This window comes from Xyrauchen texanus, chromosome 49 (assembly GCF_025860055.1).
Source record: "Xyrauchen texanus isolate HMW12.3.18 chromosome 49, RBS_HiC_50CHRs, whole genome shotgun sequence".
In the NCBI taxonomy this organism is placed as follows: Eukaryota; Metazoa; Chordata; class Actinopteri; order Cypriniformes; family Catostomidae; genus Xyrauchen; species Xyrauchen texanus.
In genome coordinates this window covers 14,716,653-14,788,741 of record NC_068324.1, presented here as the reverse complement: position 1 = coordinate 14,788,741, position 72,089 = coordinate 14,716,653, and the positions used below count along the sequence as shown (strand labels likewise).

The window sequence follows — 72,089 nt, the reverse complement described above, 5'->3', positions numbered from 1 at the left end:
TGCTTTATTGCCATGTTAATTAAAATGCAAAAAAAATACATTTTGATATTAAAGTCGTAATATTTTGCAAATAAAGTAACAATTACGAGAATAAATTTGTGGCATAAAGAGATTAAAGTCGAAGTAGTTTGAGAATAAAGTCGTCGCATTATGATATTACATTATGTATGAGAATAAAGTCAAAATTATTTTAATAAAGTCGTAGCATTTTGAGATTATAGTCATAATATTTTGAGAATAAAGTAAAAATGATTTGAGAATAAAGTAGTAGTCTATATTGTGTAAATAAAATAGAAATAAATATAAAAACAAATTCTCAAGATTATTCTAAACAGAGCGTCATTACCACAACAATAGAACGGGGGTGGAGCCAGCAGCTTAATGTAAGAGATGAATTTGGAGGATGTAGAAATCATTGGTTTTTTGGCTCATCAGCACAGACTTATTAATATCTGGACTCTGCAGTGGTTATGTAGACAATTGAATTTATTCAGGAGAAAGAACCAGACAGATTCACGCAGTCACGATCAGCATTGGGTTTTCTTCTCTAAACAATTCTGTAACTGAGGGGATGTTATCACATCTTTAGATGGACTTTATAATTCACAGCAGTTCCAATTATTTTTCGCTTCACTTGAGTGTGAGTTTATATATCTCATGCCTCCTTTGATAGGCGCCCACATGTTGAAAACCCCTGTGCTAATGCACATCTCATTCATGAACAGAGAACTCGCCAATACTTCCCACAAATTCAGCTCGGTTGTATAGCCAAATTATCTCCCGGATTAGTGATGTTGTATGTAAAGACCCAGATGCTCCACTTTGCTTTTGTACACCACATCACTTTCCTTTCGATTTATTCTCAAAGTATTGCGACTTTAATCTCATACTGCTTAGAATATCTTCTCGTAATGTTTACTTTATTCTCAAAATATTATGATAAATGACAATTGCAAACTGAAATTGTTAAATTACTTTGATTTTATTGTTAGCATTAGTTTCTGCAGAATGAACAATGAGTCGAAAGTTGTAATTCTCGCTTTGATCTGCAATTTAAATTAAAACGTGTTTGATTTGTTTATTGTGCACCTGACGTTTGCTCATATCGAGTTCTGAACCTGTGTCAGTGTTGCGCTTTAAAAATTACCACCCTACCTGTCAAATAATAATTATACAGTATTATGTCATGTCTGCTTGTCATTAATTCGGCAGAATGGTTTCGATTTCAGGGGGTGATTTTTGTGGTGTAACAAGATATAAGGCGGAGTTCAATAGCCACTTGCTGCTGCTGGCAAGCTCCTGGATAACCCCATGATCACAGCCATTTACAGTGTCACAAAGAGCTGAATGAGTTGATCTATGGGAGCATTGACAGGCTATTTGTCCTTAGATGCCCCCTGTGGTTGACCTTTGCTAAAGATCAAAAGAATAACAATAAAAGTGTCACTAAGACAAATTAGATTTAGGTCTTCAGTAAAATTTGACTATAGTGTTCCGGTAAAGGAAACTCAAAGCATAAGCTGTGTCCCAAATTGCACACTTCTGCACTACCCTACACCTTAAATAGACAAAGAGAAAAAAGTGTTGGACTGAGGTGTGTGTGTTTGGAACATCACTTCACTAAATGTTTCTGTGTAATAAAAAACACTTGATTCGTTTAGATTCGATACTAGTCTAGTGGCAAGAGTTTGGTTGCCAGGGACAATGACCAAAACTACATTTAAGTGGTCATTATACTGTGCAAAAATATTTCATAGCAGAGTGCCGAAAGTTCACCAATGAGCATCAATCTTTCCATATAGGCTTTTATATAGTTTTGAAGTGCCAGTTTGATCTCAGCTTCCTCTGAGAGAGGACATTTTATATAGTGAAATGGTAAACAACAACAACAAAAATGGGAAAAGGATTTGAGAAGGAAAATCAAATGTAGACTTTCGGAGGGAACCGAGAACGTCAAGACATGAAAATCCCCAAAATAGGTCAACCTTAACAGAAGCCTTCAAATATTTGTTTACCATGCTTCATGAGTCACATGACTCAAGGGCACAACTCTGACTAGGTGTCTCTATTAATATGTGTATCAGAGCATAGAGTAAAATAAATGCTGCAGAAATTACTGTATTTTGGGCCATTACAGACCAGTGCACACACACACACACACACACACACTGTATCCAGTACATACATATATGACTACCCTCATCCACCATAATCCTATCCCACTCTTAACCTGGAAACAAATAAGAAGTCTGTATTTCTGTTGCATTTATTGGCATGTTTTTGATTTGCATTTTATTAATGCCAAAGACACCCTTGAGGCAGCCTTAGGGGAACGTCAGCTATAAACACTTTGGTCCAGATATAATTCACATGCACTATATTCCAGTGTTACGGACAGTTAAATGCAAAAGCCATTTCAGTAATACTATTTTATAATACTAAGTATTTTATCTATACATACCTAAGTATTAATGTGTTCTTAACGTGGTTCGCCTGACTAGTCACCATTCACTTTCACTGGAAAGAAAATATAATGAAAGTTAATGGTGACTGAGGCTAACAATCTGCCTAACATCTCCTTGTGTGTTCCACTGAAGAAACAGACAAATGTGACTGGAACAACACAGAAGTGATTAAATGATGACAGAATTTTCATTTTTATGTACACTACACCTTTAATGTGGTAACACACATGCAAATTCATATTATGTGAGTTTGCATGTGTTTGGGGGAGGTTTAAAGAGTGATACTGACAGATGTTTCAGAATCTATGTCAGTAGGTCAAGGTAAAGGGGAGCCACAACAATCCCCACGACAAATCCTCATTATAGCGATGACAGCTCATACTGAGAACTGAAGCATCCCCATTTACACTGCATCAAAGCAGATTTACACCCCACAGTTTTTGATATATGGTCTCATATAGTCCCACTGCAGTGTAAAGAATTGTTCCATTTAGCATCCAGCAATAATTTTTTTTTACATTTATGAGTGAACTATGCCTTTAATGACAACCTTATAATACATTAACAGAAACATCTTTTAATTGTGACTTCATATGACAACTTGGAGTTTTTCCTTTATTTTATAGAGTCACTGTTGCAGACGGTCTCTGTTTGGTTACTCAATAGTAAAAGCTGGCTTTTGTCTGTGCAGGGACATTTGCGTCATATCACCATGTAGTAGCCCGGACCAGCCCCCTCCTTCAGAGTCAGAACACTATGCCTGTCACAGGCGGTCACTGCAGGCTCTTTTGTTGGAGATAATGTTGATGTTGCAGTCTAACCCGAAAACATGCATCTGGTCTTATTGTACAGCAGAGTCATTAAGACAATATGCACATCATATTTATTCTTCCCCTGTGGGCATTTTTTTGGTTTTATGCTATAATCTTCCAAAATGATTGTTAACTTCAGTTTCATTGATTCCTCTTCTTAAAGGGATAGTTAACCCTAACCATTTTTCATGAAACACCAAGAGAGATGTTAGGCAGAATGTTAGCCTCAGTCACCATTCACTTTTATTGCATGCTTTTATCCATACAATAAAAGTGATAGGAGGCTGCACTAACAATGTTCAAGCAGACAGTGCCATTGTGAGGAATGTTCATTAATCTAAAGATTACTCTATGGAATTAATTGTTTACAGCTCCTGGTGTCCAGTAATAACACAATTCTGTTTTATAAGATCAGATACAGAATATGGAATTCCAAGATTGTATTAAAAACATATGCTGATTGGTTTCAATGTAAATTTTCTGAATGGGACAGCTGTAGTGCAGTCATGTGTTATGTAACTGATAGCACAAAGTGTTTTGTTGCCATCTATAGTCAAAGAGAAAAGTAACCAAAATACAGTAAAAAATAACAAAGCAAAATAATAATAAAAAAATATGAATGCAATCAAATCTTAAAACGATTATGAAAACTTACATTACAATTCATTTATTAAAGTACAGCTGCTGTATAGAAACAACAGTTTAAATATACCGTATATGTTTTGGGGTATACTTTTTTTATTCTTTCTTTTGCTTGCATAAAACTGCTGTAATTCCCTTTAAAAAATGAGTATATTCCCTTACAGAAATTACTTTTTCAATATAATCAGATACAGACCAGTGATTGAATGCCTTATTATGTGAAGATGTGAATGTGGAAACAGGCTTTAAAGCATGAAATGTCTGCCACCCGATCATAAAATCATTGATAACGTAAAACAATTCCAGAAGTCTATTTATAATTTAGTTGTTTGCTGACTCAAACTGTGTATTCCACCAAAGACATCTAACCTTGGTGGAGGTTCAATATTGGCACTGCTGGTCTTTAGGTTACACATGTTAGACAGAACAACAAATGTACAAACAACAAGGATAAATATACCTAGACTACTTAGAGTAAACAGTGAACAGATGGCAAAGATCAAGTCAGGACAGACATTAGAATCAATACAACTGAGAATACACCAGAATAAAACAAGGATTAGAGACAGCTCCCCCCAGTGGTTGCTAATGAAGTTGATGGGAACTCTTGAACAAAAAACTTTACTGAAGGTTGGAAATACTGTTGCCTCCCATAGGATAAATTCCGTTATGGCTCTCCATGCTGTCGCTGTCGAGAATATATTGCTTTTACACGTGTAGGAGCATGTTTATGTGAGGTCTACAGGCTAACATTCACAATAAACAAGATTCTCATGTCAGCCACAGGCAGAAATTTCCTGGTGTTTTGAAACTCAATGAAACCATAGACTGTAAAAAAAGATGGACGACGCACATTCGCTCTTTTCCATTGGTGAGAACTGAATCAATCGCAAGCACACGCCCCTGCACTTTTGACTTTTGACTTATGACGGTGTGAAATAATTAATTATAGAAATTTAGATATTACATTTAAAGCTCCAATCTCCTCAGTCCACCGAAGATCCCGAAAAAAAGTCAGTTGGTGCTTCAGTGACTACTTTGCTCAGAGAACCTGTCAATCACAGCTGTCAATCATGATGTCACAGCACTGTTTATATAGTATCAAATAACTAGCTAAAAACAAACTTATTTTGAAAACAAACACTTGAAATTACATCAACGTGATAGAAACTACAGTAAATGACAGAAACTATCTTTGGAAAAAAGATATGTGAAGTGTAATTTAATTGTTTAGTTGGTCTCACATCCCGTTGAATAACATGGGGAGGCGGGGTTAATGACCTATACTAGGACCAGTCACCGGAGGCGATCGAGACGTTTCGGCTTCACTTTTGAGGGCTTGTGCGGCACACTTGATTGAAACTAATTTGGAACATTTCCAGCATGTGTGTGTATATATATATATATATACACACATGCTGGAAATGTTCAAACATATATATATACATATATATATATATATATATATATATATATATATATATATATATATATATATATATATATATACCTAGATACCTAGATGTCATATACCTAGATGTCACACTTTTTAACCTCAGTTTCTGTGTATCAACATCATGGCTGCAAAAATGTTTTTTTTTCAAAAAGATAAAAACTATGAACATATACTCCTTTATTGCTCAAGGAAAACAGAAGCAGTTCGTCAAACACATGTTGACCTTTTGTGACAACATGGCCTGGTATTGTCACACTACATGGGGTAAGCTGTCACAATGGAACCAAACATTAATCAGCCTATTATACGCTGTTCAGCACAATTTTCAGTATAACAGTATACTCTTAAAAATTAAGGTTCTTTATCAATCTTTAACATCCAAGGAACCTTCCATTGCACAATAGGTTAGTGGATAAGGGGACTATTTTAAAAGGTTTTCAAAAAAAAATATATATTTGTTTTTCAAGAAAGGTTCTTTTGGGGAACCAAAAATAGAACATTTACATTTAAGAATGACAACACTGAACAATTCATGAAACAGCTAAAAATGTAAACAGTATTGTTAAAAAGAAGAAGAAAAAAAAACATTACTGAGATTATAGCCCTTGTGACAATTTACCGTGTGACAACTTGCCCTAGTGTTACACTAACAATTATAGAAATGCTAATGTTTTGTGTCTTTTTATTGAGACATTCATTTCAGTTATCTTTGTTGTGCATTTGGAATGCCAAAAACAATTATAACATCAGTAATCATAGATGAAAGTGTAATGATGCCTGATGTGTAAAACTGATCACATGAAAAGGACTTCTGTTATTAACACAACAAATGAAGGATTTGACAGAACTTTCAAAACAAATATTCTTCAGCATATTTAATAGATATGTGTTGAACAGTACATGTACAGACTTAAGTCACTCGAATAACTATTGGAATTTTGGGGAGGGAATCTGGCATTTTGGCAGAACACGTTTGCCCTGCATAGCATTGACAGGAGAAGTTTTCCACAAAGTTGCTGATGTCACTAAGTGATGGTGTGCCAATTGCAAGGTATTTTCCACGACTCCCCTGGATATGAAAATGTTTTGGATTCAAGTGTAGGTAGGTGTTTGACTGAGGGTTTTTGCGCAGGCAGCGGCCTTTGCCCTGACAGAGCATGCTGCTGCAAAGTTTAGCGGCTGCTGTCACATTAGTTATATAAGGGTTAAGGATGGAGGGCAAATAGGCCGCCAGCGCTTCACATGAGTCCTGCAATGAGGAAGATGTCTGTTAGTAACAAAGCAAGTCCATTTGCAATTGTTAACTTGCTCAGATGAAGAGCAAGTACACCCAACATTTGTATTTTACATTTTGTTAGATCCAGATGAAAATAAATAATAAAAAAAAGTGGCAAAAACGTATTAATGAGTGATAAAGTAAATAGACCCTTAAACAGAATGGCACTTGGCTACATTTTGTTAGCTTGAAATGTCAAGTTTTGGGCTCTTAACTCAAATATTTATGTTCATTGAAGTTATTTATCTTAAAAATAAATTGTAATCCATAGATTAAAATTGTTATAGGTAATACCCACAATCCCTTGCACTTGACTTATTTAATTGTGTTTTCTTGGCCAAAGGGAACATACAGGTGAAACACGAAAAATTAGAATATCGTGCAAAAGTTCATTAATTTCAGTAATTCAACATAAAAGGTGAAACTAATATATTATATAGACTCATTACAAGCAAAGTAAGATATTTCAAGCCTTTATTTGATATAATTTTGATGATTATGGCTTACAGCTTATGAAAACCCCAAATTCAGAATCTCAGAAAATTAGAATATTACATGAAATCAATAAAAAAAGGATTTTAAATACAGAAATGTCAGCCCTCTGAAAAGTATAATCATGCATATGTACTCAGTACTTGGTTTGGGCCCCTTTTGCATTAATTACTGCCTCAATGCGGCGTGGCATGGATGCTATCAGCCTGTGGCACTGCTGAGGTGTTATGGAAGACCAAGATGCTTCAATAGCGGCCTTCAGCTCTTCTGCATTGTTTGGTCTCATGTCTCATCTTTCTCTTGGCAATGCCCCATAGATTCTCTATGGGGTTCAGGTCAGGCGAGTTTGCTGGCCAATCAAGCACAGTAATACCATGATCATTGAACCAGGTTTTGGTACTTTTGGCAGTGTGGGCAGGTGCCAAGTCCTGCTGGAAAATGAAGTCAGCATCTCCATAAAGCTTGCCTGCTGAAGGAAGCATGAAGTGCTCTAAAATGTCCCGGTAGACGGCTGCGTTGACTCTGGACTTAATAAAGCACAGTGGACCAACACCAGCCGATGACATGGCTCCCCAAACCAACACAGACTGTGGAAACTTCACACTGGACTTCAAGCATCTTGGATTGTGTGCCTCTCCATTCTTCCTCCAGACTCTGGGACCTTGGTTTCCAAATGAGATGCAAAATTTGCTCTCATCAGAAAAGAGGACTTTGGACCACTGAGCAACAGACCAGTTCTTTTTTTCTTTAGCCCAGGTAAGACGTTTGACATTTGAAGCCCATGTCCAGGACCCGTCTGTGTGTGGTGGCTCTTGATGCAGTAACTCCAGCCTCAGTCCACTCCTTGTGAAGCTCCCCACACATTTGAATGGCCTTTTCCTGACAATCCTCTCCAGGCTACGGTCATCCCTGCTGCTTGTGCACCTTTTTCTTCCACACTTTTCCCTTCCACTTAACTTTCTATTAATGTGCTTTGATACAGCACTTTGAGAACATCCAACTTCTTTTGCAATTACCTTTTGAGGCTTTCCCTCCTTCTGGAGGGTGTCAGTGATGGTTTTCTGCACAACTGTCAGGTCAGCAGTCTTCCCCATGATTGTGAATTCAACTGAACCAGACTGAGAGACCATTTAAAGGCTCAGGAACCCTTTGCAGGTGTTTGGATTAATTAGCTGATTAGAGTGTGACACTTTGAGCCTACAATACTGAACCTTTTCACAATATTCTAATTTTCTGAGATTCTGAATTTGGGGTTTTCATAAGCTGTAAGCCATAATCATCAAAATTATATCAAATAAAGGCTTGAAATATCTTACTTTGCTTGTAATGAGTCTATATAATATATTAGTTTCACCTTTTAAGTTGAATTACTGAAATTAATGAACTTTTGCACGATATTCTAATTTTTTGAGTTTCACCTGTATAGGAGCATTATAGTTGTTATTTAGAATTCATAGAAGTTTTAGCTTTTTTATAGTAATATTTATGTTGTTTTATTGAAAAGAGTTGTTTTGTGTGATGTCACCATTAGGTTGATCTGTGTCCCATTTTGGACCCTCTTAACACTATCTGAGAAAACTTTAGCATGGATCATTCAAAATGGCAAACCTCTGGGGAATCACCGGTTGTGAAAACAAAGAATCCAAAACCGAGCAGAGCCTAAAAGCAAAAAGGCAAAGCCGTAGAGTCTGTAATAAAACCTGAATCAACATCGGCTTGGCTTTTCAGAGATGGCTTTTATCTTACTCAACAGGTAAGACATTTTATTGATATGTCTGTGTTTGTGTAGTGAAATACAATTATTATACTGTAATCGGTGCAGAACTTTTCATTTGCTAGCACACGTGTGTATATTTCTTTATAACGGGAATAATTTATATAAATAAATCCTTTAGTCCTAGGCTTGCCAAGGACATGTGAGTCTTGAAATGATGTTGACAACTGGTTGATAACAATGACACAACGTTTCAAAGTTTGACCTTTTCAGACAAGCAATCCTTGTATAATGTTAACAAACATTTTGATGTTTTGAAATAAAGACGTTACAAAAGTTATGCAACATTCGTTAACATTAAACATAATGATTGCTTGTCTGATAAGGTCAAACTTTGTAAAGTTTTTAAAACTGCAGGATATTCTGGCCAAACAGACCACAATAGTAACTAATTGTCATTGTTACCAACAAAGTCAAAACTACAGCATAAGGTATGGCACCTTAAGCAATATCTGCTCAGATAACGTTTTTGGATATCCATCTTTTCCTTTCTTTCGTTATTTATTGTCCATTCCCTCTGATAAGATGTCTTGTATCCATGTGTACACCGTTGCCTCAAATCACATTCATCCACGCAAAGGAGCCGAAGCACAACTTGCGTCATTCCCAAAACAATATTCTCCCACAGGATGCATGCAGTTTATTTTTTAACCACTAGAGGGCCAAAAGTTACATAGTGTAGATTTAACTCAACTTATTAGTTAAATTCATTCTATATGAAAACCAAGTTAATTGAACACAAATACTCATGTTTTGTGATACCCCATTTCATGGGATTGAGGGAACAAGTTTACGCAATCAAATGAGTGCAATTAACTTATTATTTTTCAGTGTACATGTACAGCACCTTGTAGCCATGTAGCCTATAGAACTGTCTGCAGAAGTAGAATGATTGTACTCTTGAATTTCACATTACCTTGGTGCTATAATCTGCACTGGCCCCCCACAGTATGGCTCCTGAAGCCCCTAATGCGGCACTCTCTCCAATAGTACTGATCAGATCTGCCTGAGGAACACAAAAGAAAGGAACGACTTTTTCCTCAAGTGATTCTATACAATTCTATCTTAGATATTTTGCATATGTACTTTTTACAGTTTTTCTCAGTCACTTTGGCTCAATTCTCGAATGAAGAATTAAGAACATTAAGTTAAAATCTCTGAACAGTTATTTTCTTTTTCACACCAGATTTGAATTTCTTATTTATTTAAGCAAATTGCACATGTGCAAACGAGTAAGTACAATTGTCTACAATTTGCACAATAACTGATGAGTTGATTCTCTGTGAAATTGTCATACTCTTCACAACTTCTACATCACATGCAAAATGATCCATTCAATTATCAAAATCTGTCAGACATACATGTATATTCCATAAATATCTATGACATGGAATAAGACTGTTTCAAAAAATGAGCCAAAGCAATTGAAAAAAACTGTAATCGGGGAAGCTTATTGTAGTATCTGCAGCACTAGCAAAAACAAGTAGAGGGGTAAAGTTTGTCAAGAGATTTTAGAATACTTTTAAAGTTTAGAGTTTGAATGTTTTACAGGCCCAACAGTCAGTTCGACTGACAGAAAGATTGAAAAGATGGATAGATAGTTCGACTGACAGAAAGATTGAAAAGATGGATAGATAGTTGGACGGACGGACGGACGGGTTGGACCGACCGACCGACCGACCAACAGATAGATAGATAGCAGCTGAAAGGTCTTGTGTGTGTTTACATTTGAACATTTTGATAACTGGAATTTGACTGCTGGAGTTTGATATCATCGTTACAGGAGACCATAAGTCCGATCAGTTAGAAAAGTCATAGAACCCGAGTCGGAACAGTCTGAAGGTCTGTTCCAAGTTTGGTGATTGTAGCTGGAAAGCTCTAAGAGGATTTATAGTCAGAATTTTTGGTCTTGGTTTAGGGGTTCTGGAAAAACCCAACCCAAGTTTGAAGAATAACACTATGTTACCAACATAATGACTTTCTAGTATTTTAAAATGGATAAACTTACACACTTCACCTTTGCCAGGAAATGCTAATTTGTATTTAGTTTTCATTAGGTGTGAAGGCTTAGCAAGCCATAAACATAGGACCTCACCTCACTCAGGTATATTACTGATTGATCCCGAAACAGAGGGCGCAAGTATACATAAATGGGAGCTGTGTAGGGATGCTTTGGCAGAGTAGATACCCTGATGGCTTCCTGGACTCGTCCCCTAACGAAGTAAGTTGCACTTTGGTTGTTGCGAAGGTCCAGCGGTAGGTATGCCGAAGGAAACAGTGCCGTACTGGCGTTCCACAGCCAATGGAGCTCACCATTCAAGATTATTTCTTTTTCTGGACACTCCCCAGTGTAACCAGGCTGATCCCACCCATAGTTATAGCAATCAGGGAACAAGTAGTAGCCCCAGAGATACTTAGGTCGCATTTTGATTGTCAACTTCACTGTTTGCTCCATGTAAGCCCTGGCAGCATTTTGAAACTGCTCTTTTGCCAAAGCTTCGTCCTGACTGGAGTTGAAAGATGGCCAGTTCTCTTGAACAAACTGAATGGAAAGCTTTCGATAAATCTCTTTTGAACCCCAGTTCCTGGCCCACAGTGGGCGCCATGATTCCCAGTCAATCACGGCCAAACCAGGGGATAATTCAGGGATGTAGTATGTGACATCATGAACTTCTTTTAAAAGGCTTGCCGTTATGTTGCCCTTCTGGGGAATGCCGCCGTTGAACTCCTCTTTGGTTTCATCATTTATGTAGGGGTACAGGCCCAGACGATTAGAGTAGAAGAGAAAAAGAAATTGGTCAGGATCGCTGGCTGGCGTGGTAACTGCCTGGAAAGCCGAGGTGTCCAAACTGATCTCTAGTCTCTTACACACATCAGTGGGGGCATTCCAAATAACAGCAAAGGGTGTGTTCTTAAAAATTGGGGGGCTGGTGGGGGGAAGTAGAGCTAAAGCAATGTTGAGGAAGCCCCATAGCGAGAAGATCAAGGCAGCCCGATGGAGAGGAGATGTTCTCCTCAGCTGAATAGAAAGGAACATTGTTGCAGCCCCTGACAATTGTGAACACTTTAGAATCATCTGTAGAAGTGCATTAGGGTAATTGTATAAGTAATTAAAGAAGATGTGATTTTAAAAGAAATTCTGGTAACACTCAAATAAAAAGTGTTCTGCCTATTTTTAAGATTCGTGCATTTCAATTTCATTGCAGATTGAATTGCGTAACTTTTAACAAACAAAATTAAATAAAACTTAAACTATTTATAAATATTATTTTGCTACAGATTGCTCAGTTCAATTGGATGGAATTTAGTTATTAAATTGAAATGCATAAATCTTAAAATTATGGTTAATAATGTTCTATTTGTTAACATTTGGACTGCATTAGGTATCATGAACTAACAATGAAGAATACGTTTTTACAGTGTTTAATAATCTTGGTTGTTGTTAATTCATGAAAATACAATTGTTCATGTAAGTTCATAATGCATTAACTAATGTTAATGTGCACTGAACTTTAAATAATACAAAACAAAATTAGTAAATGCAATCAACATTAACCAAGATTAATAAGTGTTGTAAAACATTGTTCATTGTTAGTTTATGTTAAATTATATTTATTTATGTTTATGTTTATGAATACAACCTTATTGTAAAGTGTTACTAAAATACTTTTAAATTCATTGAACATGACAATTATGTAATCTATTATTCTGCTACTGTTGAAAACATTGGACAACACTTGTAACAAATAATTTCAATCAGATAGATTAAAAAAAGGACATACTGTATATTCACTTATTATTTGAATAGTTTACCACAATGTATGATGATGAACTGAAATTGGAAGAACTACTCTAGAATTTGAATAATACTGAAGGCAAATATTTAAGATGAACTATTTCCTTACCTTCCCAGCTCCAGTGAATATCGTTATGGCACCCAAAAACATGGGTATATATAGCAAAATCTTATCAAAGCCTTTTTCTAAAGATAAAATGGACATTTGAAATCTTGCCATATTTGTCTGCTGAAGTAACTGTTCTGATACTCTATTTTTTCACTTATCTGACTTAAGCCGTTTTTAGTCACTGACAAATAGTCGATTAAAGAGGACACATTTTTTACTGTATGCATACAAAATAGATTGTAGCAAGCCAAATTCATGTATTCCATAAATACCACCGGTATCAAATATGCTGTGTCTATCCAAACTGTTGTGTTCCTGCTGTTCTTGGCCTCTATGACACTGTGAAATCTGCAGCTGTTTTCTTTTTTTCACCACATTACATTCATTGTACATTGGCACCCATACATTATTTGGACACTTGAGCAACAGTTCCAAATTTATGAATGCCATTGCATTACATAACAAAAATAAAACACCAAGTGGCATTATTTTAAAGAAAAACAATAGGTGTATTGTTCAAAATGTAAGTTTTTCTGGTTGTCAAATGTTTGTGGAACATGTCCAGAGTTAATGGAATGAACTACACCTGTTATTCTGCTGTGTTGACTTCATACTGAAAGAAGACCTTGATCCAGTTAAATCTAACTGGATAAATGGCTCAGAATTGTGAAGATAATTCTGAGAAAAGCTGTAGCAACTTGTTTGCAACTTTCACTTGGCTTGATAATTTGTTGTCTAATTCTGATACAGTTGTTTTCAATTCCAGTATTTGGAACCCACAGCACTGCACATTTTAGAAGTCTCCCTTATTTAACACACCTTATTCAATTCATTAGCTTATTAGTAGAGGCTCCGTGACCTGAACTGTGTGTGTTTAATAAGGGAGACATCCAAAATGTGCAGTGTTTGGGTCCCCAGGACACAATGAAAGACTGTAAAGGAATATAAGGGAAAGGAGGAGGCGAGAACCGGCTTGACAATATAAATAATATATTTAATGATAAACTTAAACAAAAGACACAAACACACATGACCATAAACGATCTCTCTCTCGTCGCACCACCTTCCGCAGTCGGCCTTTATCCCTCTCGGAGGCTTGATTAGCCTGATAAGGGACCGGGTGTGTATAATCACGACCGGCCCCGCCCTCCGCCCTGTCACATAGACAAATATGATTTATTTGTCCAAACAACTCCAAATAAACATTTAACATTAGCGGACATGTTGAGTTCAGGTTGAGTTTCTGCCATATAAATGTATGGAGAAACCTACTTGTCATCAGATTTTGAGTAAAGATTAAAAAGCGTTATGCAACTTTCAGCTGATACTACTCGACAATACAATACGTACACTTGTAAGGGCAAATATATTAATATTTTTTTATTTCAGTCATGTTTAAGTGCTATTCATGATATCAAGCTGTGCATGCAGTACCGCCGCTCCCTATAAGCAGACTACGCAGTCTGCGTAAGGCACCAACTCCCTAGGGGGGCACCAGAAAGTCCACCGGCTGCCCTTACTCGCACGTTATACGTTATACTTTATTCAAGGACCCGAAAGCAGTTGCGAATCACAGATGATCACGTTGCACTGCATAGGGCATCAATTTGGCCAGCGTTGGCCCTGTGTACATGGGTTGTTTGCAACTGTCAACACATGTTCATGTCATATCTGCCAAGCAGTGTTGGGTAAATTATAAAAAATAAGTAATTCACTACAAATTACAAGCTACCTCTCTTAAATTTGTATCTGATACTTTACTGATTACTTCATCAAGAGTAACCACATTACTAATTAGTTACTTTCTGAATCGCTTGTTAAACTTTTTTTTCCCGCTCAAATTAAAAATGCCTATTTCCTCCTTACAGTTGTACAAACTTCAGCTGTCACAGACACACAAACAGATGTACATATGAACATATGTATTCACATTTTAACTGACTTACACATAAATAAAATTTGTAACCCAAGTAATGTACTTAAATGTAATTACTTTCATTGAAAGTCAGTAACTGTAATGTGTAAATATCTGTAATGTGCCTACAAGTAATTAGATTACAGTAACAAACTACTTTGTAATCCAATTACACCCAACAGTGCTGCTAAGTAATGTAGATATTATTAGTTGTATCAGGTGATGCCATTGTGCGTGTGTGTGCGTTTAAAACAGCAATGTTTCCACGTTGAAATTTATCAAAGATGATTACTAGAATATCCTTTAAACAAATGTACCACCATTTTCTATTTGCTTTTTAAATATCATGACGTTAGATGATCACCAAAGTCTTTTTAGCAAGTCAGTTCACTCAGTGGCCATCTTTGGAATGCACTTGGGTAGCTATTTTTCTAAGTAAATTAGACCAAATTGGAGACCAAAATCTCCAAAACGGTTGGTAAAGATTACAATCATGGAACAGATTTCAAATCAGCACAACACTGGTTTTCAGACAACACTGGTATCATAAATTATGATTCTAAACCTCAGATTACACAAAAAAAAACTCAATTTACATTGCTTGTATATCTAGTGTGCATGTGTGTTCTCGAGTTGATTGACAGGTGAGGTCTGTATAAGGTGAGTGGCTCTTTTACCTGTAAGGTGGGACTTCCTTTTCTGTATGTTGACAGTTGGAAGTTCCAATTTCTCCCTTTCATTTTAATATAATGACTAAATAAACTCTGTTTTCTCTCACTCCAAAAATCAACTTTCCTCAGACCATAGCCTAATATTAATATACAGTAGATTAAAATATATTATAAAACCTAAGAAAAATGTAAATGTAAACTCATATCTTTAAAAGAAACATTACTACTACAGCATGCCAATGCAGATGGAAGAGGTTAATCTTAAAAACATACCAATTTTATGCCAAGGTGACACAGGTTCACAACTTTTTGTCAGCACTGTCAGATGTTTTTTGGAAAACATTCTAAAAATCAGGCAAAATCAAAGTCAGCCCAAAAGGGCCTCTTTCCATATTGCACCTGCAATGAGGTCAAATAGGCAGTGGTGAGTTTATTTATTTATTTTTACATAAATTGTAGTGCTATGTATGTATGTATATTTTAATTGTCTTGTTTTTCTATATTTCACCTATGATGCTAACAAAGTCACACAAATTGTAAATGAATTGAAATTGCAAATGGCTAATGCATTTAATGTGAAGAAGCAGGACAATGCACCCATGCATAGGTGAATACCTATTCTAAAGCAATTCCTTGACACATAAATATGTACAGTATTTCTTTCACTGTTGAATCCTCTTTTGTCCAATTACTCCGTGTTATTGTAAAATCAGTGATATTGTGTCTGACATCAAGTCTGTTTGGATTTATTCATGATTAGTTAAAATAAAAATATTTTGTGATTACAAATAAGACAGTCTTAAAGGTGCAAGTACTTGTTTGCTAATTGCTAAACATTTAAACAGAAACAAAAAAATATTGAAAAATTTCAATCAAAAAAATTATGTACACTTAGATGAGATTAAAGATTCTAGTTAAATCAGTTTTAGAGAAAAGGATGCTTGATGCTACATATATGGTGCTGGGCACACATTCATGAGCGCTTCCATGTTGAGATCACATGACCAGTCGAATATTACTTCCTTGATCTCAATAATCAACTGTAAATGAACACTTTCACTTTGTGCAAATATTTTTTCTCTCTAAAGATTACTATTTATCACTTATCAATAATGTGAAATGGAACATTTAATATAATGCTCCATGTTATCATCTAGTCAAACACATTGAACATCCTAGAGTTTCTTGGCAGAGCACTCCCTGTCTTCATAGCACTGACAGGTGAATTTGTTTGCCCAGAAGGTGAGATCACTCAGAGAGGGGGTCCCAGTGACCACATATTTCCCAGCATTCCTACTGATGTGGTGACTATCTGAACTGAGGTGGAGGTAGTCGTCTGAGTTGTAGTTTTTGCGGACACAGCGCCCGTTGCCTTGACAGAGACGTTTGCTGCAGAAATAGGCGCAGGACGTGACATTGACAATGTAGGGGTTTAAAGTATCAGATAGGTATTCAGACAAGGCTTCACATGAGGCCTGGAAAAAAAAAAAAAGCATTCATTTTTATTCTATTGACAAGAGCAGCAAGGATATCCAGAAAAACATCTATTTTTGTGTCATATGGAAGAAAGAAATCACACAGGTTTTGCAAACATGAGGGTGAGTAAATGATGACAGAATTTTCATATTTGGGAGACCCATCCCTTCAAGGGAAAAGTTACCTTGTCATTGTAATCAGCACTAGCTCCCCACAGCACAGATCCAGAGGCTCCCAAGGCTGCACTCTCACCAATACTGCTGACCAAGTCAATCTAAGTCCAGCCCAAAGAAATAAACAGCATATTACTTGCGCAAGACTATGTTTTTGCTATGCTTTTGCTGTTTTTGATTTGTTATGGTTGCATCATAGATGTCAATAAGCTGCTATGTGGTGGTCTACAGGAGAGCTGTGGAAAAGAATTGGCAACTTCAAATGAGTTTTTAAGATGGTTTTATTTACTTTTTTTCACCAAACATAAAATTCCACACATACCCCACACATGAATTTTGAAGCCATTGTGCTTTTTAAAATCTTACGTTACTAACAATGTGCTAAATAAAGACTACAGCTACCACAATGATGTTAGTTGTTTGACATTTAAGGTACTGTGTGGAATTTATGTTGTAGAGCAAAATGTTTCTTAATCGAAACCACTGTACTAAAAACCTGTTGTAAATTCAAGAGAGAACCCATGATGTATTTGCCTCCCATTGTCATGAAGAATTGTGTTTACCCTTAAATTCAGTCTTCATAGTACTCCAAATCAATTTTATTGGCTAAACGTTGCTTAATGTAATCTATAGAGCACAACAGTTGTCAGTTCCAGAAAATCCCATTCTATTTTTCAAAAGGCTAAATGATTTTTAAAGATAACTTTTAAAGACAGACCTATTATTTGCACTGAGGTTGTTAATCAATGCTTTACACTTCTTCTGAAGCATCAGTGCATGTTATTTCACCTTAAGAGACCCGAGCATGACTGCGGTGTTCATTTTGCATTTCCCGTTTTGACTTGTAACTAGTAGCTCCTAATAAACTTGCACAAAATAAATTAATACAAATAAAAATAATTATATATATATTAGGGCTGTCGATTTAACGCATAAATTCGGTGCGATTAATTTGACAAAAAATAACACATTAAAAAAAATTATGCAATTAATCGCACTGACCGTAATAATGAAGATTCCTGAGAAATGCAAGCTTGTAGTACCACCTGTTTACTCCAGAGGGCAGTAATTTAAATTTCAGCTGTATGAGCAACGCACAGTTTATACAGTGAAGAAAACACTTCAGTAGGAAGAAACATGCGTTACGTTCTTTCGTTCAAAATACTTGGAGTGCAAAAAAAACCAAAAAAACCTAAGGGATCTCAAGATGTGTTTAAAGATTGAGTATTAAACAATATTAAACTTGAAACAGTGAACTAAACATTTTATGTTTATGATGCAACGCACCCGAGACGCTACACAAGCATGTGTGACGCAGGTGTAAATTGACAGGTCCTTAAACAAGCCATCATAATAAATCTCCAACTGATTGACAAATTCACTTGTGAAATGGATTGCTGTGAACTGTATGCCAATGATTGACTTATGATCAATAATATGGTAGTAAACAATACATTGTATTCTTAAGCCGCTTTTTATATGACCTTATCAATGATGAACTCTTCTGCTACAGGAATGTAATGCATTTTAAATATCTGAATATTTTTTATTATATATATATATATACACTCACCTAAAGGATTATTAGGAACACCTGTTCAATTTCTCATTAATGCAATTATCTAATCAACCAATCACATGGCAGTTGCTTCAATGCATTTAGGGGTGTGGTCCTGGTCAAGACAATCTCCTGAACTCCAAACTGAATGTCAGAATGGGAAATAAAGGTGATTTAAGCAATTTTGAGCGTGGCATGGTTGTTGGTGCCAGACGGGCCGGTCTGAGTATTTCACAATCTGCTCAGTTACTGGGATTTTCACGCACAACCATTTCTAGGGTTTACAAAGAATGGTGTGAAAAGGGAAAAACATCCAGTATGCGGCAGTCCTGTGGGCTGAAAATGCCTTGTTGATGCTAGAGGTCAGAGGAGAATGGGCCGACTGATTCAAGCTGATAGAAGAGCAACTTTGCCTGAAATAACCACTCGTTACAACCGAGGTATGCAGCAAAGCATTTGTGAAGCCACAACACGCACAACCTTGAGGCGGATGGGCTACAACAGCAGAAGACCCCACCGGGTACCACTCATCTCCACTACAAATAAGAAAAAGAGGCTACAATTTGCAAGAGCTCACCAAAATTGGACAGTTGAAGACTGGAAAAATGTTGCCTGGTCTGATGAGTCTCGATTTCTGTTGAGACATTCAGATGGTAGAGTCAGAATTTGGCGTAAACAGAATGAGAACGTGGATCCATCATGCCTTGTTACCACTGTGCAGGCTGGTGGTGGTGGTGTAATGGTGTGGGGGATGTTTTCTTGGCACACTTTAGGCCCCTTAGTGCCAATTGGGCATCGTTTAAATGCCATGGCCTACCTGAGCATTGTTTCTGACCATGTCCATCCCTTTATGGCCACCATGTACCCATCTTCTGATGGCTACTTCCAGCAGGATAATGCACCATGTCACAAAGCTCGAATCATTTCAAATTGGATTCTTGAACATGACAATGAGTTCACTGTACTAAAATGGCCCCCACAGTCACCAGATCTCAACCCAATAGAGCATCTTTGGGATGTGGTGGAACGGGAGTTCGTGCCCTGGATGTGCATCCCACAAATTTCCATCAACTGCAAGATGCTATTCTATCAATATGGGCCAACATTTCTAAAGAATGCTTTCAGCACCTTGTTGAATCAATGCCACGTAGAATTAAGGCAGTTCTGAAGGCGAAAGGGGGTCAAACACAGTATTAGTATGGTGTTCCTAATAATCCTTTAGGTGAGTGTGTATGTATATATATATATATATATATATATATATATATATATATATATATATATATATATATATATATATATATTTTTTTTTTTTTAAGTTGTGAAATTTTTAGTAATACCAATCTATGGATTAGAAAGTCTAATAATTAAAAAAAAAGTCTAATTTGAAATCAAGTTGATTATGTTTCCAGGAGTGTTGGTTATTCATGTTTTTAAGATGTTACAAACATTACATCTGATTTTGTGCTGCTGCTTTGTAACAATATATATTGGGAACACCACAAATTAAATAAAAAATACAAATATAAATTATTTGACTTAATTTGACTTGTTATAATGTTTTAGTTTTTTTTCTACTTTGGCAAAAAAATCTCAGTGTTCACTTTGCACTACCAAACAAGCAAATGATAGCCAGTGCTGAATTTTGTTTTGTTTTGTTACAAGTAATGGCCAGGATCATCCAATCACTACCATCCAAAAAAAAAATAAAAAATCGCAACTAAGAAAAAGTCCACCAAATGATCTCTGCAGCAACTTCTCACTCCCAAAACACACTGCGAATGTCAGTCTCCACTCTCAAACTACTAACTAGTACATTTGCAAAATCTGAATGCTTTGCATTAAAATATATTGTTTCTATACTTATCAACCACTTTAAATCAAGAGTTTTTTGTTTTTCGCTTATTTGTAATTTGATTACTTAATTTGCAGTGCTTCATGTCATTGTAGTTCATGCCCTCAGGAAAGGCGTTAAGTACACAGTTTTGTACCTTTGTATTTTTGTCCGATTTCTAAATAAATTTGTACTTCAAATCAAAGTTTGTAATGTTGTTATCAGAGGTCTGGTTCCTGGACATAAGCCCTACTGGACTCAACCAACCACCGGGTTCGGGTCAGTTTTTCAAGTATAACTTTGGGTCAGCCTAACCCAACTTACGTCAACTTACGAGACTGTTAGGCTGTTTTGTTTTTTTTTTCCAGCCAAAATACGGGACCTTCCTTCTAATTGTGACAGTTGGCAACCCTAATTCTGAAAAACAACCATCCTAAACAATTAGACTACTATGCTAACTTTTCATCATGCAAATTGACTTCATGACCAAACAACTCTATAGCCTGTAGCTCTCTACTGTAGCACTAAGAGCCTACAAACCTCATTCATGAAAAGCTCCTTTTGGTCCTGAAAGAAGGGACGTAGGTACACATAGATAGGTGCAGTGTAGTTATGTTTTGGCAGTGCTGCCACTCTATTTGCCTCCTGCACCTGGTTACGGACAAACAGTGCAGCGCTCTTGTTTCCACTCACAGAGACTGGCAGGTATGCTGATGGAAAAAGGGCCGTGCTAGCTTCCCACAGCCAGAGAAGATCGTTGTTCATCTGCTTTGTGGGCTTTGAGCAAATTCCTGTATAGTTTGACTCCTCAAAGTCATGGTTATAGCACTCTGGAAATAAGTAGTAGCCCCACAGATACTTGGGTCGAAGAGCAATTCCTGACTTAAGAGTTTCCTCCATGAAACTCCTGGCTTCCTTCTGGAAGTGCTGTTTAGCTTTGCTGCTAGCCTGTTGCAGACTGAGACTAGCGTTTTCCGCACGGGTGTACTCGATGGACAGATTTTTGTAGATCATCTTCTCATCCAAATTCCAATTAAACATTGGAAGCCACTCCTCCCAATCCATTACAGCAAGACCAGGGGAGGAGTCAGGAATATATTTAACAAACTCTTCCGTAGCCATCTGAAGACTAGCACGCAGGTTCCCCCGTTGCGGAATGCCACCGTTATACTCTTTCAGGGAGTTGAGGTCTATATAGGGAAAGAGTCCAATTCGATGTTTGTAGAACAGGGTCAGGGGTTGATTGCTTACCCTTGCTGGAGTGGTGACTGCCTGGAACTGTGATAAATCTAAAGGAACTTTTAGTTGTTGACATTTGGAAATGGGAGCATTCCATAGCAGCACAAAAGGCCTTTCGTTGAAGAGAGGAGCTACTGTTGGTGGAAAAGACGATGATGTACAATAGTGCATCATTATGGTGAAGAAAATGGCATTAAATGGTAACCGAGCATGTTTCCTGATAAAACAAGTGCGGTCTCCCATCTGTATAAATGGATTGAGAAAAAGCATTGTATGAGTTTTTAAGACTATATCCGGGTGAGTGAATTAAAGTTTACATTGTCTGATATAAATACTACTTTGTAAAATACTGGAAATAATAATGACATTGCGGAAATAATTATGTCATTCATACTTGTGCTCATCCTCACTTAAGTATTCCATTCAGTTCCATGCTAGAACACTGCAGTCAACCTAATGCAGCCTGTTGGGCCAGAAACATACCTGACACAAGTACACAAGCGCAGTCTTGAGTGCTTGGCCAACGTATTGTCATTGAGTGGTCCTGTTAAACAAACTAATAGAGTTTGTTTGTGCCATAAAAGTGGATGTGTTTTTACTGAGTTAAGTTTATACAATGGCAAGAAAAAGTATGCGAACCCTTTGGAACACAAATTATTGTATTGTTCTTGTATATCTTGAATACATCATCCAAACATTCACAGTGTAGGTTGGAAAAAGTATGTGAATCTAGGATAATGACATCAACAATGAATAATTAGAGTTAGGAGTTGCAAACATGGCATCCAATTAATTAAACGAGATTGGAGATGTGGGTTAGAGCTATTTTGACTTTTAAAAAGCAATCAAACATTTTGCTATTCACAAGAAGTATCTGCTGACATGGATTGTGCCTTGCAATAAAGAGATATCAGAAGAGCTATGATTAAGTCTTATTGCTTTGCATAAAGCTGGAAAGGATTACAATGTTATCTCAAAGAGCTTAGATATTCATCTGTCCACAGTTAGACAAATTGTCTATATTTAGTACAGTGACCACTCTCCCTAGAAGTGGCCAACCAGGCAAGATGTAGAATTATCAATGAGGTAAAAAAAAAAGAACTCTAAAGTGACAGCTGAAGACTTGAAGGGATCATAGGAACTGGTTAACATCTCTGTTCATGAGTCTACTACTTGGAAATAATTAAACAGACATGGTGTCCATGGCAAGACACCATGAAGGAAGCCGCTGCCACACACCCTAAGAATATGGCTGAGCTGGAGCAGTTCTGTAAGGAAGAATGGTCCAAAATTACTTCTGAATGTTGTGCAGGTCTAATTCACAGCTACTAGAAATGCTTGGTAGAGGATATTGCTGCCAAAGCAGGATCGACCAGTTAATAAATCCAAGGGTTCACTTAATTGTCTCCACAGCAATGTGAATGTTTTTATGGTTTGTGTGTTGTTAACTTAAGCACATTTGTGTTTATCTATACTTTTGACTTTAATGAAGATGACAGCACATTTTATGACCAATTAATGCAGACATTAATTGATGACATCACATTTTATGACATTAATGCTAATTCCAAAGGGTTTACACACTTTTTCTCGCCACTGTATATTGACTTCAACTTGCTCAGCAATATTGTCTTCAAACTCAACAATTCACAAAATCTAGATTTTGATGCTAGATGCATCTGTTTTTAGGCTATGTACTTACATAAAGTATGTTTGAGGCTTTGAGTTTTGCCTTATGCATCCCTTTAGCGCAATATTAATTCCTGAAAAAAGTGAAAATGTGCTTATATTATGTTTTAAATTGAGTTTAGTTGCAGATTTGGAAATAACAAATGTCTTACCGAGTCTATCAGGTGTCTCTTAGCAATGAGAAAATGTAGCTTGATCAATATCTTGTTAAATATTAGCAGGGGTCAATGTTTAAAAAATCACACAACTGTGCAGTGCCTACATATGTGTACAACTGGAAAATGATTCATGAATTTGACATCAATATTCTCAATGCTTTTGCGCTACATACAAGTAAAAAGTCAGATGATCTTAATCAAACTCATTTAATGTGATAATGTTACAGTTTTTATTGTAAAAATTGGTAATTGTGCAAAAAGAAATTATACAAAATGGTGTTAAAGGGTCTTTTGATGTAAAATATATACATCAAAAGTTTGTAATAGATATATATAGATATTCAGTGCCATATACACCAATCAGCCACAACATTAAAACCACCTGCCTAATATTTTGTAGGTCATGTGGTTATCTGATTTACCATAGACTTTGTCAGTTCGAACCAGTCTGGCCATTCTCTGTTGACCTCTCTAACCAGTAAGGCATCTCCATCCACAGAACTGCCACTCACTGGATGTTTCTTGTTTTTGGCACCATTCTGAGTAAATTCTAGAGACTGTTTTTGGCATCAAATTCAAGAGACTGTTGTGTGTGAAAATCCCAGTAGATCAACAGTTACAGAAATACTCAAACCAGCCCATCTGGCACCAACAATCATCCATGCGATTATCTAATCAGCCAATTAATTGGCAGTAGTGCAGTGCATAAAATCATGAGGATATGGGTAAGGAGCTTCAGTTAATGTTCATATCAACCATCAAAATGGGGAAACATTTGATCTCAGTTATTTGGACCGTGGCATGATTGTTGGTGCCAGATGGGCTGGTTTGAATATTTCTGTAATGACGGATCTCCTGGGATTTTCACACACAGCAGTCTCTAGAATTTGATGCCAAAAACAGTTCTGTGAATGGAAACACCTTGTTGATGAGAGAGATCAACAGAGAATGACCAGACTGGTTCGAACTGACAATGTCTATGGTAACTCGGATAACCACACTGAACAATTGTGGTGAGAAGATTAGCAAATGCTATTCTGAGATGCGGGTTGGTGCTGTTTTGGCAGCACGAGGGTGACCTACACAATATTAGGCAGGTGGTTTTAATGTTGTGGCTGATAAGTGTATATGTCAAAGAAATTCTTAAAAAAACTAAATCAAGTACAGGTTGCAATCCTTTATTTGCAGTGCATCAAGAGTCAAGCAACATTTGTTGAACAACGCATTGTCTTTATTGAGTATTTGGTAGTATTGCTGAATGTAAAAAATAAAAATAAAAAAAAACATCAAGTATTTAATTACACATTTCATAAAAGACATTTTGAGATGAATACAAAACATGTTTGTGGAAATATATTTGGAGACTGGCAACGTTTAGCACTGAGGTAATAAAAACACTGACAGACAATGAAGGCTCTGATAATATTGTCCCATATTGTCTAAATGCTCAAAATGCAATATGTTACAAAACAGCACATATGTGTCATTGAGTCAAAAGTAGGAAATAATATTCAAGAAAATACATTATAGTCCAACTGTCCTTCAACCTGAAACTGGACTTATATGACAATCGGTAGATTGCAGGTTTTACTCAAAGATAAAGTATTGAAAGATTTTCCTTTGTTGCCTTCCAATATCAATGGTTCTGACTTGTTTCATAAAGATGATCAAAAAAGACAGATGCACAGTTTAACATGTACAATCATACATTTCCTGCATTGAGTAAACAAATGCAATCTACATAATCTTTGGTATAACAAACATTTTAGGAATAGCTATTTTTGATTTTTTTTTTTTATTATTATAATTACATTGTCATTTAATTTTTGTAATTTCTGTAAATTAGCTTTAACTCTGGTTGTGAGGTTTCTCTCTTAGGAATCTGATCAGTACATTGATTTATCTTTTGTTCAGTAGACTACTAGTAAAATATATTTAATAATACAGAATGATAATTTTTTTCACCATACCTGTCATCTAGTTAATGTGCCTGTGTTTGTAATCTATTTGAAAAGCTTTCAAGTTATAGGCACCCGAACAGGATTTGGAACTTTAAAGTACAGAAAATTCAACAACCAGCGCTGTGTAACAATATTAATAGTCTAATGTGCTTGTACAATTGAATTCAGAAGTTTACATACACTTAGGTTGAAGTCATTAAAACTCATTTAACCATTCCTCATATTTCATATTAGCAAACTATAGATTTGGCAAGTCGTTTAGGACATCTACTTTGTGCATGACAAGAGTAACTTTTCCAACAACTGTTTACAGGCAGATTGTTGCACTTTTAATTAACTATTTCACAAATCCAGTGGGTCAGAAGTTTACATCAAGGTTAACTGTGCCTTTAAGCAGCTTGAACATTCCAGAAAATGATGTCAAGCCTTTAGGCAAAATAGCTTCTGATAGGCTAATTGGAGTCAATTGGAGGTGTACCTGTGGATGTATTTTAAGGCCTACTGTCAAACTCAGTGCCTCTTTGCTTGACATCATGGGAAAATCAAAAGAAATCAGCCAAAAAAATTGTGTGCCTCCACAAGTCTGGTTCATCCTTTTCAATTTCCAAATGCCTGAAGGTACCATGTTCATCTGTACAAACAATAGTACACAAGTATAAACACCATGCCGCCATCATACTACTCAGGAAGGAGACGCATTCTGTCTCCTATTGATAAATGTAGTTTGGTGCAAAAAGTGCAAATTAATCCTAGAACAACAGCAAAGGACCTTATGAAGATGCTGGATGAAATAGGTAGACAAGTATCTATATCCACAGTAAAACGAGCCCTATATCAACACAACCTGAAAGGCTGCTCAGCAAGGAAGATGCCACTACTCCAAAACTGGCATAAAAAAGCCAGACTACAGTTTTCAAACAATAGTTTTGGCAAGTCGTTTAGGAAATCTACTTTGTGCATGAAACATGTCATTTTTCCAACAACTTTTTTAAAGAGAGATTGTTGCACTTCTAATGAACTTTATCATTCCAGTGGTTTAGAAGTTTACATCCACTAAGTTAACTCTTTAAGCAGCACATGGGGACAAATATCTTACTTTTTGGAGAAATTTCCTCTGGTCTGATGAAACAAAAATGTAACTTTTTAGCCAACATCTCAAGACATCAGCCAGGAAGTTAAAGCTCGATCACAAATGGGTCTTTATTGTAGACCCCAAGGATACCTGCAAAGTTGTGGCAAAATGGCTTAAGGACAACAAAGTCAAGGTAATGGAGTGGCCATCGAGCTAGCCCTGACCTCAATCGGATATAAAATTTGTGGGCAGAACTGAAAAAGTGGGTGTGAGAAAGGAGTCCTAGAAATCTGACTCAGTTACACCAGTTCTGTCTGGAGGAATGGCCCAAAATTCCAGCAACTTATTGTGAGAAGCTTGTGGTAGGCTTCCCAAAACATTTGACCTAAGTTAAACAATTATAGGCAATGCTATACGGCCGGCCCCCAATCAGGCTAATCAGCCGAGGAGTGGGATAAAGCCGAGCCGGATGCAGCAGTTTGGGAGAGAGAGCCACACGCAGCTGCCGTGTGTTTACATTTGTGTCTTTTTGTTTAAATAAATATTACTTTTTGACTGTTCAGTGGGTTCCCTACTCCTCCTTGCCCATTGTAAACCCTGTTACATTGGTACCAAAACCCGGGAAGGAGGAGGGATGCGCTGTTGTGGAGTCCTTGCCACTGCCGTCCGCCCAAAGGAGCAGCCGCTGGGGGACAGATTCATCACTGCCGGCTGCCTGGACGGATGAACGTCCGCCATCCATGAGGAAAGAATGGGCTTGCTGCCAGACACCTGGAGCAGTGGAGCCACTGCCAGGGGCAGAGGGGCTCGCTAACGGCCACCAGAATGTGGAGGGGCGTTCCATCCGCCAGGTGTCAGAGGACTCACTCCTGTCCGACTGGGGAGGAGTGGCTGTCGTCCGCTAGAAGGTAAAGGAGTGGTCGACGGCGTGTCTGGGAACTGACAAGCAATTTTTTTCTCTCTCTCACTATCCCTCCGCCTTGCCCTTTCCCTCTTCTCTTTTCCCTACCCTCCCTCCCAGGTCTCGAAAAGCGAGGAAAGCCTGCCGATAAGCACATGAAATGTATTTGGCTAAGGTGTATGTAAACTTCTGAATTCAACTGTATTTTGACTGTGCCCATACTTTTGTTTCATCTAAAATATGTATATCATAATTGAGGCTTGCAATATATATTTTTTTATATCTTTATCTTATATGATTATTGTTATTATTAAAGACTGTGGGCTATAGGTTTAATATATTTCACTTGTACCATTTAACTCAAATAATGATAATCCCAAGATTATATCTTAAATGTATAATCCTCTTCTGGATGCAAAAGGATGTCACATGATCTGTAATTTAGTTTTTTAAGTTTAAATTTGGCTGTTTTGTCTGTTGATATTTTGAAGTATCATATTTTGCTATTTTTAAATGCATTCGATTACATTTTAAAACATGACATTTTTTTTATACACCTTCACGTTCCCCGTTTTAGGTAGTTTTCTCCCTGACTTTAAGTGCTCTGACAGCAAGCATTGTTTAAAGGGATAGGCTTTTATAATCTTGGGTCGCAAGTTGCAGGAAAGCATCTTGATGTCAGTGCTTTGTGGGGAAAAAAATGCATAGCTGAAACAGTTCCTATTAAAAATATTGACATATTAACAGAATCCAGCATTCAGTTCATATTAGATCATGGTAGAGAAATAAGATTCAGAACAGTCATATGAATCTATTCAGACTCCAGTTTGTGCAAACAAGGCTTGCATCTTCATAACCATACATCATCATTAATTGTAACAATAATCTTCAATAATGCAAAATCACTGAAATTGAAACCCAACTGAGTTATGATGTGTGGCTTTGTGGCCACATTTACATTACGGTATATTTCACACACAAAAAAAAGCATAATTATTTACTTACCCTTGTTATTTTTTCAGTGGAATACATTAGTAGAAATTTTTGAAGATTGACATGAGGGTGAGTAAATAATTACAGTTTTCATTTTTGAGTGAACAATCTCTTTAAATGCCACTGAAGTTCAACAAGAGAAGCAGAGCGGTCAGAACGAAGGCATTTTGTAAAGGCACAGCAGTATCCCTTGTCTCTTTATGTTGATCCTCCTTTTTCTCGTCCTCCTCTTTCTTTATTGGCTCTATGCTTTTGCAGCGATCCCCCTCGTAACCCAGGTAACAATGACAGCGGAACCTCTCGGCCAGCAGCTGCAACTCGCGCTGGGAGTGCCAGCCAGTCACAGTGAAGGTGCCGTTGCGGTTGTTCAGGATGCGGTAGCTGGCGCGGCTCAGGTGCAGATAGTGGGGTGCCTCTGGGTCTCGGCGGACGCAGCGTCCGTTTGACTGACATAGGAATTCGCTACAGACTTCTGCTGCCCGGGTAACGTTAGTGATGTACTGACCCAGTCTATGGTTTAGAAATGCCCTCACTTTGGAACAGTTGTGCTGAGAAGAAATTCAGAGGAAGTTAATATGTGTGACATAACTCTACAGGGGAACTTTACATATAATTATCTGGCAATTATATAGGTTTATTAGAGTAGTTGTTCAGCAAAAAATTAAATTTGGTGTCGTTGCAAAACCGTTCGCCTGTTTTACTTACGTGTGTTTTTCTTAATTCAGTGGCAATGGATATTGCCTCAGGGGCCGTTTACACGACAACCTTTTCAACTAAAAACGGAACGGCGTTTTGGGGTCTGAAAACTCAAACTTTTGAAAACAGGTTTCAAAGTGCAAATTTTTGAAAACAATGCCATTATCGTCTGACATCAGGGGCGTGTCTAGGGGGAGGCTGGGGGAGGCAGTGCCTCCCCTAGGATAAGCTCTGCCTCCCCTGAGAATTTGAGAGCTTCAGCCCCGAATGTTTTGAGTGTAGCCCCGAATGTATTTTGAATAGTTGACTGACAAATATGAAACCGGACAAAAGCCTATGTAAACCCCCGAAATCATAAGTTGCCTTATTTCATTGTGCTTTGGCTTTGCACATACTGCATACAGCCTGTAAAAATAGACATAGGCATAATCTAGCCTATAGAATTAGTTCCTTTGCTGTCGGTAGCCTATGGGCGACACCGTTTCTTCCTCTCTGTTGAATATGCAGCAGGTAGAGGAGGAGCTTGCACAGTCGTTGACATCAACTAACGTTACTTAGTGGCGAGTTAACGGCAATTAGCAGGAAAGACAGCAAAAATTAAGCAAATGAGGCTTTGGGGATTTTTCCGAAAGAAGTCAGTGGGTAAGAATTCACATTTGTTTTTGTCCTTAAAGTCTTAAGATCATCATCTAGCTGGGTTTCACCCACAGTAGGCTAAACCTCAAGAGTTGTAGCCTCTAACCTCCTTGTGTAGATTGATATAGCTTGGTAGCTCTGAGTTAATGCAGTCACCTCTCACGCTGGAAACCGCGGTTCGAGCCCCGTTCGGTGCGTACTTTTCTTGTTTATCAGGTGTTGTTTTCGCTAAGGATAACCAATAAGCATTAACATAAAGTGTATGTGTGACTTGTTTTGTGATATTAGTTTGTAGGAAATATACACTTTGATTTGATTAAATGGTTTTGTAGAGTGTAGCAAAGATGAGCAACAGACTGAGGAGCAGCAGCAGCTGTGCCAGAATCAGGCATGGAAACTGGTAACAATTAATAAGTCACTTTACTTTAGAGAAAGTTAAAAGTGAAACATTGTTTATCTCAATTATCTTAATGAAAGGATTTTGACAGATGAATTATTCTCATAGAGATGATGAGAATTATATACAGTTCGATGCCATAGTGTGTCAATGAACTTAGACTAAAGTCATTCATGTATTGCTTTAACTTAGGATCTTATACATCATTTTGATTATTTATGTCAAAAAATATCAATTATTTATATTCAATATTTTTTTAACTCACTTTACTCACTATAATATAACTCTTTTGTGATGACTTTATGTTAATGTACATGAAAATTCAAGAATCATGATAGATCTAAGGGCAATCCCACTGATCTGCTCTTCCCAATACATTTTCTTCAATGGTATTGGTCCACAATTTGACATATGTAGCACTTGATGAATTAGTTGTTTGAAGCTGATTTGCAATAAGTTATGTGCTGTATCTGTTCTTTTGCATCACAGATGATTCAGGGAGGAGAGAGGATGTTGAGGATAGGACTAGAGTGGAAGATTTAGGAACTGTAGAAACAGGCCCAGCCAGAACAAAACTCAAAGAATACCCTCTCACCAGCTTTGGACTACAGGGAAGTGGTTGCTAGTGTGAAAATAAAATTGTCTGGGCTAAGCCCCGGATGTCCTTCAATGCTGGAAACGCCTCTGCATCTGATGATAAATTACAATTTAAAAGTGGATTGTTTTGTGCATATTTTTCCATCGCTAGCAGATGAGTGAGGTCTGACACAACAAAAATCCAGTTTAAGCCCTATAGTCTAATAGGGGCCCTGTGCCTATCTCTGGGTTCCTGGCTTAGAAAAAGATATGCACTAAAACAGATTGTGTGTAGTATAGCTTAATTTTGCACCGATTTTTTCAATTGTTTATGTTGCCCCCCCAAACAAGCCAAATGCCCCCCCAAACATGATATCCTGGTAACCCCTCAGGTAAACATACAAAATACGAATTTGTGAAAACGATGACGTCATGCGCACGCGTATTACGTGTTCAGTCTATAGGCATATGCGCGAGTACTTCAAAACAATGCGTGTGTCATTCAGAACTACAATGGCGGACTACAGGACTGTGTTTGTGCTGCTCAACCTTTTTGAGTTTATTGATGCTTCTCTAGCAAAGTAATTGTAGTAATTAAGCAACCTCATTGTCTGTCCAGACAAAATTGCTCAATGCTTTCGCCATCTTCATTGTTTGTATTCACCGCTCTGTGGAAAAATGCTTATGTGAGCAGGTGCGTATTGTTTCTTTACAAAGTGACAACACTAACTTCTGGCCTGGCATGCATAATACAGCGTTTTTAGTCATTTTCACTGATCCCTGTGAACTGGTATCGTTTTGACAATGTTGTCGTCTGTACGCAAAACTTTTCAAAAACGCAAAGGAAAAACTTTTCCATTTTTAGTGCACCGTTGTCGTGTAAACGTACCCTTACTTTAAAGGTTAATAAAAGCACCAACCTGGTCTAATCAGAATTTTTAATAATAGTCTGAGATGGCAAAATCATTGTAATCACCCCTAATTTAAAAGTAAAACGTAACAATAAAGTGTAACCCCTTACCCTAACCCTAAATCTAACCATGATTTGTACCACAGAAAACAGCAATTATCTGTGTTTGCAACAAGACCACAGAAGCATATTAAAGGTTACAGAAATATGTCAGTCTTTTGTATTGCATAAATAAATATGGAACCAAATTTGTTTACAGACTTGTCCTTACTTAAAATAAAGGGTTGGATATGAGGCTCACCAAAATTTGGTGCCTGTATCCACAGTTTTCCTGAGGAACCACTGGGCGACGGCATGATTCTTATCGCCTGTTTTCTATTTCTTGTCTCGCAAGTAAAAACTGCCAAAAAGAGTGATCCAGACAGAGAACAACAACCATTTAAGTGTTATTTGGAGTAAAAATGTATTTCAGGCTCAACTTGTGCAGCTGTTGGCTGTCATAACTCATAATAAATAATTAATGATATCAACGTAACCTCGGACCATCGCTTTATTTCATCTGCACACACAGGTGAGGCACTGTCTATAAAAAAAAACAGTCATCTCTACTCTGTGAGGTGTTGGCATGCTTTTTGACAATTTTTACGAATGTAATACTTTAAACTTCACATTACCTTCTAAGAATGCCAATGTGAGTGAAAACACCGGAGACTAGAAATTGAAAACAGTGGAAGTGTGGAACATGTTCAGGAAACAGGTGGATAGAATCGATTTAAAATTCTGTTTGTGAATTAGTTGGCATCTATGGGAATAGAATCGATGTCATGTGATTTCACCATCTTGTACTAATTATTAAGAGTTGTCATAAGACTGTGTTGAAAGTACCACAGAGTATCAAAAAGTAGTCATTAAGGCTTGTGCATCATATTCCAAGTCTTTTGAAGGCATATGATATATTGTATAGACAGGGTTGGGAGAGTTACTTTTGAAATGTATTCCACTACAGATTACAGAATACATGCTGTAAAATGTCATTTGTAACATATTCTGTTAGATTACTCAAGGTCAGTAACGTACTCTAAATACTTTGGATTACTTCATGAGCACTGGTAGATTTTTTTTCACTTGTTGTGACTATGAAAAACCTAAATATCTTATGCAGTGTTGTTTCTAAAACATGATAAATCAAAATGATCTTGTTTTAAGGATTTTTAGATATTTTTACATGAAAACAATAAAAAAATATATTTTCAAGAATAAGATTTTTGCTCTAATATCAAAGGTCTTATGATCTAAGAAATTATGATCCAACGTGAATTTCCTTGATAAAAAATATGATATTCAAAAGCTGTCAATTTACACAAGGTTTATTTCTATTTCTTCTACTCCAAACATCCTTCAAACTTACTTCTCTGTCTGCTCGTATGAATATAACACATCATAAGAAAGTGTTTCACCGCTGTTCAAATGCACTTTGATTGCATCATTTATATGTATAAATGTTTTCCATCTGAAAGAACTATATATTAAATTATACAATTGACAATAAAATGCAAAGTAATCTCTTCAGTAATCAAAATACTTTTTGAATGTAGCTGTATTATAATTAACAATTAGTTTATCCCCAACCCTGCATATAGGTTCATATGGTATATCATCATATACAGTAAATATCTATAGGTTTAGATGAAAACAGGACAAATTTTAAGTCATTTTTCAGTGAAAATGTTGACGAATGTATGAGAGAAGCTTGTTCACAGTAGCACACATTCACACAAGAACTTGACATTAAATATGACATAAGGTCCTGTTTAAGCTTTAAGGATAGTCACTATCAACTGCCATTAAAAAAACAGAAAGGGATATATACATATTGGTGTGTGTGTGTATGTGTCTGTTCTGCATAGGAAAGTCATACGGTTTAGAACAAAACGAGGGTAAGTATATTGTGACAGAATTCATTTTTGAGTGAACTATTCCTGACCTAAAATCTATTTGAATTTTATATGATTGCCACTGAAATTCATAGTTGTCTCAGATATTGGCTGCTACAAACATCCTCAAATCATTTAGAAAATATCTAAGAATGTATGGAATTTTCTCCTAGAAGCAGATTTTAACTTGTCTTGACCTGCATCAATTAAATAAGTGTCAACCTAGAAGTAATGTGTAATGTGAAAAGCAGAAACTAATTAAAGCTAAATATCTCACCCTTGAAGAAGTGAGGTTAAGATCTCCCCATATTACAAATCCTGCAGCTCCCAAAGCAGCACTTTCTCCTATTGTGTGTATCAAGTCCTTCTGTAAAGTGAATTAATTAAATAATAACATCATTAGGATGACATTTTTTTATTATGACATCTATTTGAGATGCGTAAACATCATTACATCAAATTCAGTGCCTCGGATGCTTAAAACATGAAATTGTTATGCTGAGATTTTTCATTATACATAAAGTTAAACCATTCATCAGCTTTTTTGTGGTAGTCAATCCTGCCATTCAGAGTTCCTGTCTTGTATTGTAACTGTGCTATTGGACCACTAGAGGAAGCTCTTGATTTCTGATTGTATATACTGTGAATATGATTGTGGGATAGACAAATAAGAGTTATGATCACTATTAGTTATAGGCTATTATTTTTTATTTACCTAATAATACTATCAGATAAAGACATTTGTTATAGAATTTATCTTTTAAGTTGACTGTCACAGCTTTTTGTTAAAATTAGGCACTAAAAAAAAACAATAGTTTATTATATTTTTTATAATCGGAATTAAATAGTCAATAATATATGCGCAGGATACTTACCTGAGTCAGAAATGCCATTGCCTCATCCCTATAGCCCAGTCGTGTGTAAACGTATGTAGGCAGCTCATAGGGCAGCGAGGTAAGGGAGGCCAGTCTAAGCGACTCCAGTACCCGATTCTTCGAAAAGTGCAGATTGCGAATGCTGTCCGCGTGGTCCTTGCGTATTGCCAGGGCTGGGAAAAGGGCAGTGCTGCTGTTCCACAACCAAAACAGCTCATCATTCCGAAGGGTCTCCAGTAGTGGGCATGTGCCACTGTAGTTGTGTGCATGTACATTATAATTATGACAGTCAGGGTACAGGTAGAATCCCCAGAGACCATGTGGGCGAGTTTGAGTTCCAATCTGTAGAGTGCCCTGCATAAACTCCATGGCGGTCTTCTCGAATCGCAAACGTGCCAACTCATCCACCTGCTCTTTGGTCACATTAACATACGCCTGTGAGATCAGATCGCGTGAATTCTGTTTGTAAATTTCTTTCTTGTGCCAGTTCCGACTCCATTGCGGTCTCCAGAACTCCCAATCGATTACAGCCAAGCCACGGAAGTCTTCCGAAGGTATGAAGTGTGCTATGTCTTTTCTGGCTTTGCGAAGATGTGCTTCAAGGCTAGAGTTCTGAGGTAGGCCTCCATTGATGGGAGCTCCTTGCTCATTGTAGAAAGGGTAGTAGCCCAGGCGGTTAGCATAGAAGATGGTGACATTTTGGCCCGTGTGGACTGCTCGTGGACTGCCACTGATGTGGAAAAGATCAAGACTGACATTGATATTGTACTTTAAGGTACACATGTCCAGTGGAGCATTCCAGGCTGCCAGGAAAGGCTTACGGCTCACCAGAGGCAGCTTAGCAGGTTTCTGGCAAAAGCCTGTGTGGACCATGATCAGCAGCCAGGAACAGATGATGGCACAGGCTTTGGGCACAGTATGGTGTTGCAAGGCCCCGCAGGGCACACCGGACATTCTGCTGTGTGACTCAGCACAGGCAACTGTCAATCATCCTGTAAGAAAAACACAAAAAACAAAAAGAAATGTTGTATACATGTACCCGGTGTGTTGAAAATAATCACAGGATACAAGAATTTAAGTTTTATAAAAATTTTAAATAAATTGCATTCCAAAAAAATCTAAATAAAGAAAATACAAAGCTATGCCTTTGTGCTTATTTGAAAAATGAAAAATTTGATTACAATCCATAAGTTTTCTGACAATTTGTAAATGTGACTAAAAAGAACAATGTCCCAAATGAAGGCAAAAATTATTCAGTAAATTTCAGAACAATGAAACTCAGTAGAAAAAATATGATAGAGGCTAATGTCAAAAGAAAACACACACAGGGCATTAGTCTACCCATATGCTCACAATCAGAATAAGCTTTATTGCCAAGTATGCTTACACACACAAGGAATTTGTCATGGTGATAGAAGCGTCCAGTGCAATGAGAATGCAACCACATATACATAAACATATACATATAGTGACATAAGCTATAACAGATAAATAGAGTAACATACAATAGAGCAATAATGTTGTTTGAATATATTATATACATATATGTGCAGGTGATGTAATGTATTGAAGAAGATTTAGGATATGTAAAATAATAATAATTTTGTAAAGGTATTCAATGGAAAGGATGGGCAAGGAGGAGGCGAGAACCGGCTTGTCAACATAAATGATAATTTAATTAAACCAAAAGCATAAACAAACACACACATGACGGACATGTCCGCTAACGATCTCTCTCTCCCGCACGGCCCTCTGCAGTGAGCCTTTAAACCTCACGGAGGCAAAATTAGCCTAATACGGGACCAGGTGTGTAGTTTCATGACCCGGCCCCGCCCTCCGCCCTGCCACAAATATATATAGATATAAGTAGGAATGGATGGATTGAATGTTGCACATGGTTCACAAAAAGGAAAGTATTTGGGGGCAGTTTTATCTGTTCATGAGGTGGATGGCCTGAGGGGAAAAAACTGTTCCTGTGCCTGGCTATTCTGGTACTCCGTTCTCTGTAGTGCTGACCAGAGGGCAACAGTTCGAAAAAGAAGTGTGCTGGGTGAATGTGGTCAAGAGTGATTTTACCAGCCCTTTTCGTCTCTATGGATGTGTACAGTTCTAGGAGGGTAGGTAGAGGAGCGTCAATAATTCTCTCAGCAGTCCGAACTGTACTTTTCCTTTGAAGTCTTTTGATGTCTGACTTAGTAGTTGAACCAAACCTGACAGTAATAGAAGTGCAGAGGACAGACTCCATGAATGCTGAGTCGAACTGTATCAGCAGCGCCTGTGGCAGGTTGAACTTCCTCAGCTGGTGAAGGAAGTACAACCTCTGCTTGGCATTTTTCAAAATCGATGAGTCTATGTGGGTCTCCCACTCCAGGTCCTGTGAGATGATAGTTCCCAGGAGCCTGAATGACTCCACTTCAGCCACTTTTATTCCATTGATAATTGATTGGATCATGAAAAGTGGCCATTCGATGCCAAAATGGACCCAGACCTGATGCGCGTTTGCTAAAATAATGCTTAAATTACTATTTGGTTAACGTTAATCAACAGCCTTTGAGGTTTAAGTGACATAAATAGAAAAGGAAAGTTGTTTAGAGGTCGAGCAAGTTATTCGATTTTGATATGATTATGAAGACAAACATTTTTTACTTCAGAATAACGTGCACTGATGTGCACAATAAGACCAGGAATGTATGTGTTAATAGTAAGTAGGGTCTATTTTGATTTCATGCTGACTTCAGATGCTGTTCTATATATATATATATATATATATATATATATATATATATATATATATATATATATATTTCAAATTTGAACCAGAAACAAAACACATATGCATTTTAGCTATTGACAAATGAGCTAACTGCTAAAAAAAAGGTAAAGTGGTCATTTATAAGATATATGTGACACCTTTTGTCCTAAGTCTTAAGCCAAGTTAAATGTGAAATGAATGGGAGAGGTCAATCGTAAACACAACATTTTGTGCTTCTGCCTGGTTTGATGATGAGTCAAATGGTACTGCAGTCATCAGTTAAACCAGCAGTTAACCACAAGGGTAATGGCCAAATCTAGCCGCATACTCTCACCAGTGTGGCGCCCACATAGCCATAATCATAGCTGTCCTCGCCAAATGCCCTGTCAGCATGCTAAAGTGTTCAAAGACAAATTATCTAAGTTCACCACACATGTAAAGTTAAAACATTTACAAAGTTTCTCCAACACAGATCATAAGTGCAATTGTCCGAATTCATGCCGCTTTTGTGCCAAATACATATGCAAAGAACAGTAGTCCAAGACTTGAATCTGGGTTTCATTACATGGTAAAGGAGACATATTTGAAAATCATGGCTAAATTGAGAGAATTATTCATTTCCAAGTTACTTTAAAAATGTCACAATGTCTTTTTAGAGAAGATAATCAGGAGTTTCTGATTTCTCTCGGCATCCGCAGTAGATTGAGGCATGGAATCAATCACTGGTAACCATGGAAGTAATAACACATGTATTTTGATGTTATTAATGCCAGTCATGTGCTAAATCAGAGGTTGAAAAATGAGTTGCAGGGTGGAATGTTGCGGATGAAAGCTAATTCTGTAGCCCCATGGTAGTTGTGTTATTGAGTGGAAAGAGCTTGGCTGAGAGGGCTAGCTTCTTTTTTCCCCTAGGAATGGCCTGTACCATGAGGGGAAAGAATATAACCACTTCATAATAAGACCTCAGATACAGTTGACTCCTACCTTGTGTTGGATATTGGATGTGTGTAGTATGATATGGAGTTCATGTAATACCTTGATAACTTATAACTATGAAAGGTTTTACTTACTGTAAAGATAATTTTTTTAATTTAGCTTAAATGTGGTAATGTTTAAATTAATTGACTTTATTCAAGTCAAAAATATTATTTAATTTAATTGCATCAACCTGAATACATTAGGTAACAAAAGTCAGTTTTAAGGGTTGCATCATTAAGTAGAAATTACTAGCTAAGGTTTTTGTAAATGTTAAAATACTTTCTCCTGGCTTAATATCCAAAGACAACTATAAGTAAGCGATTTCTGGGTTAATTACACCGACACGTGTAAAAACTGTGGTTCTGTCACTTTCAAATCATTGCTCTGTGTATTCAGACTGTTCACGCTCTGAATTCTGTGACAGGAGGTAGAATGTTTTGTTGCTGAAATCATTGAGCTTACTGAAATTCGAACAACTGCTCAGTGGCCAAAGCTTGATGTGTTGTTGGATAAAATGTCCACAGGGTGGCACCAAAAGTGAGTTGTATTTTTATTTTATTATATTTTTTATTTATTTTCTCCTTTTCTCCCAAATTTGGAATGCCCAATTCCCAATGTGCTCTCAATCCTCGTGGTGGCGTAGTGACTTGCCTCAATCCGTTTGGTGGAGGACGAATCTCAGTTGCCTCCACGTCTTAGACTGTCAATCCGCACATCTTATCACATGGCTTGTTAAGAGCGTTACTGTGGAGACATAGCACACGCCCCACCGAGAGTGAGAACCACATTATAGTGACCACAAGGAGGTTACCCCATGTGACTCTACTCTCCCTAGAAACTGGGCCATTTTAGTTGCTTAGAAGACCTGGCTGGAGTCTCTCAGGGTTGTAGTCAGCGTCTTTACTCGCTGAGCTACCCATGCCCCTGACAGTGAGTTTATTTATATTTATTTATATATTTATTTTTAAATGATGGAATATAATTAAGAGGAACATATTCCCTATTATCTCAACCCCAATCCTAAAAATTTAAATTTACAGTGAAAATACAACCTCCAAATTGTGCTTGCTAATGTTTGTGAACACAGTTACTTCCTGGTTTCAATTGCAATCAGAACCCATGTTTCTCACCAAATGTGGTATCTGTAGCACCACAGGGAAAATGTGAACACATCCAAATTGATGCAAAAATGTCTGATGGCACTTATCATTAATTCGATTTCAGGGTAAATGATCATTCGGAAGCAGCATGATTATTTCCTGTGTGACCATGGTGGCTTATCTGAACATCCTGAACTTCCTGGGGCGGGACTTTCTGTTATCCAACCAAATAATAATGGTGGAACGTTTTTTTAAATAATAATCATTTTTGCAGTTCCATTTGGTGACACTAGATGCATAGAAAATAACTTTTACACATTGATTTATTGACTTCATAAACTTTTTTTTATGAAAGGCTTTTCTCAAGGCATTTTAATCCAGAGTATATTTTCAAAGGGCTTGAGACAAAGGTTTTTTTTCCCACGTATTTAGGAACATCATAGTCAGGGGGAATTAATAAAACTTTCCATGAAGCTTTTGGGTTAGCCATCAATGAAAACACTGGGACATGAGAATTTACCAAACAGAATTGAAGAGATTATGCCTGTATGGTTTTCAGATAGATTTATTTATCTTCAAGCTTCCTCAAACCCTCAGCCCTCTCTGGCAATAATTTAGATAAATGTGGGTTAGTGAAAGTGGTTTTTGCAGAAACCTTTCAGGCAGCGGCTTTAGAGAAACCACAAAAGACATGGAGTCAATCTGATGCAAACTTTTCAGTGCATCTTCATTCAATTCCATCCAAATGTGAATGTGATCCTGATTGGAAACATACAGTAAATGAGACCAAACCAGATTTACAACAGGAGACAGAGATGCTTCTTGAATAGCCATAAAGGCCTCAGAGCTCTTTGGCAGAAGTGTGGCTCTGAAAATGGCGTGAGACAAGCTCATTCAAGCTTCTTTTCTTTTAATATTTGTTTGTCTCAAATTAAATTAAATTATTTTCTGTGACAGACATTAATCAATTTCATTATGGATATTAGTTTGACCTTTCAGCTCTTCATGTATTTGGAATCCAAAGATTACACTGTAAGATCACAGATAAGAGGTTTAATTTAGTTATTTATTACTATGTATGATGCTTGAATTGTAAACAACCCTAAAAAAGGAATCTTAATCACAGTGTAATCCAAACGTACTTTAACAAACTAAAACTGAGATTAACTTGTCATGTTATTCTGAGGTCGTGTTTTTGTGTGGGGTAGATTGTTATCTCTAGACAGAAGGGGGACATTCACGCCGAACACGTTTTCTGTCCGTCTTGGGACTAATTGTTTTTCTATGCAAACATAAGCTAAATATATATCTTTGACAGCTGCATTTTTAAGCATCTTGCACAGGAGTACAAAGTCTTTATGTCGCCTCATCAAGTTAAAGTGCTTCAACTTGCCTTAAGACACTTTGTTGCATTCATTGCACGTACATTATTTTAATGTTATTTTTTTATGCATGAACACATTCATTCTGAACAGCCCCTAAGAGTGTTCTTGTAGCTCAATTGGTGGAGTATGGCATTAACAATGCTAAGATCATGGGATCCCCAGGTAATATGTATATAGCTGTAATACACTGTAAATTGCTTTGGATAAAAGCATCTGCCAAATGTATAATTGTAAATTGTAGTAAAGCAAATGAGTGGATCATATTGGATGTTCTGGATGCAGCTGTCACCATGCATTGATCTAAAATCTCCTTTTTGAAGCTACTTTTGAGTAACATGGACAATAAACTGTTATGATGACTCAAGTGCCTTGAGCATACTGTACATTTCCTATCATGGGATATTTTTATAGACAAACACTGACTTTAATTGATGACAGTGGCATCCCACTTGGCTGTCACTTACTCATCTTCAGTGTGGGTGCATGTTGGCTGTGATCCCAGAGAAGCTCTTGGTCCGGAAGTATGTAATCTCTAAACCCTTCCCTCTGATTAAGTCACATCAAAATATTTACAGTGGCATTGTTCAAAGACCTCAGTGGTGCCTCAGCAAATTTTCTTACAGTAAACTTTAAATTAAACTGACTCGTTTGAGAAACTAATTCGGTTTTCTTTCATCTGATTTCCTTTTAAAACTCTTGTGGAAAGGTATTGCCCTGCCATTTTCACATACAAGTCACAACACACTCAAACATGCCCTTTAAGGACACATTTAGAGTTGTTTGAAAGTACATGTAAATAACATTGTCTCTTGAAGTAACTTGAGAAGTTCCTCTTGAATGAGGGCAAACGTTGCTCTTTGACAGTTAATGTGTTATACAAAGATAATGTGGTTCTGACTTTCAAAAAATGCAATAAAAATTGAATGTAAAAATGTTTTCATCATTATTTTGCAGAATTATTTATGTTTCCATCCATTTAACTTGCCCCAAGATTACGTTTCAACTCAATATTCTTCTTGAGTAATTTAATTCAAAGTAATATTTGTAATATGTAATATTCATTTGCCTTGATTTTACATAAGCAATTAAACTCACGTTTTCAGCTTTAATGGTTTGACATGTTTTACAGTGCATGCTTCAACATGCTTTACTGGTAAAGTCTCAACAAAAAAATTCTCTAGAAAAGAAAACCCTGTGGAATACAGTATACATTACAGTGTACAATTAGCTGAGAAACAACACACAGGCAACTATTTTGGAATGGAATGTGACTTCAGTGCCTACTTTTATCAAGCACATTGTTTTGAGAGCAGATGTCAATAGTACTATGTGAGCTCTGTATATATAATACTATGCACACTGTACTTTATACTGTATATACTATATGTAATATAAAAATAATAATAGTGAGTCTGGGTAAAGAGAGGTCACTCACCTGTAGATCGCACGCTGCTGCCTCAAACGCATTCTGCTGGCAATACACTATGCACACCTCTACTTCTACATTACACAAGCATAGTTTTTAACTGTCTGCTCAACAGCCTACTCACCACTTTTTATATACACCGTGAAGGGAGAGAGACAGAGAGTTTCCAGAGAGGGAGGGAGAAAACAACCACAGAGCCTTGGCAAGAAAGCCACAACACTGCGATTAGCATATATACAGAGGGGAGGGGGAACTCCAGCCTAAATCCCATTGACTGAGTGTGAAAGTATACACGTATTTGTGTGTGTGTTTGTGTGTGCATTCGTGTAAGCATTTGTTCCTCCTCGAGACACAGTGTCAGTGCCTTAAGCTCATCCACATCACTCAGCATTAGCTGGGTTGATCTAGTTTGTCGTCCCTCAGTCACCTGGTTGTGAGTTCAAATGTTTTTTTTTTATACACTGCAGACACGGCTAAGCAATCACTCTGGGAGCTTTTTTCCTGCTCAAGTTACTGTCCCCTGTGGCCTATGATTGTCTTGTTTTTCTGTCTTTGTTACTGTCTTTTGTGGCTTTGGAGAAAACATTTGTTGAGATATACTTTATATCCAGAGGCTCTAAATAAACAAGACGGACAAACGGATGGATGGATTAGATAGACAGATAGATGGACGGACGGACGATTAGATAGACAGACAGATGGATGGATGGATTAGATAGACAGACAGATGGACGGATGGATTAAACAGACATATACTGTAGATATACAGACAGAGAGATGGACAGACAGGTGGGCAGACGGATTAGGTAAACAGACGGATGAACAAGACGGGCGGATGGACAGATGAGATAGATGGATGGATTAGATGGATGGATGGATTAGTAAGACAGACAGATGGATTAGACAGACAGATACTGTAGATAGACAGACAGACAGACAGACCGAGAGATGGACAGACGGGCGGACGGATTAGATAGACAGACAGACGGACGATCAAGACAGGCGGATGTACGGATGAGATAGATAGATGATAGAGGGATGGATGGATGGATTAGACAGAGGGATGGACAGATTGATTAGACGGACAGATACTGTAGATAGACAGACAGACAGAGAGATGGACAGACAGACGGACGAACAGACGGACAGATGGGATGGATGAATGGATGGATGGATTAGACAGACAGATACTGTAGATAGACAGACAGACAGAGAGATGGACAGACAGAGGGGCGAACAGACGGACAGATGGGATGGATGAATGGATGGATGGATGGATGGATTAGACAGACAGATACTGTAGATAGACAGACAGACAGAGAGATGGACAGACGGGCGGACGGATTAGATAGACAGACGGGCGGATGATGGATTAGATAGATAGATACTGTAGATAGAAAGACAGACAGATGGGCAGATGGATGGATGGATTAGACAGACAGATACTGTAGATAGAAAGACAGACAGACGGAGAGATGGACAGACGGGCAGGCAGGCGGATTAGATAGACAGACAGATGGATGGATGGATTAGACAGACAGATACTGTAGATAGACAGACAGACAGAGAGATGGACAGACAGACGGGCGAACAGACGGACAGATGGGATGGATGAATGGATGGATGGATGGATTAGACAGACAGATACTGTAGATAGACAGACAGACAGAGAGATGGACAGACGGGCGGACGGATTAGATAGACAGACGGGCGGATGATGGATTAGATAGATAGACAGACAGATGGGCAGATGGATGGATGGATTAGACAGACAGATACTGTAGATAGAAAGACAGACAGATGGGCAGATGGATGGATGGATTAGACAGACAGATACTGTAGATAGAAAGACAGACAGACGGAGAGATGGACAGACGGGCAGGCAGGCGGATTAGATAGACAGACAGATGGATGGATGGATTAGACAGACAGATACTGTAGATAGACAGACAGACAGAGAGATGGACAGACAGACGGGCGAACAGATGGACAGATGGGATGGATGAATGGATGGATGGATGGATTAGACAGACAGATACTGTAGATAGACAGACAGACAGAGAGATGGACAGACGGGCGGACGGATTAGATAGACAGACGGGCGGATGATGGATTAGATAGATAGACAGACAGATGGGCAGATGGATGGATGGATTAGACAGACAGATACTGTAGATAGAAAGACAGACAGATGGGCAGATGGATGGATGGATTAGACAGACAGATACTGTAGATAGAAAGACAGACAGACGGAGAGATGGACAGACGGGCAGGCAGGCGGATTAGATAGACAGACAGATGGATGGATGGATTAGACAGACAGATACTGTAGATAGACAGACAGACAGAGAGATGGACAGACAGACGGGCGAACAGATGGACAGATGGGATGGATGAATGGATGGATGGATGGATTAGACAGACAGATACTGTAGATAGACAGACAGACAGAGAGATAGACAGACGGGCGGATGATGGATTAGATAGATAGACAGACAGATGGGCAGATGGATGGATGGATTAGACAGACAGATACTGTAGATAGAAAGACAGACAGACGGAGAGATGGACAGATGGGCAGGCAGGCGGATTAGATAGACAGACAGATGGATGGATGGATTAGACAGACAGATACTGTAGATAGACAGACAGACAGAAAGATGGACGGGCGGACGGATTAGATTTATACAATAAATACACAAATTCAAAAGAGTAAACATTATATGACAATTACACAATATGGACCTTAATTACAGTAATAGAATAACTGGAACATTTCTAAAAGCCATTTAAAATTTATGTTAACACATTCGAATTTCTCAATGCATAAATCCTTGCTTTTGTTAGAAATGCATTGGATTGCGATAATCCATGGTGTGATTTCTGGAACCATTAGTTGGCCTCCCCGTTGCATTCCTATGGCTAACCGTGCTAAACTACCATGTGAAAGTTACATTTTTCTTGAAAGCACTCCCTCCGACTCTAATTTAAAGACAGCACATAAGTCCTGTGGTGCAGCTGTCGCTACATTTTATGGGGTTACTTTAGATGCCTGGCTTGCAGTTGCGATAAACTGGGGATTGTGACTTTCAATCTGACATCCATCATCATCAAACAAAGACTGAATTATCATTTAAATAATTGCATCAGGTCCAGAATAGTATTTGTATTTCTGAAAAGACTGTGACTTCATTTAGTATCTGGAAACATAGTAGAAACCTGTTAGATCTTGCAAAATGGTCATGTTGTTATCCAAGCATGACGAAGTTGAATGGAGTGTGTTGTTGACAGCCAACAGTCATCAAGTCATCTGCTATGTAAGGCTTACAGGATAATGATAGGGTCTAGGTCAATGTGTAGGGGTAGCAGAGGCCGGTTGTCTTTGTGTACACAATTTTCAAACAAAGCAATAAGGCAAAGGCCTTACTCTGTCTTTCCCCTTGTGCAAGATCCCTTTGTTATACATGAGTTAATAAACACAAGATAGCAGTCAGAAACCATAATAGGCCTTTAACAGTTCACAAAAGAGCTTTAGAGACCTTAAGGCCCGAAATACTTAATTTTTGTGCGTTCCAGATTGCACCTGGTCGACTGTGTTGCATTTCCAAGTATACTCTTCTGACTGCAAGCGAATATGACATATTTGACACCTGCCCCCTACAACGGCTTTATGATACTCTTTTAGAACAGTCAAATAGCAGGCGCACAGACGAGGACCACATGCCGCGAAAATCTGGGCTGCACGGACTGTGCTGATGACAAAATGTGCATGGAGTGATCAGCAATGCAGACAATTGAAGTATAATTCGACCTTTAGAAGAAGACATTTTATTTTATCATTAATTTTTACAGAGTAAAATGCAACTCAAAATGGATTGACCTGGTCATTTTCAGAGAAAAATAGAACTTGTTGTTTAAGAAAAGAAAATGGCATCATGACTAACCAGGACCACCAGTGCACCAAGCATTAGGTGCAAGATACTGGATTCTTGATTAGGCTTCTTGGCACTGTCCCACCGTCGTGGATCATTGGTTGAGATTTGCCTGACCTCTTGTATCCTCAGAGAAAAGGGCAAATCTATTCCTAGGATACAACTGGCAGGCTCTGGACAAACTCTTTCAGAGGAGGAAATAATTTGTTGGCACCAGATCTTCAGGGTGCAGTGCAAGACATAAGAACTTCAGACATTTGCTTTCCTGTTTTGATAGATTGTTATTACACATCCACTCTCAAAAGTTTGGAGTTAATTAACCATTGAATTCCATCTGACAAGAGCGTTCAATTATGAGGAATGAGCAGTGTTGATTCAAAGGTGTGTGCCTGCAACCTGAGTTCAGACAGCTAGTCCAACACAGCAACTTTATTCATAGCTGTCCAGACTGAAAGAATCTAAAACATAAACCCGTTTGTAACAGACATACAAATCTTTATGTTTGATTGTTCATTTTGATTTATGGTGTTTTGTTTGTCTCATACATATTGTTAGCCCTAGTTCAATCTTGGGCTTAGAACGGGTGGTTTATTAGCCACCGGGCTACTGTAATTTGTGTGCATGAAAATGTGTGGTTAATTTTTCATCTGTCTCTCCTCTGTTCAGGTGCGAAGAACGGTCAGTGAGAGCAGTGCCTCTGGCGGTGGTGGGTCCCTTGGTGTGTGCAGTGGCTGTGTGTTCACCGAGTGTGGTCATTTCCTTTATGTGTGTGTGTGAACTCAGCACGTGTGATAAGGGTGTTTTCCACGGATGCTCATTGCTGGAGCCACTAGCCTCCCACTGGTAAGATTCCGCACTATCCCTTTCCCTTTTTGATGAGTGTGTGTGTTCTGATTAGAGTGTAAGGATTGTGTGTGTTTTGTTGTTGATTTTGTGTATAGTGTATTTTGTTTACTGTGATAAATTAGCTTATAGGTTTGCAGTGAAGACCAAACACTTGTTGGAGCGAAGTATTGTGTGTGTGCTTTTGATTTTAGTGTCTGGCTAATCAGTCAACGAACTTGAGTGCCTTGTTAGAATAAACTAGCTAATTCTTTGGGTGTAAATCCCATCGTGGCGTAGTCTGCTAATTGTCTGAGTTTAACCCCTGTTATTTGTATTCCACCTGCCACACTTGCATTGTATGGACCTACAGAGCTGAGATATTCTTCTAAAAATCTTCATTTGTGTTCTTCATGGAGTGGTGGAGGTGTAGTGGGCTAAAGCACATATCTGTTCATCAGAAGGTCACTGGTTTAAACCCCATGGACACCACCATTGTGTCCTTGAGCAAGTCACTTAACTCCAGGTTGCTCTGGGGTGATTATCCCTGTAATAAGTGCACTGTAAGTTGCTTTGGATAAAAGCATCTGCCAAATGCATAAATGTAAATGTTCTGCAGAAGAAAGAAAATCATACACATCTGGTATGGCATGAGGGTGAGTAAATGATGAGATAATTATTATTTTTGGGTGAACTATCCCTTTAACTTTGAGAGACTGACACAACACATGTGGCTATTAAATTAGCATGCCTGACTAGATCAAAATGTCTAGCTAATAAAAAGAAAAGATGATTCAACAGAGAGGAGTGTTTGGGGTTGACGAGGACAGGGTCAATATTGATGTTGATGGAGTGAAGACAAAGATCTGCAGAAATGTTAAGAAACCAGTGAGGTCTAGTCTAACAGAGTCATCAGATTCCAGACCTCAGGGAACTGTGCAAGACCAAGTGGTCAGCGAGATTTTTCTTTTTCACGTTACCATTCAGGAGCATACTTCTCAAGACTCCCCCATCCACATTTTATCTCCCCTCTGTAAATTGCTGCATATGCCTGCAATTGTTTCTCATTGTTTCTCATAGACAGCAATGAGATTAAATGGAGATCAAATAGACATTTTGGCTGAAGTCTCTCCAGATTTTTCTCCCAAAAAATGGCCCCTGTAATCCCACATGTGTCTTCTCCAAAAGCAAAATATCTGAGTTATGCACATTAATTTTGTAGTTCTGTGCTGGTATCATTTGTGCCTTTTTTATTTCAATGATATATAAATTACAATTCCATTAAGACTCCAAAGATATAAAAGAGCAAACTCTGAGAGATACAGTTTTAAAATGGAAGTACAACCTAAATAGTTTACATTTTTATGTTTAATCCTTAGAAGATCATAGTGAGAGAATATACTGTAATTTCAGTATTAGTAGTAGTGGAACTGCAAATATTCATCTAACATTGACTTGTTGCATTGCAGATGTGGTGATACCATGACAACTGTGGTGTTTTAGCATTCAATATTGGGCTGTGAAACATGTTAACAAATGGACAGTGTAATGACAACAAGTGTTTGTTTTTTTACTTTCTTAAAAACTGCCTACCAGTTTTATTTGGACAGTAAGTACAGACTTTCTGTCTCCTGGACAAATATAGCTACAATTAACCACAAACGTGTGTGTATGTGACACAGCCCACTATTCCAAGCCGAATTGACATTTAATCACATGCAGGTTATGATTAATATATATCAACAATTCAGTTTTCACTAGTTAAAATGCCGCTTCTTGATATCAGGAATGGAATTACTACTAGTGAAAGTGCCATAAAAAAAAAAGAAAAAATTACAAATATTCATTTTTGATATGAAAAATGATGCCATTCCTCACAGATATACAATACACATTCTTGATATTAAAAATAGTATTTCAGGATTTTTTCAGCTAAACAATTCTTTAGCTCTGCATTTGATGTTGTTATTGTATCAGATGCAGTTTACCAGTAAAAACAATATATTAAATAAATTAAATAATAAAACAATAATTAAATAAAATAACTAAACTAGTGCAAATGTCCATTCCTGACATCAACAATTGAATTACAACTTGAAAATTAGAAATGCAAATGTTTGTTATGTGTAATTTGGTTTTCAGTAGTGGCAATGCTAATTCCAGATCTCTGTAATGTGATTGTAAGTAGTAAAAATTATTTTAAAGATGTGTTTTAATTACTCTCCAATTTAACAATATTTAACATGTTGAAATACATTTGCAGATTTACAGAAAATTTGTATTTTCACTCATTTTCAAGTGTTGATGTTCAGGTGTTGATATCAGGAATGGATATTTGTTCTAGAACCAATGTAATTATATTTATAAAAAATGTTTTGTAATAAGAAGTTCCTTAATTTAAAACAAATTAATTATAGATATCTGTAATTGTGTTTGACAAATCATTATTCAATTCTACTAGTAAAAATGCAATTACAGATATCAATAATTATGTTTTTACTAGTTGGAATTACATTTTTGCTATCAAAAATTTTTTTTTTTTTTTGTGAAAATATCATTACTAATCTAAATTTATTTTGCACATTCACTAGTAATTTTATTCCTGATATCAAGAATTATGATTTTAACTAGTGAATTTTTTTTTACAGTAAATTCTATTAGTTGCATGACTTTCACAGTATATTTGACAGTAGTTTTTCCACAACTGATTACAGTTAAATGACAACTTTATACTGTGACTTTTCAGTAAACAGGGCCAGGAGATTTCTGTAATGTAGCAGTGCTGTATTTTAGAATCACAATTATCAAATATATATATTTTAACCTGCAATATTTGTTAATTGTCACCATTGTTGAGTTTTGCATGCTGAGTGTTGATATCTGAGCTGGTTGTCAGCTCTACTAAGGGTTTATGGGCAATAACAGATCAATCATATCACAACATGACATTGCAAGAATTACTACATCAATTTTTGATTACAACTTTCTTTTTTTCTTTCTTCCAAAAGCACCAGTGTAGACTATACATCTTGATCAGACTTAGTCAGTCTCTAAAGTGAACACATTTTCTCCCTGCAGCACAGTGCAAGTTATAATCTTCTTAAAACAAAATTGCTTCAGCTAGGAAAACAATTCTGAACTTTAAACAAGTCAAAGTTCCCATACAAAGGGAACACTAATCACCCTAATAGTAATTTAAAACAAATCCCACAATGCAGTGTGATATTGTTCATTTACAAAAAAATGTTTTACTGTAATTTGTTGTGTTATAACAGAAAACTGCACAGCCTGCACTGATTTTACAGTAAAATTCAGTAAAGCAGTATTTTATTGTAAGAATTTACTGTTAAATTTAGTAAAATCCTGGCAGTTTTTTACAGTGGTCCTGCACGTGATTAAATGTCAATTCAGCTTTCCACAATCCCAGACTTTTCAAGAGTTATATTAATGCAAGTATATGAAGTCTGTATGTGTTTAAAGGTGCACTCTGATGGTTTTGCCAGTGCTAAACTTAATTTAAACAGAAATAAATGTAAATGACGTACACTCACATGAGATGAAGACTTATATTAGTCATAGTATTTTAGTTATATCTGTTTTATTCTACATATGGTGCTGCATGGGTGCACATTTATGAGCACCGCCATGTTGAGATCATATGACCAGCAGAATATTATCTATTAAGGTTTATCTCAATAATCCCCTGTAATTGGACTCAGATTGTGAAATATAATCCAAATGGCTAACTGCAAATAGTGCATTTCTACATTGAGAGTTTTGCCAGAGCTCAGGCACAGTGGACGGTGCACATGCTGACATGGTTCAGATTGGTATCTGGCCTGGGTCATGTTCTAATTCCTTTCCCCCTCTAAACCGTCCTGTAAATTAAAAGGTAAAAGGCCCGTAAAACTGATAGAAGTGTGTTTTGTACCAACATTAACCATCCAACAACCAGCGTGTCATCATGGATGGTAAATTTAATGTTGTTAGTCATTCCCACAGCATACTGTTGGCCCGCTATGGTGCAATATTATGATTGGAGTGCAATTTTGTGGACGTTGAACACCTTATGTCCTTTTGGATAAAACCACATTTCACCATACAAACTGGGAGGTCCTTTTTATTAAACCACAGCTTAGCAAATGCAGCCCTACTGTTGACATAACGATACTTTCAAGTTTGTTGTATCCTAAATCTAGTGTTTGGTTTGCATGTTCAGATGGGGCATACCTTTACCATACAAACTTGCTGAGTATGAACTTCTCTTTTAAAGAGAAGTCTTATGGGCAAACAAGTTGGCGTATGATCTGAACCTCTGCAATGAAAATAAAGATTCTTCCAGTACTCCGAATGTTCCTAGTTAAAGTAGCTTTTGGCACAAGGAATTATAGCTCAATTGTATGGAAATACAAGCTTCTCCTACATCAAAAAGCACAGAAATGTAAATCAGGTTCAGAGTACAAGTGATAAATAATTCCAGGAGCTGTCCTTTAAATGTACTCATGATGATCTAGTGAAATAAAATTCAAATAGTACAAAATGTTTCTCTATACAAATAGGTGTTCAATATGTTGAGTTTTATAAAATGCTGTACAGGTGTTGCAAACTGGGCAAAGCAACCTGAGAAACACTGTATGAAAAAAAGAATAGTTTACATAACCATTTTGGGTATAAAACAGTATTGTCAGAGATCTGTTTTGTGACAGAGTGAATATATACACATGTATTTGATTCCATTAAGATGTTCCAGACTGATCTCACGGAAGAATCAGCAAAAGGAGATTGAATGCTTTGTCTGATAAAATCAGTCAATGCTTGACTGATGTCGGAACTGCCCCCTCGTTGACTATTAAAATACAGAAGTCTTATTAAGCCTACCGCATGGAGGCACTAGTCCGGAATTAGACATGTTGGGTCCGACTTCAGGTGAAAAAACATTTGAAACAAACATGCCGATTTCCCGTGTGATCATGTTGGATGGTTAGTGGAGCTGAACTTTGACAGTGGACTTCATTTATTCTGCCCACATACTACACCACTCTGGTGAGTGAACGAGGCCCAGACAGTTATTTGAGTAAAATAATAATTTACCACACAAGAGCTTATATTAGGTGCTCAAGGAAAGAGGTAGATAGGGAGGTGGAAAGTACAGGTTCTTGGGGTGATTGCAGAGTGCAGGTGCTGATGCATGTCTGTTGCATTGAGAGATGGGCATTTTGTATCCTCATGACGTGTGGTAATGGAATCAGGTGCATTTCATTGATCCATCCCAGACATTTATGCAACGTTGTGCAGACAGACAAGTAACACTAATCCCTGCTAACACGATGTACCATTTACCTAATTTACTTGTCCTTTTTGGTCATTTCATGACTTGGTAAGAGGCGCAGTAACTGCAATGTCACAGGCCCGTCATTTCATTACCATTATATTACCAATTCACAACGCTGTCTTTACGTCCTCCTAATATTGCAAGTTTACCCAGAATTGCCCAGTTTCGTAAAATATACATAATATTCGAGTAATTCTATGACTGGCTTACAACGTAACTGCAATGTCATGGGCCCATAATTTCATTACCATTAAGTTACTAATTCACAACATCGTCTTTACGTCCTCCTAATGTCCCAAGCTTACCCAGAATGTTCCAGTTATATTTTAATATTTGGGTAATTCTATTACTTTTGTCAACGTAACTGCAACATCATAGATCTGTAATATAATTACCACTTTATCTTCCAATTCCAATTCCACTTTTGAATGTTTGTATGTTCTCCTATGTGATTTGTAGGTGTTGGAATATTAAATTTTCTAGACAGAGCAGACTCATGAAGCAATGGATGCCACATCTACATTTACATTTATGCATTTGGCAGATGCTTTTTATCCAAAGTGACTTACAGTGCATTTATTACAGGGACAATCCCCCCTGGAGCAACCTGGAGTTAAGTGCCTTGCTAAAGGACACAATGGTGGTGGCTGTGGGGATCGAACCAGCGACCTTCTGATTAACAGTTATGTGCTTACCACATCTAGGTAATAAAACCTTGCAAACATGTTTTTTGATGACCATCCTGCTGCAAAGCATATATCCTGTAGGGATATACAATTTGTCCATGCCCATGAAGAGACCATGCCTCTAGTTTAATGCGCTTTCATGCCAATAGGACATCTCACGACCTATGAGTCAAAAGCGAGGGCGATCGCATCAATGATCCAGTGAGAGAGCCTTTGTTTGGAGGCGGACATGCCTTTTGTGCATCCTCCCCAACAAACAAAGAGCTGATCTGACAGTCTAAACTGGCGAGTGCGCTCCACATGTGTGTGCAAAAATCAAATTCGCTAACTGCTCCTCATCTAAATTAGATGGTGGAGACGAGAAAGCTTGTTGGTGCACTATCTGAGCACTAAGGGTGTGGAAAGCACATTAGGCACATAGACTTTTTTGAGTTTGATGGTGGCTTTTGAAAGCCCGGGACTGAATCCCAGACATGAACTGTCAACCAACAGCACATGTATATTGCCAACCCGTTCGAGTAAGGCCAGAGCCAACAGCAGTGCTGTCTAAAGAGGGCACACATAACTCAAACAGATTCCAAATGTTTGAAATCCCACATTGGAACCATAGCAAGGCAAGGTGGGTTCAAGTACTTTATGATTAGATTGTGTCTGCCTATAGAGGAGCCAGCCTCTGGGACGTGAAATGCAGAGATGGTTGCTACATAAATCTTAAGCATTGACAGAGAAATACCTGTGTCCAACCACTCTTGAAGTAATGTAAGAATCTCTGTTATTGGGTAATTTACTGGGTCTTTGCTGCATAAAAAGCACAAAGCCGCAAACACATGCCATTTTAGTGTCTCGTACATGGCGCTTTAGCCTGCAAAATGGTGTTTTATTACAGACTGAGCCAATTCTGGCTTGTTCATTGCGCTCCCTTCAGGGGCCATATGTGTAGTGTCCTGCGCTTGAGAGAGCAGATCCCTCCTCTGTGGTATATCCCATGAAGGCCCGCCTAATATCTCCATTTCCGGAAACCATGATTGGTTGGGCCATTTTGGCGCAACCAACAGAACTGTTTTCTTGTCCTCTTGGACTTTGCTGATGACATAATTTGGCTAGCTGGGATGGTGTCCATGAAGCTTCCTATAACATTGTCTTGATAGATGTTGGCCAAATGTGACACAAGTTTATTTTTCTCTTTCAAAATCAAATAATTATTTTACTCTTGTTGTTTTCCGCATTTCTAGTCCTTCTATACGACCTAGTTGAAACTGTTCTACAATAATGGCAATTCTAAAATTGGTTTTGGTGTTTATGTCCCGCCATTTTAGGTGCGAAGCTTTCTGGTATAAAAGCGGGCGTGCAAACACCATTCCTCAGAATTTTCTTCCTTCAAGACAGCGATTCATCTCTCGTCTTTAAGACTTCTACTTTGCTGTTGACATACACGAGTCAGCAGGCGGGATCTTCACAGCAATGAGAAGACCCTCCGCTCCTATGCTGTTTTCCGGCAAACATTTACTCCACCTCGCGGACCGCTCAGCATCCTGCTTCCTTGCAGCACTTCAGCAGGAGTTTTGTATCCTTATAAGCTATTGTGATATTGTGTTATATATAGAAAGAGCTGCTTACGTGCTCACATCTTTTTAAAGATGACGTTCTGTAAGTGTTTATTATGCAAGGAACACATCCCGTACATCCCACATCCTGCTGTCGCTGTCTGGGCCACCCCCACATAGAGACAGCACTCATAAAAACAGACTGTCCTCACTGTGAGGGCATGAAGCTCAAGACGCTTTGCTCGCAAATCACCCTCATTCTGAGGGATGATTCAGCCACCCGTGCCCTCCCACCTCCTGAGGGATCACACGAGGAGGCACGATTGAGCAGGTTGAGCAGGATGAAGGTGGATCTTGTTACAGTATGTACGTGACTAGCTTCGGCCCTCTTCAGGAGCGCACGGCCTTGTCATGTTCGGCAGTTCTGATGCTGGGTATGATGATAAGTCTCTCACTGTATCTGCCGAGTGGTCAATGGAGGACGTTGCCACCTCTTCCCCCAGCATTGTGTCTTTCAAGGGCAGCCATAGAGCCCAGTCTCAAGTGGTCTCCTCCAGAGAAACCTGAAAAATCTCACCTTGATGAATGGTTCTTGCAGTCAGGATGCTGTCAAGCAACCGCGTTCTGCAGATCTGTCCCGTTCTTCCCAGAAGTTCATAAAGAACTGACAAAATCCTGGCATGTACCCTATTCAGCTTGCTCACAAAGTGATTCCAGTCTCCTCACTAAAGTGGACCATGGGAAAGACAAAGGTTATGTCCATATATTCCCTGTGGAAGAGGCGGTAGCAGCACATCTCTGCCCGGCGAGTAGCAGGCCATGGAAAACACAGCAGGCTCATCCTTCCAAGCCATGTCGACTGATGTCCGCACTGCATACTCAGCACCGGGCCAAGCAGGTTCAGCAATCCACACGATGGTGGTGTGTGCTGTCTCTTAAGACCGAATTACTGCTGGCTTTGACCTCAGTACAACGTGTCAATGATTTGCAAGCACTGTCATTTGACAATTCATGTCTGGAGTTTGTTCTGGGTCTTTCAACAACCACTGTCAAACCCAGAAAAGGCTATGTGCCTAAGGTTCCACACCCTTCAGAGTGTAGGTGGTTCTCCTTCAAGCCTTTTTCCCTCCTCCGTTTAATTTGGATGAGGAACAGTCCTTGCATTTGTTATGCAACCTTGCGAGCGCTATACACATCTGTTGAGTGCACCTGCCAATTCAGGCTGTCTGACCAGCTCTTTGTATGCTATGGAGGATGGACAAAAAGAATGTCCATCTCCAAGCAAAGACTTTCTCACTGGATCGTTGCTGGATCGCACTGACTTGTGAGTTGCATGGTACAAATTGCCCAACTGGTGTTAAAGCACACTCGACTAGAGGTGTGGCCTCTTCATGGGCATGGACAAAAAGTGTATCCTTACAATACTATGACAAGACTATTACAATAATATGTTTTGCAACCAGATGGTCTTCTCAAAATATATTTGCAAGGTTTTATAACCTAGACGTAACATCTCACCCATAGCAAGTCGTCTCTGTCTAGAGCGCTTCCTATTTCATTGGCCAAACATATACTTATGCCCCTCTTTTTAAGTACGGGCTCCCTGACTTTTTACCGCCTGCATTCAGACTGTTGTATTTCCCAAAAGTTACAGGCACTTTCATTACAAATAAGCTTCCTTCCTGACTGGGTTTGTGAAGGGGTTAATTCATACTATATGACTATAGTTCATATATACATTCTGAGTGTTCCCCTCCTGACCCACCATGTGGGTCATTCACTTGCGACATACTATTGACGGTCGCAGTCCCGTGGGACTGAGGCATCATGTTTCCTCTCTGCAAGTTTATGTCCTGTAGTGCGGTGTGATGAGACTCTGTTCCCCATAGCGTCACCTTAGTGATGCAATGTCAAGTGTACTGAGTTGTAAGGGAACGTCTTGGTTGCGTATGTAACCTCAGTTCCCTGAGATGAAGGGAACGACACTACAGAGTTGCCTACAGAGACTCAGAGTTCTTTGAGGTGTGATCGATGTACTCTTGTTCCTCAGTCAGAAATTTCGGTGTGCCCGCTTTTAGACCGAACAGCTTTGTAAGCTAGAATGAATGGCCATCAATTAATTTGGCCACGTACTGTAATTGTGTATTTATGGCACCTACAATGGCTAAAACTAAGTATCTGAACCAAACTAAAGTTCACCTAAAATAGAAAGTGTCATCAGCGAAATTTTAAATATTGTGTTCTGTGAGTTGTCAGTCAAAATTGAAAACCCATCATAGAAGTAAACTTTTATTGTATTGACAAAGGACTGTGTCAAAGCCGTTCACACTCCCTTCTGAGGAACATGTGCAGACAATCATCTCGTATTTTTAACAATGGGTCATAACAAATGATCCTTTGATTTTGGCAAGGCAGTGTTTTAACAGAAGCTGCACTTCATTAAAATATTTCACAGTGGCACTTTGCAGACTTTTTAGAAACCTTAACACTATACATGTAGACTGCTTTCATATTTGTTTGCACGGTTTTTACATTGTAACTGAATACTTGTCGAATCTAAAATTAATCAGACTTTACATTACAGTGTGAAAACATATCACATATATATACTATGTAACATCATAATAAAGAACAACATGTACTTAATATTTATTGTGTGAAATTTTGTGAAAAATCTGTAGTTACTCTTTGGCTTAGTTATTATATTTAAATGTATTAACATAATTAACTTATTGTATTAGCATTTGTTTTTTTTCTAATGCAATGATCAATTTATAAAACCTGGTCTTAACCTGATTTTATATTTTTGATTTGATTTATCAGTTCAATAATTTGTATTTTCTTAAAAAATCTAATAATGTAAATTATATTTATATATATATATATATATATATATATATATATATATAGGAAATACAGTATGTGTAACATTGAGACTGAATTGCATTACATAACAATGTAACAATTACATTTAGAGTAATTTAATTACATTTTTCCCTATTTTACAATAAACTAAGACTTATCCAGAGGTAGTAATTAACCTAAATTGTATGTAATACCTGTGATTGAGTAAGATACTGCAAATTATTGTGAAGTATATTGTTACGTCCTGCAACCTGTGATTAGTGGTGAGTGAGTAGGGTAATGTAAATGGTTAGTTTGTAGTTTGTGGAAAAATTATGGAAAGGGGAAAGAAGACATCACCAATGAAGCCTTTCCTTTCTCCTCTCCAGTTTTCAGCCTAAAAACACCTGGTAATTACTGGACTTCAGATTATTTGCCCAGGAGATGTTATTGTGTTTTGTTGTAAATGGAATTAAATGATCCATGGCTTAAGGGTAGAAAGTAAGGGTAAAAGTACAGAACAACGACTGATTATTGCAAAACCCCTAAAAATGTGAAACCCTTAAAAATCATTATTTCACATCAACACACAACTGATTACAAAATGCACAGAATTTTTTTTCTTTCAAAATGATAGCCTTTGTTAGCCTAGACTCCATTGGAGAATGCTTAAAGAATGCAGAGCTAAACAATGACAATCTAAATCAAGGAAAATTTCACAAGGGTTCTGTGTACATAAATCTTAGAGCAGTTATTCTTAACTGGTGGATCGTGACCCAAAACAGACTGATTTCACAGTGAAATCGGTAACAGTAGTTTGATATTTCTTTACTTAAAATTGGTCTGTCCTTACCGATATTTAAAACACTGCCCCTAGTGGCCAAATTGGTTAGTGTTGTTGGGCATATGGGCATGTGTGAGCTCTATTTTCTAGGTGTAACATCCATGTAGGGGCGCTAAAAGTGAGTTGTTTCCAGATATGCAGGCTGTAATATATGAAGAGGAATGCATATTATATTAACTGTAACCCCCAACTCAAACCCTAAACCTAACCATCAGTGGAGGAAAAATTTAATGTTAGAGAGAAAAATGCAGCCTCTGAATTGCACTCGTCACTGATTATGTGAATGCAATTACTTTCTGGTTTTCGATCATTTTGGCTGTGTTCATGCCAACGGCATATATTTTTCCAAAAGGTGTGTATTTTGGGGGAAATTTTGATATTTTACATTTACATTTATGCATTTGGCAGACGCTTTTATTGGTGCGAACCAGCGACTTTCTGATTAACAGCCCTGTGCTTTAGCCACTACGCCACCACCACAGATATTTCAACCTCAGTTCCTCTAATACATCTATAATACACTGTGTACAGGAAATAGTTACACTCAGGACCTTCAGGACAAAAATGTCCCCATTGAAATCCATTAAAACTGCAATACACAGCGCGCTTCCGGTCATGCCACCAGGTAAGGTAAATACACTGGAGCTGATGCAACAATGTCTGATAGGAGATGCCATTTGTTGGTTAGTCGGCATAATGTGGGTGAGCCTATAGGATACTGCAACTCTCTGAAACAACATGCCGATTTCTGTGTGATCATGTTTCCCAAAATAAGGTCACTGGTCTGTTCTCATATGGTTGCGGACATCAGGGAAAAACAGTGCTTAATGTAAATAGTTAAATAAAAATAAATATGTAATTTGCTGATTGTTGGATTAGCATCTATCTGGATAGATGCTGAATTAGCTAGGTTCAGGAACTTTTAGAAGGATGGCGAAAACGCTGTCCATATCTTTTGTTGTTGTTATTAAAAGCTGTGGTAGGTTGGTGCAAATTGATCTGCCACTTGGTAGAAGCTAGCCAAATTTGGCAGGTCAGCATGGACAGGTTGCGTGACATGCTCTCATCCTCGAAAAAAAAATGTTACCCAGACTTAATTAAATATGGGATAGCATGAGGAAAAACATGGTTTGTGCCAACCATAATGTGTTTTGTTCTACCAGTTAGCGCTAGTGAGCCAATAGAATTTCACTAGTTCGCCCTCCTGTGCAGCCCTGGTGGAAAACTGAATTGCCTTGCTATCTCGGGAATAGGTGCTCTAGATCGAGACTTGATTTGAGCTCTGACCCCCCAACTCCCCAATGACTCCTCGGTCAAGTAGTATAAATGTATACTTGTTTTGTTGTTGTTCTAGATAAAAATGTACTTCTGTGTAGTCTCTATTGCACAAGCAAAGAAAGTGAATACCCACCAAAACACACATATACTGGACTGCCTTTGATGTGTTCCCCATGGAGCACAAACTATGTAAAGGCACTGAATGACCCCACTCTCCCTCATATATACAGGCGTTTTCTTCCTCTTAACTTCCCGGCAAGGGGTCTTAAGGTGCTTGTGTTGGATGTGTCTGTCCCACCCAAAACTCCAGGAACTCCTCAATCTCTAGATCAGGTTCCAAGTCTGCTTTTTGAGTGTATTCTGGGCTCAAACACACAGCTGTGAGGTGTGTCTCTGTTATGCACGACCTTGGTAGCCTTTCCTCGCATTCCCATTTGTACATGTGCAGTGATCCGCAATGTGCCCGATAAAACAATTAACATAAATGCAAATAAATATTCTAATCCAACTCAAGAGCTGTGTTTTATGTAAGAGGGAAGGTCTTTGAGTTTGATTGGTAGCATGTTCGTTTTCAGTAAATGTTGATCTAGGATCAAATTTTTTTAAATTCTGTTATAATTTATATTTGATACAGATGACAGTCTTTCTTGTGCAGAACATAAAATTACATTAATGAATATCCCAGCTTGTCTTTTCAATACAATAGCAGTTGATAGTGACTCATGTTAAAGCTTAAAACAGGACCAAAAGCGTCACAAGTGTAGTCCATGTGACTCGTCCATCATATCTCAAGACTTACGAAGGCATATGATCGAATAAATGTTTATCAAAAATCTTGATGTCCAGAATTTTAATTATTCTGTCAACTATTCCTTTAACTCTCTGCAAAAACAGTCAGTTCCTTCCAAAAATTACAAGCTCTGAAAAAATTAAAATAAACATATATTTTTGTTTTAGCTAATTTAAACTTTTCTGCAAAGCCAAACACCCTCCACCTCTCCTTATGACTCACTTCAGCCTAGACATGAGACTATACAGAATATTGTACAACCTGGTGACCAAATTAAAATATGGTTAAAGACATACAATATGCAAAATGCAGTTCAATATATTATGTCCTATGTAACATATGCAATAAATCTATCTTACAGTATCAGACACTTAATTATGAGACAAAAACCCAGAAACATAATGACAGACAGACAGGAGAAATGCAGAGACAGGACGACCAGCAGCTCTCCCAGGACACTGTCCCTTGGGTTGTGAGGAAGAGGCTCTGCTACCTGGGGCATCTCACAGTAGATGCCGGTCCAGCCCTGGTAACACTGACAGGTAAACTTTTGCTTCATGTCCAGGATATCAAGGTTATTGAGGTGTCCACTGACGTGAAAGCGCGGTCCACGGATGGCTCGGTTGAGGCGAATGTTGAAGAATCGAGGGTTGAGGTGCAGATAAGCTCCAGAGTCCAGACTCTTACGGACACATTTGCCATTCTTCTTGCACAAAGCCTTGCTGCAGAGCTTAGCGGCTGAGGTCACATTGATCACATAGTGCCCCAGTGGACCATCAATGTACTTCTTAACTGTCAAGCAGTTACTCTGCACAAAGTCAGATACATCCGTTACTGTAGCTCACAGACTGTATACTATCACAGAATCATATTGATCTGAATACATTTAGCTTTAACCACCTTTCCCAAAGCCTTGGGATACATGTTTTTCTTTAAAAGTTGTTCTGTCATTACTCTGAATGGACATCTCACTTATCGACTTGTTGGAATACAAGTTTAGCTCAATTAACTGCATTTGTGGCATAAAGTTATAATAATTTCAACTCGTTCCTCCTTTTTTTTTTTTTTTTTTATAAAATAAAAAGGAAGTAAATATTGTGGTTACAGTAAGGCACTTACAATGGAAGTTAATGGGGCCAGTTCATAGACCCTAAAATACACATTGTTTCAAAAGTATTGTCAAAATATTATACTTGTTAACATGATTTTAGTGATACAATCCCTTACCAAACTTTAAGATGTTTTTTTTCAGAAGGGGAAAAGAGTATATCTATAAAGTTAGCATAGCTTAAATAATTTGGTCTTGGAAGTATTTGATGAAAATCTTAAATAATTTTGAAATTTCAGATTTTTATTGCAGACTTGGGTGTGTTGGCAAGTCTGGCCACAGTTTGTTACATTGTTGAGATTTCTTTAAAAAAAAAAATATTTTTAAATTAAACATTTTACAAGCTTGTAAGGTAATTGGGGCCTATTTCTCAGGAGAAAAATATGAGAGGCAGAAAACTTAAGCCAAAGTCTCAATTTCGCTCTCCATTTAATCTCATTGGTGTCTGGAAAAAACAATTGAGGCATATAAGAGATCTCATTTGTGAATTTGCTATAGACAAGTATGTTTTTGTGGACTTCCGTCAACAAGACTGAACATGATTCAATGTTCAGATCTAGTCAAAAATTTGCCAATAGATGGGATATATATAAAATCTTAGCTCATTTACGTATCAGACAAGTAAGCATTTAAAAATGTGATTGTCATGCAACAGAAACTCTCCTTCTGGTTCTAATTACTCTCACCTCTGCATTTTGTAAACAGGAAATGGGATGCACCCACAAAATGAGCATGTGTCTTCAGGAGTATATCGTTCTGTCATTGTGTGAAATAAATCACCAAATACAGAGACATCCTGACATCATCAGTTATAGTGACAGCAGTATAATTCTATTTTAGGTTTAGACAAAAACAGCATAAATAATTTTTGAGATTAAGACAAAAAACAGAGGGATAGATAGTTCTCTGTGCTTCTAACATGTATTATATTTTTAATACTATAAACTCAAATTGAGTAGATGGTGATCACAAAGTGTTTCCAAAATGCTTTTGGTTATGGATGCAAGTATTAGTAATTAATCTCATAAACAGCATCTTAATGATTTTTTAATTTAATATTTGTTTGGAGGATGTTTATACGATTATAAATTTAGTGAATGTGCCCCATGTTTGATATAGATGATGAGTACCTGAGATCTTGCATATTCAGATGACCCCCACAGGACAACTCCAGCGGCCCCCAGTGCTGCGCTCTCCCCTATGGTGTGCACCAGGTCACTCTGTATAGGGTTAGAATTTCTATATTTGAATGCAATATAAGCAGGGCTGGAGGGAGGGAGGGAGGGGGGGTCAAAATCACTGCTGGTCCAATTTAAACCAACGTGATCACACGTGAAGTCAACATGTTGCTACCAAATTTTCTAGTACCCTTACATCAACCACATTCTGCAGAATTACTGACAAGCGCCATCTCCCATCAGAAATGCTTGTATGTCGTTTGTAAACATTCAAGTACATTTACCTTCTTCTGTGGTCAGGGCCAGATTTATAATTTTTTAATGGCATTCTAGACTAAACTTCACTTTGAAACTCCAGCCAAATGTGTGATAAGGCACGTAATTTCGTTTTGAAAAATGTTGGCTTGTAAGTAACCTAATAGCAACCACCCTGAGAACTGCATAGCAACATGCTAAAACCACTCAGAACACCTTAGCAACTGTAGAGAACCACTATAGCAAACAAACACAACACTAACATTGTTGAAGCAAATTTTTCACAGTCAAGCACCTCAAATCTAGTTTGTAATCTTAGTAAAAAAGTTAAAGATTTCTTATGTTTTCTTATTTGCATTTAGATATTGTACAAAAGTGTAGTACAGGTAGTTAACATACAACTTATGGTCTGGAATCTGGAATCTATCACAATGAACATATGGAAGCTATTGGTTGTAACCCAGACTAGTCATAATAAGTGTGTTACCTTGATGTACCTCACTGTCTAGAAAGGCGGGTGGTCCCGATTCCCATCAAACTGAAAACATGGCTGTAGACCTACTGCAGAGTTTGATTTGGAACATTCCACTCATAATTATGTGACAGATGAGTGTTTTAGCATATCTCAAGCACTTCAGATGCTGGGGAGGAGGGTGGTGTTGGGGAAGGTCTGTCATTCAAGTATTTGACGAGTGATTAAAACAATGCGTGTGTGATGGGTTCCTACAGTATAATGCGCAAAGTTTTCTTCTTGTCTTGAAAGTATGCTTTTTAACAATTGGGAAGTGCTAAAGTAATGTTAAAGAGTACACATTTCAACGATTCGTAGGTTTTTTCCCTCCGAAAAGTTAAAATACTGTGACTCAACTTCGGCTCAGTTAATTGCATGTTACTAACTGTGAATTTGGTGATCGAAGAGTTCAAAAGTAGACAGAAAGTTCTGCTGCTGAAATCAATCACTGCTTACAAAATTCAAAGCACTCCCCCAGTGGCCGAAGCCGGAAGTGTTGTTGAACGTATGGTCATGTGTGCACTCCAGTTTCCGGGTTATATGTCCACAGAGTGGTGCCAAAAGCAAGTTGTAAAGTGAGTTGTTTTTAGTTGTAAATTATGTAATAGAGTTAACAGGAATGCCCTAACCCAAACCCAAACCCCAATCCTAAACCTAACCCTTAGTGGAGAAGACATTTCATTTTAAAGCGTAAAAAGCAGATGGGGCAAATTTCAGTATACTGGGACATTCAGTAGAAACATATAGTTCCTGTGTGATCATTTTAATTGGGAGTGTTTGTTTGGCAGACCAATTGCAGATGGGGCAGTGTTCAGGAAATCTGTGTTGTTTTATATTTAGTATTTGGTAATTTTTTATTGATATTCATAGAAAAGATAGGACAGAAAATGATTAGTGTGATCGAAAAATCACAGCCAGTCCTAAATTCAGTCTTTCAGAGCACATTTGCTAACCACTAGGCCACAGCTGTAACTTAATGGTTAACCTTTTAACTGATTGTTCAAACCATTATCTGAATCTTACAATATTCTGCTCACCTCTGACAGTACGACAAATGTGTAGGCGTAGAAAGGCCTAGAGTAGACAAAAACGGGCAATGTGTAGTCATTCCGGGCGATTGAGGCAACCCGCATGGCCTCCTTCACACGGTAGTGCACAAATTTTACTGTGTTGTGAGAAGACATGAGCTCATAGTCAAGATAGATTGAAGGGTAGAGGGCTGTACTCTCTTTCCAAAGCCACATCAGGTGATCATTACGTACATGCTCGACATTAGGACACTCGCCAGTGTAACGCAACGGATGCTCCTTGTAACCATAGTTGTAACAGTCAGGAAAGAGGTAAAAACCCCATAGACCATGTGGTCGCCGACTCTCTGCCAGTAGAAGTGTTGAATTCATAAACACTTGTCCAGCTCTCTCAAAAAGCTCTTTTGCTTCATTCTCCACCTTACTTTGTGGCCAGCCTGGATGCAACTTCCTTATAAGCTCCTTGGACTTGTTCCGGTAGATGTCTTTAGAGCCCCAGTTGCGCACCCACTGTGGTCGCCAGTTTTCCCAGTCGATGACGCCCAAACCATGAAAGTCTTTGTAGGGTATAAACTTGTCAATGTCAGCTCGAGCTTTGCTGAGGTGTTTGCTCAGACTTTGGTTCTGAGGAAGACCCCCGTTAATGGGAATTCCAGAGCTGGTGTAATAAGGGTAGTAACCCAGGTGGCTGTGGTAAAAGATGGTCACGTTGGGGCCACTCAGGGTCTCGTTGTGATTAGCAACAATGTCGAAGACACTAAGGTCCAAATCCACCTTGTAAAAGATAAAGGAAATATGGTATTTCCATCATTTGGGCCACACAGATGTAGCATTTGCTATTATCGTTAACAAAACATTTAGGGAATTCATGGGGCTTAAATGGGGATAATGGTTGAATCTGGAAAGGGAACTAAAAGGAAAACTAAATGAAATAAGTTTTGTTAAAGGTGCACTTATTAAAAAAAAAAATGTAAATACAGATAGAGCATTTCAACTGTACTGTTGTCAATGTATAAATTAGCTATTCACATTCAATGAACTTATTCCGTGAGTACAGCATCCAATTTTAAAGGAAAAACATTGCGATAAAGCTGGTCAACATGGCCATACTCAAAGGTGCATCTAGCACCATATGTAGAATAAAGTTGCTTTATTTCTAAGACTGATATAAATAGTCTTCATCTCACGTGTGTACATTTTTTTTTTTTTTTACTAAAAAACAATCTGATATTTGCCTGTATTTCTTTGTTTAAAAGTTTAGCAATTAGCAAAAAAGTGAGTATACCTTTTAAGTGAAATAAAACTAAAACTAAACTGAATTACATTTCCATGGCTCCAAAACTAACTAACCATTGAAAACTAATTTGAAAGGGCAAATTTTATCTAAAATGGAAATAAAAACTAAATTAAAAATGTGTTCAACCTTGAATCGAAGACGGCAGGATTCAGTAGGCGCGTTCCACAGGACCACAAATGGCCGATGGGGCAGCAAAGGTGTGTGGGCTTGCTTCAACTGATCGCCTTTGGCAACCACCAATCCACATACTGCCACAGCCAGAAAGCCAATCAATGCCATTGCCCCAGCACCCTAGTAGACCACTCAACCCACATGCCACAACCTGAAGAGAACTTGGAAGAACAAATTATAAAGAATCACATCACTGCTGAGAAAATGATTACATTTTGAGGGTCATTTGGCAAAGATAATCAAAGACGTTGTTGAAAGCCCAAGTTAGCAAGGGTCACCAAGTAGCAGTGCTCTAGATTCCACAGCACAATGCTCCTCTTTACTGCACCCAATTATAATGTCCTCTCATTTAAATAGTCAGCCAACATGTTGCTCATTACACATTTTTTGCAAACAGAGCATGGAAAGACAATCATAATCTCACCAGTGTATTAAAAAAATATTTTAAAGGATTGAAGTTTAATTTATTCATTAAGTTGGGTGAAGTAAACTGGGCCACTTTTTGACAGTCATCTCAAATGTAAAAATGTTCTAAATGTACCTGAATTTAAACTGTGTATAGGCCTACATAAATTACTTTATTTTTATCATAGTTCTTCTGGACTCACTGTTGTTAGCAGTATGTCAAAATCTGTACATAAAATTATTGCAGCACAAAGGCAAAACACATTAACACATTTCAACATGATCACATGGGAAATCGACATGTTGCTTCCAAATGTTGATGTACCCTGAAATCAAACCGATTCTGCAGAATACCTGACAAGTACCATATTCTCTCAGATATTTATGCATCAATTCAATTATGTTCACCTTCGCCTCTGGTGCCACAGATAGTGTACTGCACAAGCAATCCCAGGTGAGGTCTGTCCGATTGGAACCAGGAAGTAATCACAATCATGTAAACAATGGTAAGCACAATTTGGAGGTTGCAATTTGCTCTAAAATTAAATTTTTACACTGAAAGTTAAGTTTATATTTGGTGTATGGGCTAGGGTTTAATAAAATATGCATATATTGTATAACTTGCTTTTGGAACCACATGCAGACCTTTCATCCAGAAACTGAAGCTCACACATGCCCATACATTCAGCAACACTTCCAGCTTTGGCCACTAGGTGCAGTGCTTCGAATTTCAGTAAGTACAGACTTGTTTCAGCAGCAAAACTGTCTTTTGTCAAAATGTATAAATTTAACAAGTATGGCTGAAATTTGGTCTGGTCTGGCTCAACTATGTTCAGTGTGAAAACTGCAGTAACTACAAAATCCACATTTAAACCAAGTTATTTTGAAGCCATTTTTCTCAGTCTTAGTGTTGATGTAATTACTCTATTTTGCCTTTGTATATTTCCCCAAACCAACTATTTTACCAAACCACAAAGCAACAGTGTAGACAATACCAAGATTGATACCCCTGAATTGGTTTTGCAATTTTGTTTGGTGTCATTGAATTACAAGTCTGAAGTTTTAATAGTTATTTTAAACAGGAGCTTTGACATTCCCAGTGTTTATCTATTTTTTGAACACTTGAAAATGTACATGTGTATTACGTTAAAATTCCTCGCTAATCTCTGTCAAATTCTTCTCACGTTATGAGTGTGTTCGTGTACATGCCAGAAGTGTGTGTGGGGGTCTCAGATATTCTCAGATATATTTAACAGATGGGGCTGTGAGGGTCTGTCAGATACAGTAAAGGGATGATATAGCTTATTGTAGATGTAAAAAATCTGTGTTTATTCTTCCAATTGAAATGGTAGTGAAACTTGAAGCTCTGCCTAAGAGCAACATCATGGTAAAGTCACTTCAAGTGCTTTCATAAACCACAACTATCCACAGTGCCTTACCACAAAAAAAAAGACCCCCCAAAAGACATGTCTGAGACAAACTGGCACAGGCCTTTTCCTCAAACAGAAAGAAGTTCTCAAGGGACATAAGAGCCAAGTCATTATTTTATTTTTGTCTGTAAAGAAATGGATTAAATCCAGATGACTAAAAAGCTGAACATCTTGTTATAGACTGAACTTTTTTTCTTTTCAGCATTTAAGTCACCTCTATAAATGTACAATATATATGTAAAAAAAAAAAAATACTGTGCATTATATATTCATCAATTTTATATGATTTTTCCTTTCATTAGGATCTCAGAAATAATGTTATTACTTTTATCTATATTATTAATCTTAAGTAACCTAATTTAATTTAAAGGTTTAATCTAAAGTGGACCACAAGAAGTCTTCTTATATTCTGTGACAAAACTAGAACATTTACTTCATGCTTTTCTGAAAAGTAATTTGGAAAAAATGGAGACAGAGCAGAAATAAATGTAAACCTAACTTAAGCTTTTAAAAAAAAAACAGCATGTTGAATCTGAGAGATAGAGAAAATATTTGTCATTTCTGAACATTACTGAAACATTAATCTTGTAAATTTGTGACCTAAAAGCTTTGACAGTAACAAACCCTGATGTTCCTCCAAACAAGAGATTTTGCATGAAATTCAATGATGCAACTTCTTAATACTCTACAAAAGTAGATTTCATCATGCTCCTGTGCAGTGTTGGTGAAGCGACTTTGAAACTGGAGCTTGCCTAACTACAAATGATACATAATTAAACTGTCAAGCTAATCTTTTGAAAAAGTAGTTTGCTACTCTACTGAATAAGATATCCAAAATCAGTTAACTACTTTGAAACTAGTTAAGGGGCAATATAGTGTATGTATTTGGGCACAAAAATATTTTTGAATGGATGAAGCTGGTCTTCTAGCCTGGCCATGCTAATCTTCAGCTGGTCTTCCTGGATTTCTAGCTTGGTCAAGGTGGTCTTCAGCTGGTCTGTTTGGTCTCATAAGCTGGCAAAGATGTTCTCCTATCTTGGCCAAGCTGGTCTTCAACTGGCCATGCTGGTCTCCCTGCCTGGCCAATCTGGTCTTCAGATGGTATATCTGGTCTTCAACTGGTCTAGCTGGTCTCCTAGCCTGGCTAAACTGGCTTCTAAACCCTGTCAAGCCTTTGATATTCACAGCTTGGGTGAACATAGAGGGTATGTGATGATGTGTCAATTCTATTAAAAACTATTTGTGTATGGCTTTTGGCTGATGTCGGATACTTTTCAAGAGGATAAGCATGTAAGTTAAAAATGTGAAAGCTTTTTTGTTTTGCCTCAACAAGGAACAGAAGAAATGAGTCAGCTGCCAAAGACTATTTTGCCTGTTGGAGTCAGCATGTGGAAATACAGTATGTGTTTATAACTGCAGTTGGTCCCCCATATACCTTGTGGAAAAGGCATGTAGGCTTACAGTGTGTGCATTTTTCTGGGTGCTGTAAATATGTTTGTTCCCATGGGTCATGTCTGAATGACCCGCTGTGCTCCATTTATTATTTACAGCCCTTTACGTGCTTCATCCAGACATACTGCATGTCAGTGGACATTTGTTTATGTGCTGTCACTATACAGTTGGATGGTTCCCATGAATCAGGTTGCCCTCAAAATGAATAAATGGGAACTGGTGCTATTGAAAGCCTCTCTAATCCTGTCCTAATTAGGAGGGACTTGGTCTACACACATACACACACTTTGCTACCAGCAAGCTCATCTGCTGCCTTGAACATGTTACTACTTACAGTAAGCTTTTCACATGTTTAGCTCTAATGTAAAGGTAAAGGTAAAATGTTTCAGCATCACTAGTGGCACTAAATTGAATTGCTAAAATAATGATTGTTTTTAAGTTTCACAAACACTCCCCCTGTCTGCCATAGTTCAGTGGAGAGAGTAAGGCCAAAACTCTCTTTAAGAGATTTCATTATAAACCACTGTTAGGTCATTTCCTATTTGGAGAAATCTTACCCAATCAGTAGTTCTTCAGCAACAACACTGGCAATTAGTGGTGTTTGAAGTGAAGCCCCTATTTACTATGGGAAGTGCTTTGAGTGAAGTGTAACATTCATTTATAAATGTAACATTCATACCCATAGATTTTGGAGCAAAATTTAAGAAATCATGCCACATAAAGCTAATGTCAACTTCAGTTTCTGTTTTGAGGCTTCAAACTGTGAGAAGGGTATTTCAGAGGATATAGTTGAGTCAGCAATAAATTTACATTAAACATTAAAAGCTGTAAAGATTTGTTAAAGTGGATTCAACACTTTGATTGGGATAAACACACTACACTCACCTCTACAGCCTGTTTTCAAAGAGGAATCAGATTTGCAGATATCTTCAGCAACCACTGTGTCCAGTGTCCCCCTCATCCAAACTAGGAGGCACCACGTAACATGTCCAATGCAGTTACCTTGTCTTTGTATGGAATATCCAGTTTTGAAGTTCAGCTGTGCTATTTGTGCTGAAAGATTTCTCTGTTTATCAGGGTTTGCTGTACGTTTTGTTGTGTGGGTGCATGGCATCAACATTGGCACTCTTTTCCATTGTTAATTGAATTGGCTCCTCCTCACTAAGCTTCCAAATAAAATCAACAGCAATTAGAGATCTATGATGTGCCAAATCAGTGTGCGTCACTCCAGGATCACAATCATTTCTAAGTGATTTTTTGCCTGATCACAATTAAATGCTTGTGCTACTTTGAGACTAACAGTGCTGGTTTTACGCAAGTTGAAGTCAAGGCCTGAATAGTTGGAGTTTTAAAAAGATTTGAAAAAGACTGCTTATGAAAGGAGCATGTACTGAGAATGTGCTTAGACCAGCACATTGATATTACACTTGATATTCTTGCATTTAAATAGTTGTAAAAACAAGGCCCTCTTTTTTATGGTAATGCAATATCACTGTTGTTATGGAGAGTAAATCTACTAAAGTAGACAGTTTCTCCAATGTCAGGTGGATTGAATTTTCAGACACAAACATCTAGACTGCATGACAGGGTGGGACCCAGTATAAGGACCACATGCCAGTTTCTTCATTTATTTTATTACATTTTTTATTATTATACATGTTTTTGTTTTTGGTTATAGACACAATCCTATAGATTTACTCTTTCCTTTTTCATATATGACAAAAGTAATGTTTTTCTTGTAGAATATGTGTTTTGGCAGGACTGAAAGCTTGCATTCTGCATTCCTGTCAGTATTTATCTGATTTAGTTACCCAAACGGGAGGAATAAAGACCAGAGGAAGTTCCCCCTCTCTGCTTGCAAAACATGAAAATTGCTTACTTTAACACAATCTGGCTCCACAGACAGATCAAGGACTATGGTTAGATTGCATATTTATATGTAATAGCACCACGAGGAGGGAGAACTGGTCTCAAGAATAATCAAGAGTGCACTACAATATACATAGGTGTCATGCATGCACTGATTCATTTAGTTATTTATTTTTAGTTTATATTTCCGGGCATCTGTGGCAGGTTTGTCTCACTTGGGACCCTAGGCATGACCAAAGGAGAAAAAAAAAACACCTTTTAACTAGAACTGGGTGAAAATACTGGATCGATTTTTTTGATGCATCACGGTATTCATATGAACAATCTCAATATTGATTTTTTAAATCCCAAGAATGATATTCTACATACTACAAAGAGAGAATATCACTCGCATTTGCAATCAAATTTTGCGCTTTGCGACTCAAAATATCTGATTACCCTGAGTCTGAGTAGTATAGTGGTGAAGAAGTTCAGCAGTGAGATCCCTTCACTGTGTTTTGAGAGTAAAAGTTTGGTTTGACTCATTCTGTCTGTCCAAAGATTCAATCCATTTGTCATTGAATAATGTCTCTTTTAATACCCTTTCTTTCACTTTCCAGCTGCAGTGGTCACAGGCTCGCCAAAACTGGACAGTTAAAGACTGGGAAAGCATATGGGATTTCAAAAAGGATTTTGGCTGAGGTACACATATGGTAGGCCCACTGCAGCCTCAGTTTTCTCTTCTTGGTTGACAGAAGTGGAACCAAACATGGTCTTCTGCTGTTGTAGCCCATCCACCTCACGGTTTGATGTGTTGTGCATTGTGAGATGCTATTTAGATCTATACAATTGTACAGAGGGGTTATCATCCGCAAAACTGCCGCTTTGTTTTTGGCACCATTCTGAGTGAACTAGAGACAATCCCTGCAGTTACAGAAATAGTAAAAACCTGCCTGTCTAGCACCAAAAATCATGCCACTGTAAAAATCACTGAGATAAAAAAAATTCTCCATTCTGATGGTTGATGTGAACATTAACGGAACCTGAACTGAACTTGATTGGCTGATCAGATAATCGCATGAATAAGGTGTATAGGTATACCTAATGAAGTGGTCACTGAGTGTGTATATTACAGTATATATAATTATTATTATTTTTATTTTTTTTGATAGTTGCAAAATCCATTGGACCCCAAAATCTGCTTCTG

General features: G+C 37.7%; 4 protein-coding genes across 5 annotated transcripts; all 4 read right to left on the bottom strand.

Moving 5' to 3' along the window:
- Positions 1 to 5,458: 5,458 nt before the first annotated feature.
- Positions 5,459 to 11,989, bottom strand: LOC127640114 (hyaluronidase PH-20-like). Its single transcript, XM_052122518.1, has 3 exons — positions 11,013 to 11,989; positions 9,834 to 9,923; positions 5,459 to 6,624 (listed from the first exon to the last, which is right to left on the bottom strand). The coding sequence occupies exons 1-3, from the start codon at positions 11,952 to 11,954 to the stop codon at positions 6,286 to 6,288; spliced, it is 1,371 nt and encodes a 456-aa protein (XP_051978478.1). The 5' UTR covers positions 11,955 to 11,989; the 3' UTR covers positions 5,459 to 6,285.
- Positions 11,990 to 15,841: 3,852 nt separating this feature from the next.
- LOC127640115 (hyaluronidase-5-like) lies at positions 15,842 to 23,548 on the bottom strand. The gene is made up of 4 exons (XM_052122519.1): positions 23,530 to 23,548; positions 20,990 to 21,931; positions 17,069 to 17,158; positions 15,842 to 16,883 (listed from the first exon to the last, which is right to left on the bottom strand). The coding sequence occupies exons 2-4, from the start codon at positions 21,929 to 21,931 to the stop codon at positions 16,584 to 16,586; spliced, it is 1,332 nt and encodes a 443-aa protein (XP_051978479.1). The 5' UTR covers positions 23,530 to 23,548; the 3' UTR covers positions 15,842 to 16,583.
- Positions 23,549 to 24,503: 955 nt separating this feature from the next.
- Positions 24,504 to 42,226, bottom strand: LOC127640112 (hyaluronidase-4-like). 2 transcript variants are annotated; one of them, XM_052122515.1, is made up of 4 exons: positions 42,137 to 42,226; positions 34,487 to 35,478; positions 33,889 to 33,978; positions 24,504 to 29,010 (listed from the first exon to the last, which is right to left on the bottom strand). In XM_052122515.1, the coding sequence occupies exons 2-4, from the start codon at positions 35,438 to 35,440 to the stop codon at positions 28,576 to 28,578; spliced, it is 1,479 nt and encodes a 492-aa protein (XP_051978475.1). In that variant the 5' UTR covers positions 35,441 to 35,478; positions 42,137 to 42,226; the 3' UTR covers positions 24,504 to 28,575. The 2 variants fall into 2 exon arrangements, with proteins under 2 accessions (XP_051978475.1, XP_051978476.1); XM_052122516.1 differs by lacking the exon at positions 33,889 to 33,978.
- A 17,828-nt stretch (positions 42,227 to 60,054) lies between these two features.
- On the bottom strand, positions 60,055 to 70,090 carry LOC127640113 (hyaluronidase-like). The gene is made up of 5 exons (XM_052122517.1): positions 69,920 to 70,090; positions 65,703 to 65,908; positions 64,289 to 65,053; positions 62,438 to 62,527; positions 60,055 to 61,007 (listed from the first exon to the last, which is right to left on the bottom strand). Exons 2-5 carry the CDS (start codon positions 65,853 to 65,855, stop codon positions 60,555 to 60,557), a joined length of 1,461 nt encoding a protein of 486 aa, XP_051978477.1. The 5' UTR covers positions 65,856 to 65,908; positions 69,920 to 70,090; the 3' UTR covers positions 60,055 to 60,554.
- Positions 70,091 to 72,089: the final 1,999 nt, after the last annotated feature.

Coding starts and splice junctions, on each gene's coding strand:
- LOC127640115 (XM_052122519.1), bottom strand. CDS start 21,931: ATGGGAGACCGCACTTGTTTTATCAGGAAACATGCTCGGTTACCATTT. Junction 17,159..20,989: donor AGGAGCTTTTCATGAATGAG/GTTTGTAGGCTC, acceptor GGCTGGACTTAG/ATTGACTTGGTCAGCAGTAT. Junction 16,884..17,068: donor GTGCTGATTACAATGACAAG/GTAACTTTTCCC, acceptor TTTTTTTTCCAG/GCCTCATGTGAAGCCTTGTC.
- LOC127640114 (XM_052122518.1), bottom strand. CDS start 11,954: ATGTTCCTTTCTATTCAGCTGAGGAGAACATCTCCTCTCCATCGGGCT. Junction 9,924..11,012: donor CAGTAATATACCTGAGTGAG/GTGAGGTCCTAT, acceptor TGTGTTCCTCAG/GCAGATCTGATCAGTACTAT. Junction 6,625..9,833: donor GTGCAGATTATAGCACCAAG/GTAATGTGAAAT, acceptor TCCTCATTGCAG/GACTCATGTGAAGCGCTGGC.
- LOC127640113 (XM_052122517.1), bottom strand. CDS start 65,855: ATGGCATTGATTGGCTTTCTGGCTGTGGCAGTATGTGGATTGGTGGTT. Junction 65,054..65,702: donor CCTGCCGTCTTCGATTCAAG/GTTGAACACATT, acceptor ATCTTTTACAAG/GTGGATTTGGACCTTAGTGT. Junction 61,008..62,437: donor CTGAATATGCAAGATCTCAG/GTACTCATCATC, acceptor GACTTTGTGCAG/AGTAACTGCTTGACAGTTAA.
- LOC127640112 (XM_052122515.1), bottom strand. CDS start 35,440: ATGTCCGGTGTGCCCTGCGGGGCCTTGCAACACCATACTGTGCCCAAA. Junction 33,979..34,486: donor CAATGGCATTTCTGACTCAG/GTAAGTATCCTG, acceptor TTCACTTTACAG/AAGGACTTGATACACACAAT. Junction 29,011..33,888: donor TTAACCTCACTTCTTCAAGG/GTGAGATATTTA, acceptor ATTTCTTCTCAG/CACAACTGTTCCAAAGTGAG.